The sequence below is a fragment of the Tenrec ecaudatus genome, chromosome 15 (genome assembly GCF_050624435.1).
Source record: "Tenrec ecaudatus isolate mTenEca1 chromosome 15, mTenEca1.hap1, whole genome shotgun sequence".
Lineage (NCBI taxonomy): Eukaryota > Metazoa > Chordata > Mammalia > Afrosoricida > Tenrecidae > Tenrec > Tenrec ecaudatus.
Window position 1 is genome coordinate 91,569,672 of NC_134544.1, and position 72,089 is coordinate 91,641,760.

The 72,089-nt window shown below is 41.6% G+C and overlaps 1 long non-coding RNA gene across 1 annotated transcript; it reads right to left on the bottom strand.

The window, feature by feature from the left end:
* Positions 1-9,369: 9,369 nt before the first annotated feature.
* LOC142427916 (uncharacterized) lies at positions 9,370-33,039 on the bottom strand. The gene is made up of 3 exons (XR_012780114.1): positions 32,858-33,039; positions 29,757-29,883; positions 9,370-9,630 (listed from the first exon to the last, which is right to left on the bottom strand). It is a non-coding gene; the product is annotated as an uncharacterized LOC142427916 (long non-coding RNA).
* Between the last annotated feature and the right edge of the window lie 39,050 nt (positions 33,040-72,089).

The following is a 72,089-nucleotide window of genomic DNA, read 5'->3' on the forward strand; positions in this document are numbered from 1 at the left end:
AAGGCAGATGTTGGACAGTGTAAGATATGACAAAACAATAATTTATAAATTATCAAGGGTTCATGAGGGAGGGAAGTAGAAAGGGTGGTGAAAATGAGCTGATATCAAGGGCTAAAGTAGAAAGCAAATGTTTTGAGAATGATTATGGCAACAAGTGTACAAATGGCCTTGACACGATGGATGTATGGAGTGCGATAAGAGTTGTATGAGATTCCAATAAAGTGATTAAAACACACACACACACCAAAAAACAGATCCAGTAAAATAAGATATGTCTACAAAGAATATTATGAAACAATGCGCCAGAATGTTATTACAGTGAAGGATGACAAGACTATGTCAGCAGAGAACAGTTGCTGGAGTAGAACATTATGCTTGGTAAATAAGAGGGTCAGCGAAAAAGTGGAATACTCTCAATGCAATGGATTGACACAGTAGCTGCAACAATGGGCTCAAACCATAGAAAAATTATGAGGGTAGTGCAGGACTACACAGTGTTTCTTTGTTGTTGTTGTTTTTAAATCATTTTATTAGGGACTCATACAACTCAACACAATCCATACATACATCAATTGTGCAAAGCACATTCGTGCATTCATTGTCCTCATCATTCTCAAAACATTTGCTCTCCAGTTAAGCCCCTGGCATCAGGTCCTCATTTTTACCCCTTCCTCCCTGCTCCCCCTCCCTCATGAACCCTTGATAAATTATAAATTATTATTATTTTTCATATCTTTCCCTGTCCAACGTCTCCCTTCACCCACTTTTCTGTTGTCGGTCCCTGAGGGAAGAGGTCACATGTAGATCCTTGTAATCGGTTTCCCTTTTCCAACCCACCCTCCCGGTATCGCAACTCACATCACTGGTCCTGAAGGGATCATCCACCCTGGATTCCCTGTTATTCTGGTTCCTATCTGTACCAGTGTACATCCTCTGGTCTAGCTAGACTTGCAAGGCAGAATTGGGATCATGATAGTGCTTGGGGGTGGGGGTGGGGGGGGGAAGTAAGCATTTAGGAACTAGAGGAAAGTTGTATTTTTCATCGTTGTTGTGCTGCACCCTGTCTCTAGTGGCCTACAAATGGACTTTGGGTCTCCACTGCACACTCCCCACCTCATTCACTCTGGTAAGAGTTTTTGTTCTGATGATGCCTGATACCCAATCCCCTCAACACCTCATGATGGCACATGCTAAAGTGCTTCTTCTATGTGGGTTTTGTTGCTCCTGAGCTAGATGGCCGCTTCTTTATCTTCAAGTCTTTGACTCCAGACGCTATATCTTTTGACAGTCGGGCACCATCGACTTTCTTCGCCACAGTTGCTTATGCACCCATTTGTCTTCAGTGATCGTATCATGCAGTTGAACACACAATGATAAATTTTTTTGTTTTTTGATGCCTGATAACTGATCCCTTCGGCACCTCGTGATCACACAAGCTGGTGTACTTCTTCTATGTGGGCTTTGTTGCTTTTGAGCTAGGTGGCCGCTTGTTTACCTTCAAGCTTTTAAAACGCCAGATGCTATCTCTTTTGATAGTCAGGCACCATCAGCTTTCTTCACCACATTTGCTTATTCACCCGCTTAGGCTTCATCGCTTGTGTTGGGAAGGTGAGCATCATAGAATGCAAATTTAATAGAAGAAAGTATTCTTGCATTGAGGGAGTGCTTAAGTAGAGGCCCAATGTCCTTCTGCTACCTAATACTAAACCTATAAATATATGCACATAGATCTATTTCCCCATCCTCATATATAAATATATTTGCATATATACATGTCTTTATCTAGACCTCTATAAATGCCCTTTGCTTCCAAGCTCTTTCCTCTATTTCCCTTGACTTTCCTCCTGTGTCACCACCATGCTCAGTCCCCACAAGGGTTTCAGCAATTCCTCTTTGTTACATTACCCTTGATCATGCCCTACCAGGACTCCCACACCCTCTTCACCACCAATTTGTATCACTTTTTTCCTTGTGCCTGGGTTTGTTAACACCACTTCCTTAACCCCCCGCCACTTTCCCCTCTCCCATGTCCCCCCTGGAACTGTCAGTCCCATTGTTTTCTCCTCCAAATTGTTCATACAGCCTATCTTATTTAGACAGACCTGTGGAGATAATAACATGCACAAAAACAAGACAGAACAAAACCAAGCAACAATGTACAACAAAACAACAACAACAAACCAATGACAAAAACAAAACATGACAAGAAAGAAAAGCTTGTAGTTAGTTCAAGAATCATTTGTTGACCTTTCAGAGTGTTTTCCAGTCCAGTCTGTTGGGACACCATGCTCTGACCCCAAAGTCCACCTTCAGCTTTACCTGGGGACCTCGCTGCTCCATTCCCTTGCTGTTCTGTTGCACCACCTTAGTGTTTTGCCTCGGTGTGGCAGGAATAGATCAGGTACAATTCCCACACTGTGCCTCTGGGGTTGTCCCCTGTAGGGCTATGGGTCAGTGAGGGTCGTCATGTCTAATGGTGGGGTTGGCTATTTGAGCCTCTCTGGACTCGCTGCTCTAATTGGGATCATCATCCTCAAGGCCTTGTGGGCCAGGATATGCTCCACTCTCTCCTCCTCCCCCTTCTTCAGCACTTGTGTGCTCTGATCAGATATTTCCCTCTCCCAAAGCTGCAGATTCAATGCCATCTTTTGAAATAAATTCTTCTGGGGTGAGGGGCAGGTGTCCACTTACTATATGAGATTGGAGCCGGCACCCCCAGACCTCTCCACTGGTTCCCTACTCCTCGCCAGCATGTTGCATTCATATCTTGGAGCATTGGGTTGAAGTCTGATCCTTCTTTCCCGACAGTGTTTCCTTGTGTTGTGCATGGGGTTGCTTTAAGTCAGAAACTTATTCAATGGTACCTAAGAACAACAAGAAACCCAAAGAGACCTACACAAGTGGAATAATAGCCCTCATGGATAAGAAAAGTCAATATCATATAAATATAAATGTCACTGAAAACAATTTTAATCACACCAAAAAAATTGTGAAGTAGCAACTTTATGCTATATAGAAATGTTAAAAGTAAATATCAACTTCATACGAACAGGGAAGATATACACGATAAGCAATGAACTGCAAAAACAAGAAGAATGAAGTAAGAGACTTTCCGCTACCAACCTCAAAAAACATTAAACAGCCACAGTAGTTAAAACTGCCTGGCACTTTGGAAAAGTTTAGAAAACCCTTCAACACAGGACTTAAAAGATATTGAATGGGAAAGAATCTTATGCTTCAACCAATGGTGATTGCAAATTGGATCTCCATCTGTAGAAGAGTAAAACAAGATCCATGCCTCATCCCATGACAAAAGCTAGCGGAAGATTGATGGGAAAAAACCACAAAACTAAACATAGTGGGTGGAAGGAAGAATTAAAGAACTAAAGGAATGGTGTATGTTTCATAGGTGCTGCACTGCACGCTGCCTGGTCCGTCCCTCCCTTGTGGCCTTTCTGTGAGATGTCTAACTGTCTACAGATAGGCTTTGGGTCTACACTCTGACACCCCTCACTTGCATCGATATGCTTGTTTGTTTTAGGTTTTAAAATGCCTGATACCTGATCCTGTCAACACTTCATGATCACACAGGCTGGTGTATTTCTTTCATGTAGACTTTTTTGCTTCCTAGCTAGATAGCTGCTAGTTTATCTGCAAGCCTCTAAGATCCCAGATGTTTTATCTTTAATAGCTGGGCACCCACTGCTTCATTCATTTGCTTATGCACTCATTTTGTCTTCACCGATTGTGTCCAGAAGGTGAGCATCACTGAATGCCATATTATTAGAACAAAGTGTTCTTTCGTTGAGGGGGGTGATTGAGTAGAGGCCCAATGTTTGTCTGCTACCTCAATACTTAACATATAAGTATATGTATACATAAGTATATGTACATATGTCTATGTCCCTATCATTATATAAAAATATATTTACATCTATATAACTCTATAAATTTATAACTGTATTTATAAATCTATAAAAGTACTTTCCCTCCCAGTTCATTCCTCTAGCTTTTTTTATTGTAATTTTCTTGCAAGTTTCTATTCTTAGATGATAAGAAAAAATATTTTTAAATAGATGGATATAATGGCATGCTAATGTTTTTATGCTCTTAATAAATTAACAATGAATACTTGATGGAAAGGTGAATATAACTTTGTTACTCCCATGCATATCAATCACCTTGATAGAGACATCTGGAGAATACTAAAAACTGGTAACATATAAGCAAGTAGTTTTTAGTATTAATAAGGATGGCCAGTATTAACACATGGATATTAATAAACTGGCTTTCCCAAAATACAGGTCTGTACATGGCATTATGAATAAGTTTTGATCAATAAGACTGGGGAAGAGCTCAAGTAATCTGTACCTTTGAAAATCTTTGTAATTAATAAGGTTTCATGGCTAGTAAGGAATTATTGCTTTAGAGCAGTGGTTCTCAACTTCCTAATGCTGTGACCTTTTAATACAGCCCCTCATGCTGTGGTGACCCCCAACCATAAAATTATTATCATTTTAAGCATGTTATTGGGGACCTGTACAACCCTTATCAGAATACATACATACACCCACTGTGTCAAGCACATTTGTACATTTGTTGCGATGATCATTCTCAAATATTAGCTTTCTACTTGAGCCCTTGATATCAGCTTCTCATTTTTCCCTTTCCTTCCCCACTTCCCCTCGCTCATGAACCCTTATTTATAAATTATTATTCTTTTGTTATATCTTACACTGTCTGATGTCTCCCTTCACCCACTTTTCTGTTGTCCATCCCCCAGGGAGGAAGTAATATGTAACTCCTCATAATCGGTACCCCCTTTCTACCCCACCTGCCGTCCACCCTCCTGGTATCACCACTTTCAGCACTGGTCCTGAAGAGATCATCTGTCGTGGGTTCCCTGTGTTTCCAGTTCCTATCTGTATCAGTGTATATCCTCTGGTCTAACCATATTTGTAAGGTAGAACTGGGATCATGATAGTGGGGGTGGGAGGGGAGGGAGCACTTAAGAACTAGAGGAAAGTTGTATGTTTCATCGTTGCTGCACTGCACCCTGACTGGCTGCTCTCCTCCCTGAGACCCTTCTATAAGGAGGTGTCCAGTTGCCTAGATGGGCATTGGGTTTCCACTCTGCACTCACCCTCATTTAAAATGATATGATTTTTGTTCTTTTTGCCTGATACCTGATCACGTTCACACCTCGTGGTCACAAAGGCTGGTATGCTTTCTCCATGTGGGCTTTGTTTTTTTCTGAGTTAGATGGACACTTGTTTATCTTCAAGCCTTTAAGACCCCAGATGCTATATCTTTTGCCAGGCGGGCATCCTCAGCTTTCTTCATCACATTTGCCTATGGACACATTTGTCTTCAGTGATTGTGGTGGGTAGGTATGCATCATGGAATGCCAATTTAATAGAACAAAGTGTTCTTCCATTGAGTAAGTACTTGAGTGGAGGTCCAATGTCCATTTGCTGCTTTAATGCTAAACCTATAAATATTCCCCTCCCCCCACTATCATGACCCCAGTTCTGCATTACAAATCTGGCTGTATCAGAGCATGTACACTGGTACAGATGTCTGTACCAGTTTTCCCTAAGAGGTCTGGACACATGGAATCCAGGAAAGATAAGCTCCCCAGGAAGAATAATGGGAGTAGCGATACCATGAGGGTAGGGGGAAGGCAGGGGGAGAAAGGGGAAACTGATCACAATGATCGACAGATAACACCTCCCACCCAGGGTGAAAAGCAACAGAAACATGGGTTAAGGGAGGCAGCATAAAATAATAATAATCTATAATGTATCAATAGTTCTGAGGGTGGGAAGGTGGGGGGAGGGAGGGCAAAAATGAGGAGCTGATGCCAAGGGTCAGAGTAGAAAGAAAATGTTTTGAAAAGGATGATGGTGACACATATACAGATGTTCTTGACACAATGTTTGGATGGATTGTTATAAGAGCTGTAAGAGCCCCCGATAGCATGATTTTAAAAAAAACCAAACATCAATCCAGAGCTACAAAGATCATCAGTGGGAACATAGGTACAAACTTAAGGGCCCAGTTGCAAGGCATGCACATATTATCAAATATTTTAGAGGAAACACACACAATGGAAGACAAAATAAATGGTTAGTCTTACTTACAATAAGACCCATATGTGCATCAAAACATTCAATAAGAGAACAAAATGTTTTCCACAGACTAGAAAACAATCCTAAGCAAGGACACAATGGCCAACTTAAATCTAAAATCTAGAGAATGCTGTAATACCACAATAAAAAACAAATAACTCAATTATAAAGGCAGCAAAACCCATAGTTAATTAAAAGAGACATTCAAATAGCAAAAGACATGAAAACAATATTCACAAACATTAGTCATAAAGGAGATGCAGATTTTTTAAAAAAGTGATATCATGTCACACTGACAATGATAGCCCAATTAAAAAGAAAACCCAAAAAACCCTACTGGAGACGAAGCAGGGAGATTGGGACTTTCACCCACTGGACTGATGGTTCTGTCCAATGGCTCTGCAAACCTATCTGGTAATGCTACAAGCAAATATTACACACTACAAATAAATGGGATAAGAAATTGCATACCATCCATCAACAAGTTTTGTGGGTTTATATCCTAAAAAAGTAAAATCGCATATCGCAGACAGACCTATGCACTTCCATGCTCATCAGAGCACTGTTCACAGTATCAAGAAATTGGAATAATCCCAAAGACTGTCTTTAGAAGATTGGATAAAGAAACTTTGGTACATACACACAATGGAATACTACACATGTCTAAAACTGCTGGAGAAAACACAAAGCACATTATGACTTAGACCTGTAGAAAATTTTAATGAGTGAAACTGGACAATCACAAAAGAACAAATGTTGTATCAGACCACTGTCAGCATAAACAGCAACAGAACCTGACAACTCTGCTAAGATCATGTAAACATTTAATACGACATCCCAGGCAATGTTGTAACATGATTCTCTAACTATGTACTAGGTATCGCTCTCTCATTTGTTCATCTAAAATTTTAAATGACTAAGCAAAACAAAATAAGAAAACAACAACAAACATTTCTGTAGTGGAGGATCCACCTCAGTTGGGATATGTTGTCATCTAGCAGGAAATGGAAAGGGGCAAATAGCTTCTGACAGCATCCCAGGATTACTTCAATGTACTAGAATCTCCGAACTACTCTGTTGAACTTAAAGCTGAAACTTGCTGTTGTGGGAGGCACAGATGACTGATATCCCGAAGTCTTGGGCTTCAGGGTATGATCCAAGATTTTCAAATGGAAAAGCCAAGATCAGAGGAGGGAATGGTATTAGAGGTTCAATTCAGTGGCTATCAGTGTTGAAGTTCTCTTGGTTGTGGACAGCAGAGACTCCAAGCTTCTAGTGAAGTTCTGTTGTTTTTCTTCCTCTCTTGGCTTTGAGGTCACCAGGAAAAAACAGATGCTTACAGATGTTTGTTCCGCACTTGTTTTTTTCCGCATTCCCAGGTACATTCCAGGTTTATTATATTTGATGACTGTAAGTTTTGTGTGGAGCTTTGCTAAAGGGAGGGGTGATTAATCTGACCCTCTGACTTCATCATTCTTAAGGAAACATTGTGAACGAGGTCTGAGGTGTTGCCTTACAAACATCCATGTTTATACCCCAGTGGCAATATAGGCCCAGAAGAAATTCCTGACCCTCTGCCAGGATAGATCTTCTTTTTTACCTCATCCATTTCCCCCTCAGTTACTGTAGTTTACCACATGTGACCATAACTTATTGTTTGGAACCTTTAGCTTGTACATCTAGGCATTGATATCTTTTTTTTTTTTTTGCATTGATATCTTATGGACAAGAGGGTCTATTTTCCGGGGAAAAAGGTATATGGTATCCTCTGTTCCCCTTGGTGTCTATGTGGTTTAACCAATATAGTATACTGGCATGATAAGAAATTATATTTTCCCAACTATTATTTGACAGCTAGTTCCCCTGGGACATTCATATCTGCCGCTCAGGTATATTTACAATAAAAGACACGCACAATGGCATGTTACTCTGCTAATGTCATCCAGCCTAGCCCAGTCCTTCAGCTACAGGAGAGAATACAGCCTCAACAGCCGTAGGATGCCCAGCTCCCCCAATTCACCGGAAAGGCGTGATTCTGCATAAGTCCCACTGGAACTGCTGATCTGAGTGAGCTTCGCTTGTTGCAGTATTAAAAAGGAAAAGAAAATGTGGTGAACAAGAGAGAGAAACAATGTGTGATGCTTTCCTCATCAGGATGTCTTTGCGTTTGCATGTTTCCAGTGCAGCTGGTGGGCTCTGGGAGACTTGAGGCAGACTAGGGCACCCCTGGATTCTCCTGCCCAACTTGTGGATTGGCCACCAGCGGTTAGGACACGGATTTCACTGCCAGTTCCCTGTAGGGGCTTAAGTGAGTAACAGTTGCTGGTCCTTATGGTGATTCCCTAGCCTACATATACACTGGGAGTAGCTGATTGACAGTCAGAAGTAATGCCAAGAACATACTGCATCTTCAAATGGACAGCCTCAATGTTGGTAACACAACCTTCTATTCCAATAATGGAGACAGGGTAAAGTAAATCTGTAAGCGTCTGGACAGAAACCTCCCTACAGGAAGGTTTGGACTTCAGGGATTGCTGAGGGCTCTCAGCCAGGACTCAGTTCTGGCAGACAGGCTGGAGGGGGGTTAAGAGCTGGCTGCCTGTCAGTGTCTCCATCTTACAGTTTCCCTTGGAGCTTCTCTCGATGTGAGGGTTTGTATCAACCACTGAATTAGAAACTTTGCATTGTAAGGGGAGGAAACAGTCTCCTATTTCCAAAGAGCAGAAGGACACATATGGAGTCAGATACACACAGAGGGCACAAGGAAAACATGGGGGATCTTTCAACCATGATGCAAATCTGTCCCCAGTAAGGGTATTGGGAGGCAAGGGCAGCTGGAATTTCCTAGAAGTTAGCTCAGTCCAGGATGAACCAGCAAGCACATCTCAGTGTCCTCAAGCCATAGTTGGGCATCGGAGCTGTCTTGTGTATTTCAAAAACTCTTGTATCTTAATCCCCTTAACATGTACAGACACTGACAGGGAATCAGGACCAAAGAGGCGATGGGTTTCGGAGGACACATTTGAGGGCCTGGAGCATTGTGCTACCTTGTGTAGAGTGAGGAGAGGTGCTTTCACTGAGCAAACCTCATCTACTGTTTGCCTTGTGCCGTGGATTGCATTGGCCCCACCCCCTCACAAATGTTTACAAATGACACGTGTCAGATTTCATAGGAGCATATTAATTTAAGTAGGTGTATTTAATTATAATTTAAACATAAATGTAATTCAATAATTAATATAATTTAAATGTCACTTTATTTCCATTTCAACATTCACCTACGCACAATGCTGTGAGCTGAGTCCAAAGGAGAGATCCAGGTGTTGGAACAAATGCTTCCCTCTCGGCCCGGATGCATTCCAGGCCTCCAGCCAGGGCAGCTTGCCAGACCGATGGAAGTGCCTTCCTGAAACAGGGGTCACCATCCATGCATTAAGATTTTCAAACAGGCACGCCATGGGTTCTGGGATGAAACCTTCTCCTCCATGTTATTTCCTAGCTATAAAATCAGACAACAAAACAAAAATAAAAAGTTGTAATTTTAATCTGCAAAGTTTTATACCTGTTTACTGTACAATCATGGCATCCACATTCGGAGATGGAGGTGACCTGGACTAGTGTGCAGCTCCATTACAGTGTGAACCTTAAATTGTCCCGCCAACCACCAGCAACAGATGTCATGAGCTGCGTGTGCTAGAATGACCAGGTTCAAGTAAAGCCATGCCAGTCTGTGTGTGCAAGCTGAATGAATCTAATGCACTCCCAATGAAAAATATTATCATGTCATTTGCTTGAAATCTTAGATTTTGGTGAACCTCATGAGTATTTTTTGCAAAACTTTTGTTTATTCTCCTTAGCAAAATCTGGTTCAAAAAATCCAAGTGACCACCACCTTGTACTTGGATTTCTGCGTTGTTAAAATACATATTAGTTCAGATATACAAACAATCATTCTGTAACTTAGTGGTGTCAACTGTGAGAATGGAGAAAAATGCTTCTGATGGTGTATATAAATGAGAAAATAATCTAGATGGGAGTTAAAATTAAAAAAATATATATTTAGGGATAGTGCTACTGAGTTCCTGGTCAATAACATTATATATATGATGTTATACATATATATTCCAAATGAGATGATCTATGAATTTTGGTGATAAATTCAAGGTTGAGATCCCTGAGCAGTTATCAAGGGGTCACACGTAAAGGACAAATAGAGAGGCACACTTTGGTTGGAAATGCTCCCATTTCAGGTGAGCCAGAGTCCCCTGGGCAAGGGACATTTAGAACAGTCTGCACTCATTCCTACATTTTGAGAATCTGAATGGACCTCATTTAACCCAGAGTGCTTTTTGGGTCTGAGGCTGGTGTATTTTGGTTCAAGATCTGAAATATCGTTTATGGATCTTATTCTTACTTTGCCCTATCTACTAAACAAGTGTTTCCCACTTCCTGCTCTGAATAATCTCTTTACTCAGATTCATGACCCTTGAAATAGTGCCCACCTTTTCTAGGTGGCAACTTCTTCCCCGAGACACAATGACACATGAATCACTGTACTGACACCGAGACACTATGACACATGAATCACTGTACTGACACTGAGACACTCTGCCACATGAATCACTGTACTGACACCGAGACACTATGACACATGAATCACTGTACTGACACCGAGACACTATGACACATGAATCACTGTACTGACACCGAGACACTATGACACATCAATCACTGTACTGACACCGAGACACTATGACACATCAATCACTGTACTGACACTGAGACACTCGGACACATGAATCACTGTACTGACACTGAGACACTCTGACACATGAATCACTGTACTGACACCGAGACACTATGAGACATGAATCACTGTACTGACACTGAGCTTTTCCTTAGGCATCTTGCACTGGGATATAGTGTGTGCGTTGCTTGTAAGATCCGTGGGTTTCTGATGATCGTGGCCCAAGGTGGGGAAATCCCTGGTTGATTAACAGTAGTAGGTGGCCAAAATCTACTAGAGACATCCTGCCAGACTCGGCAGGTCATAAAATACAGAGACAGAAGTGGAGGGCAACCTCTGGTGCCAGCATCTGGCATGCCGCTTCCTGACCTTAAGAATTTGGACTGAAGGGCACCCACCAGCACGTAAACCATTTCAACCACGGTCATGGGTTTCTGTTGGACGTTGCGATAATTTTCAGAGCCCAGAAACATGAGAGGATATAATCAAGGGAGAAGAGGGTGGAAAATAGCCCTGAATGGCTTCCTGGAAGAGTTGAATATTTGAGGCATCATTAATCCCCAACTCCTTGGAATATGTCTGGCATTAATTCTTCTAAAACATATATTCCCACATAGAAAAACTACCAAGGACTTTGAGGAGGTTGATTAAGAGGCATTTTTAGATCCCTTGAGTTAGAAATACCTCAGTCCTTGGGTTTGCACCAGAAAGAATTCACACCGAAGCCTAGTTTGTGATCAAAGTGAATTTTATTTTTATAAAGGATAGAAACCGTTTTCAGGTGTTAGAGTAAATTGAACTAAAGAGAGAGCGAGAGCAGGAGCAAGATAACACGGCACAGCTGCTGCACCGGACCACAACCAGGCTGCTCTGAACCGTGTAGTAGCCGCTGGGAGAGAGCCATGATCTCAACGTTTTTGGCTTTTTCAAGGGAGGCGTGGTCGATGATACTGGTTAACCCCATTGGCTGAATTAAGCCCACCTGGCCTAGATGGCGTCCCACCCAGGTGTACCGGCTTCCTCTCCCAAAGTCCTGAATGTGAGCATGCCCTCTAGCCTTAAGCAGCTTCCAACTTCCTGTAAGGGCAGCGGGAGGCTTTGGCATGTAGAGGGCCAGCCCTCAGTTCTGCCTCTAGCTACCTCACAGCATCAGGGTCTAAATAAGGAATGGGTTTTGGAGAGTGTGGGCCAATGATGATACTCTGGGGTGGACTTGATGGTTTCAAGGAACTCTGTACTGTCCAGTCCTCGACACACAGGACATACGGGAGCCTCAGTCAGGGCAGGAGCAATGAAGGCTGGAGGGAGAGAATACTGGGCTCAGAAATGCTGGGTTTCCCTTTGACCATTCACACACACCTCTTAGGAAAAATGATCTCTTATTACAGACTAACACACAAATGAGTTCAAAAGAATTACCCTACAATGGACTTAGAAGAAACAAAAAAGCCTCTATTGATAAACACAGGGTTCCCTCCTATGCAAATCCTTCTTCAGGCACTAGGTTGAAATCCCAGCCTTGGGCACTGAAGGCTATCAGTTCTCTTTGGACAGGGCTGTGGGTCCCTTGGGAAAGCACAGCTGTGGTCTAAAGATGCCATTGCTGTGTGTTCTCCTGTGCCTGATGACAGTTCCCCAAGGTGAGGGTCTCAGAGATCAGTGTGGAGTCTATGGGGATGGTTGTGACTGCAAGTGATGGACGGATTCCAATTATCTTTATTTATAGGCATCCTGCCCCTGGTGCAGCTTCAGGAGTCGGGTCCAGGATTGGTGGAACCCTCCGAGAAACTGTCCCTCACCTGCACTGTCTCTGGTTTCTCCATCACCAGCATTGGTTATGATTGGAACTGGATCTGCCAGACCTCAGTGGATGGGATACAGAGATTATGATGGTGATACAGATTATAACCCGTCCTTCCAAAGCCAACTCTCTATCACCAGAGACACATCGAAGAATCAATTTTCTCTGCAGCTGAGCTCAGTGACTGCTGAGGACACAGCTGTGTATTACTGTGCAAGGATCACAGTGAGGGGAAGTCAGTGTGAGCCCAGACACAAACCTCCCCTGCAGGGGAGACATTGGGCAGCGGGGGGCTCACAGGTCCCACAGGACACACACACCCAGCCCTAGACAGGCACATGTGAATGACAGGGAAGATTTCCTGTTGAAATTAGGGCTTCCTCTCTTACATCTTAGCATCTCCAGGGACAGTTTTCCTCCTCCCACCCCACCCCCAGAGTTTCTCCTCACTGCAGGCTTGAATGGAGGAAAAAATATTAAAGTGACTCTGAAACTTCATACTCTTCCTGGATGACCCATTTTTCTTCTCGGCAAACAGATTACCATGGTCGTTCTCATCCTCTCTGTTACTCAAAATCTGTAGACAATGAAATACAGGCATGTACACATTCATGAGTGCAGAGCACGATTTCAATTGCTCTGAGCTCACTGATCTATTACAGCCCCTGGTTAGGACTCTGGAGGTCTCTTTGACATGCTCCCTGTGCACTGTGGGTAGTAACTGACTAAAAATCTCTAAGTCTGAGAAAATAATTGAGGTGACTTTGGGGGTTAAACATGTGACATATCCTTCGTGATGCTTTCTCCCCACTGTGTCCTTTGATGCAGAAACAAGTGTTCCAGGCCCAGAGGGGAACAGTTGAACAGGAATGAGCTGTCTGGTTCGAGGACTCCTTTCTAAGATTACTCATTGAAGTCCCAAGGAAGGGAACACATGTTGGAAAGAAAACTTTAATTTCCAAAAGATAGAAAATGTATCACAAGAAGAGGACATTGCAGGCTCATATAGCAGAATGTTTTTAGAACTGAGAATAGCGTGACTTCTCACGTATTTTGAACCTGTGATACGGGGAACTGGTTTCTAGAGAAAGTACATCCTGTTTGGTAGAGTGTCCGCAAAACAGAGGAAAACGCTCAGTTAGAAGCACAGACACAGTGGCTGCAAACATGGTCTCAAACTTAAGAGCAAGTGAGGATGGTTCAGGACTTGGAAGTTTACGTATTTCCTGTGAGACATTATGAGTAAACGTGACTCAGAAACACCCAACAACATCTTTGATGGCGTGAGGTACAGAATACTGAGATTAATTTTGGTCAGCTAATTGTAATTACCTAATATAATCACATATTATACCATTTTTAAATTTTAAAAATGTTAAAATTATTTAACATTTAAAATTCAATACATATAACATTCCTAATTAAGTTACAGCTACACGCTTTTCAATTAGAAAAACAATGTGTAATAAATAAGTAGTAAATACATATGCAAATAAAGGTTATTTACAACACCACTATCCCTGATGGCATAGTGGATTTCACATTGGGATGCTAAATGCTAGGTCAGCAGTTCAGAATCACCAGCCACTCCAAGGGAGACAGATGAGGCTCGAAAAAAGATTCACAAGGATTGTAAATTATAGTCCAAATAATAATTGTAATCCAAATCCAGAGGAGGAAATAATATCAGAGCTTAATTGTGAGATTCTGGCATGCAGAAGGCCACGGAGGACAGTGGAAGTTCAAAATCCATGTGCAGGATCTCCACAGGGAATACACCTCCTGTGATTCCCTCTCACCGTAACTGAGGGATGGAAGAAGGTGGTGATCAGAGAGTATTGGAGAGATGACTGTAGGAGATCAAAATGACACATCTGACATGGATGATTAGCAACTTGTCATTCATTTGATCTCCCCTTTGATATACTTTGTGCTGATCTGGGTTTTAACATTTTATGGATTTATTTTTAAACATTTAGGGGTTTATTTCTGCTATGTTTGTCATTGTTGGTAGCGTTTTTGATTCTCATATATTTTTATATGTTTCTTAGTTTATGAAGCACAGGGTGGGTGACTCTACAGAGTCAATAACTAGAATAAGGGTAATGGGAGCTTCAGGAAGAGAGGTGGGGGAGGTAACAGAAAGGAGTTCAAGAAGGAAGAACATGTTTTCTGATTGTACAACACTGCTTCATATGATTTAACTATAGATGGGAAGATGTCTGGATTAGGTCCTAATAAAAGGGTTTTTGTTTGAAAGAAATAACATTTTAAAACATAGTAGCTGTGGAACAAATGTTTTAAAGCATTTTCATTTTGAATAATCTCAAAATTCATTTTAATAAAATAATATTGCAAATTAAATAAGAAATCTAACATTGATATAATGTTATCTACTTATTAATAAAATTTGCCAATTTCTCAATTAAAAAAAGTTTTACGGTGCGTAAAACTCTAAGGAGCAGATCTACTCTGCTCTAGACAGTCACTATGAGTCAGAATTCACTTGGTGCCAGTGAGTTATGTTGTGTTTCCAATTTGAATCTTATTTTGGTTGCTTATGTCCATTAGTTTGTTTTCTGTATTTGGTTGAATCATATTTAATACGATTGTCAGGAATTGATCTTTTTTTCCCATTACCTTGGTCTCCATAGAATCGCCTACATTGTGTTTTAGGTTAATGATGCCATCTTTTTCTGTCGCATCACTGATGGTATTATTTATAATATCTTTATTAACGTGTTAATGGTTTTCCTTTTAAATATATTTTTTGTCTGTGCTTCAATTTACAAGGTAGCTTAGTGAAAATAACCTTATTCTTCCTTCCATCTGTATTTTTCCCTTCTTTTGTAGTGTAAGGACGACTTAACAGTGTATTTCTGTTAAACCAATGCCTGAGGTCACCAGCAAAAGCACAGCTTACACACAGGCATTGGATGCAACAGTTGTTTGCTCACACAGAGAAGAGACCGAAGCAGCTCATCATCAGGAGTGGGCTCCAGTCCTCACAGCCAGTGGTTTCACTCAGCGGCCAGTGCTGCAGTTGAACAACAGTGTTCCCTCCTCACCAGCAAAGATAGAGAAGTAGGGTTGTGCTAGGAGGTGGAATCTCCTGGAAGGCAGTGAGATGGTTTTGTTGTTGCTGTTTTGTATATTCCGTGTAATGTGAATAACAGTCAGGTTGGGGAATGCTAGCATGTGTTCAGAAGAAAGTAGAAGAGGTATGCTGTAGGACGCCAGCTCATAAAGAGTGTATTTGGATCCAGAAGCCTTGGGAAAGGCAGTCAGAGAGCAAGGTCATCACATTCGAGGAGCCAGACTGACACATTTGGTCCTAAGACCTAAGCACACCTGGGTCTGTTATGGACTCTGGGGAAGGACAGCAGACTGCACTTGAACTGCCTGCTTCCTCAATTTCCGATTCTTACTGGGGTTTATCTCAGATGTATATTGGCATTGGGGGTAACATTCTTGAATTTTTGCTCTTTGTTTTTCTGTTTTACATTAGATGAAACGTGGAATTTATGAACATATAGACATAGCTAAGACAATAAGGGATTCTGGGGCCTGTAGTAGGGGGTGGCAGGGATAAAAGGGAACTGATGCCAAGGAGTTCAAGAAGGAAGAGAGTGTTTTGAAACTGATTTTGGTAACAATTATACAGTACTGTTTGATGCACTTGAACTACGATTTGATAAGATTATTAGCACCAAATAAAATGGTTTTAGAGGAAAACTAAGAAAATAACTAAAATATTAAATACTATTCCATTACTAACAAGTTTTAATTTCATATTTCTGGCTTATATAACAATCTTCTATAGTTCAATATTTTCACTAGTTTTTTGAAGTGTTGTTCCCGTAAGACTTTCCATCAGTTTCTGATTATGAAGGAAAAAGTTATCTTTCATTTTTAACTTATTTTTTCTCATGGTACATGTACAGGCAATCAAATAATATTTTCAACATTCTTCGCATGCATAATTAAGTGGCATTAGATTGTCATTATGCTCAACAATTGCCAAAAACTGTAAAATTTCCTATCGCACACATCACAGAAACCCATAAAAAAGAATTCTGACTTGACAATTTCCTCCTTCACACGGAATAACTTTATTACTTTCCTGCTTCGATTATTTAAACAGAAGCCTGCTTTAAGGGCCTTTCTCTTCCTGCGGAAAGACTGAAGCCTAAACTCTGCTCCGTACCTCCCTTGTCTTTCAGGCAAATCTCTCTCTTAATCAGTATTTATTGTGGAATGCATCTCAATATCGTATCTGTATAAATATCTGTGTCTATAGATCATACTTCCTTCCACTGTACCGAATTCAGATTGTCTGCAAGTTGTAGCACTCTCTACCTCCAAAGCTGTTCACAGTGAGGGAGGGTCAGTGTGAGTCCAGACATAAAACTAACCTCAGGGAGAAAGCGGACCTGCAGGGATGTTAAGAGCCACCAGCTTTGGACCAAGAGAAGAAAGAAGTGAGGGCAGGAGCATGGATGAGGGACTGCAGTGCCGGGTCGGCTAGAACTGCTGTGCTGACCACTATGGTAACTCTACGGCCCAGGGCAGGAAACCTGCGGAGACAGTGCCAGGTAACACTCCTGACCAATAGCGTGAAAGCTTAGGGCCAGAAAAAATGTTGCTGTGCGACCCACAGAAGTTGGAGGACAGTGTGAGGCCAGGGAACACCTCTCCTGTAAGTGATGGGATGCTGTCAGCAGGGCGCTCTCTGAATACACTGAGCCCAACACCCACCCGGTACTAATTCATGGAAGAAAATGGAATTTCTTTTTATTTTTGTGGTTTCTTTTAGCCTCACAAATGACCCTGATGTTAGGAAACCTTTTCATTCCAACTCTAAATAGAGAACATAACATTGAAGTACCTTTTACTTCTTTCCAAATACTGTGAAATAAAACAGGGGAAAGAAGAATTTGGGATGACACACACTTGTTTCCCTGTGTGTTCAGATGGATGAAAGATTCAGGTGGCCCCAGTCTTGATTCCAAACATGAGGATAGAGATGGTCTTTAATTTCAATAGATCATTTGGGTACTTTCGACGGGAATGCACATAAAGTTACACTGAACTTGAAATCTGCACAGATGTGCATATGGTTGGTAGAGTGAAGACCTCATAGGACTGTGTTCTCCCAAGGACTCCACCAGCATCGCGCTTCTCATCTGAGTGCCAGAGCTCTGGGCTCCATTCGGCCCTGTCCACCTTTACATACAAGTGCACCTCCCACATGCAAATACCAGCCCCGTGAAACCGCAGCGCGCATGTACTGAAAGTCCTATTCCTTTTCACCCGGAGAGCATTTTCTGGGTGTGACGAGTCTTATCCACAAGAACACGAATTGTGTGTGGGTTTCCTTTTCTGGTGGTGACTCCGGGAGGTAAGTGCTTCAGGCACTCCTACATGAAGTCTAGGGTGGCAGCATCGCAGCCCAGGACTCTGTTTCTCTTCATCCCCAGGTGTCCTGGCCCAGGTGCAGCTACAAGAGTCAGACTCTGGACTGGTGAAGCCCTCACAGACCCTGTCTCTCACCTGTGCTGTCTCTGGATTCTCTTTAACCAGCTATGCTGTGCACTGGATCTGCCGGGCTCCAGGAATGGGACTGGAGAGGTTTGGTGTAATAGATACTGATGGGGGCACAAAGTATAATCCAGCTCTCCAATCCCGAGTCAGCATCACCAGGGACACCTCCTAGGGCGAAGCTTATTTAAAACTGAGCTCCGTGCATCCTGAGGACACAGCCCTGTATTACTGTGCCAGACACACAGAGATGGGAATTCGGTGTGAACCCAAACACAAAACTTAGTACATCAAGTCATGGTTTTAGGAGACGTGAAAGAGATAAGTCAGCGATGTTTTCCTCTCAAAAGCTGTAGTTTCCCCACCTTGTCAGCACCTCTCTAGGGACCACCAAGCACAGACTCTAGGGAACCTTCATGTATCTGAACTTGCCTTCTTCTCATTGGAATGGGCTTTGTCGATTTGGCCATTTATTGAAAGGCAGACTTCAACGTAATAGTTATCGGTTCAATCTGTTGACAATCCAGGGAAACAACTAGTCCTGTTTTTTTGTCAGTTAGAAATATTATTTAAAAAAAAACCAAACTGACTGCCATCAAGTTGTTAATTTATAGTGACGCCCATGTGGGTTTCTGAGATTCTAACTGCTTATCGGAGAAGAAAGCCCTATCTTGTTTGGAGTGGGCACTGGTATGCAGATCTCAGCCCAACACATAACCTCTATGTCACTAATGTGAGTATAAAAATATTAATGCAGGAAAAATTTCTCAAGTGAGCTCCAAATTTTCTCCAAGCCATCAGATGGATGTTCAGTGTTTTCATTCCAGTGAACACTCACAAGTGTAGGTTTATGTAATAAATTTAACTTAGAATGATCTAAATAATACTGAATATGTTGAATTGTTATTGAGTTGGTTTCAACTCGCAGAGATCCCAGGTACAACAGGAATAAATACTGCCCGGAAGTGCACTGTGCTCACAGTGATTCCTCCGTTTGGACTCACCGTAGCAGACTTTGTGACAATCCAGCTCCTGGAAAGACTCTCTTTTTCACCGACTCTAATTTACCAAGCACAAGACCATTCTCCGGGTTGTGGTGCTCCTACCGACATGTTCAAATGAGGGAGATAACGTCTGACTTGAATGCTTCCAAGAAGCCAGATGTGCTTATTCCAAGACAGACCTGTTTGTCCTTCAGGCAGCCCACAATACAGTTAATATTATTCTCTAACACCATAACACAAGTGCATCAATTCTTTTGATATTTCTGGTAGGGTATTTGACCTTTCTTAGAGTCACTCTTAGTTATCCCAATTGTGGCAGCTGTTTCTGACACTACAGATACTGTCCAGGGTTGCTACAGAAAACACACAATATATAGGACAGCATACTCTACGTATGCGACAATGAATACTCAAGGAGCAAAAAATAGCAGTAGCACTGACGTTGAAGAAATCTATATGGTGTCTTAACACTGGACAATATGAACAGGAATGTTCATCTTTAGAATATTAACTTGATGCATGTAAGTTATGCTCAGGAGAACCTGGATCAAAAAAGAATGTGGCACAATGATTAAATGCTCAACTTTGAGCCAAAAGGTTGGCAGTTCAAAACCATCCAGTGACTCCCTTGGTTAAAGACCTGCTAACTTTCTGCCATCAGTATTTCAGAAAAGAAAATCCTATTCAGACAGTTCTTCTCTTTCACGTTAAACTTCTTTACGAGTCTCTAACAACCATCCTGCGCCCATGTAACTTTGGATGCTTAAAGCTCTATAAATATGTAGACATATGCTACCAATAATTACCCAAGACACAGCGAACTTCAACGTAAGAGCAATGATAAAGACAGTGTATTCTGTTACATATTTCCCTTTGTTAGGTGTGTTTTCCTGCATAAAACACATACGATTTCCCAAGCACTGTTATTTAGCCTGGGAAGAATGTTGTGTATTTTGATTTCTTTTTTGTTAAGTGCCACAGAGTCAGTTCCTATTCTCAATGCCTCTCTCAGCATCATAATTGCAATGGATATTTTGAGCTCATTGAAACAGCCACTGTGTCAATCTATCTCATCACGGGCCTTGGTCTTCATTGATCTCCTACTTTATCATGGTTGATATCTTTTTGAAGTGACAGGAATGAAAATTTTCCATGAAACAAGGTCTCACCATCCTTGATTCTAAAGCACTCACTGGCTGTACTCCCTTCAAAACAGACCTGTTTATCTTATTACCAGTCTGCCCCACAGTACTTTCATCATTCTTTTACAACACCATAAGTCAAAGGCCATCATTTTTCCTACGGCCTTCCTTATTCATAGTCGAGTTCATATCTATATAATAATATTGAAAATATCATGACTTGGCTTCTAAAAGTGACAGTTAAGAAACCTTGTACTATGGGCCTGTTGGTGCAGAGACAGGGCTATGGTGGTGCTGTGGGATCAGATGTGGTTGCTCACCACAAGGTCAGGGATTCAAACCAGACAAGGGGTCCTCCTGAGTAAGATGAACTTGTCTATTCCTGTAAATAATTATAGGCAGAGAAAGCCTAGCGAGCAGTCCTAACCAGTCTGATAGGATTACTATGAGTCAGAAAAGATGCACTCACAGTGGGTGTGGTTTTGGTGGAAGAGATTGTTCATTTCCGTGCATAAGCAAATGTGGCGAAGAAAGCTGATGGTTCCCGGCTATCAAAAGAGATAGTGTCTGGGGTCCTAAAGGATTGAAGGTGAACAAGCAGCCATCTAGCTCAGAAGCAAAAAAGCCCACATGGAAGAAGCACACCAGCCAGTGCGATCACGAGGTGCCCAAGGGAAAAGGTATAAGGCATCATGCAAAAAAAAAAAAGAATATATGTATGTGTGTGTGTATATATATATATATATATATATGCATATATATATATATATACCATATTGAATGAAGGGGGAAGTGCAGAGTGGAGACCCAAGGCCCAAGTGTCGGCCACTGGAGATCCCCTCATAGAGGAGTTTAGGAGAGGAGATGGGTCAGTCAGGGTGCGAGGTAGTACCGATGAAGAACACAGCTTTCCCCCAGATACTGGATGCTTCCTCCCCACAACTACCATGATTTGAATTCTACCTTACAGGGCTGGATAGGGCAGAGGTTGTACACTGGTACATATGATGGCTAGAGGCACAGGGAATCCAGGGTGGATGTTACCTTCAGGACCAAGGGTGTGAGGGGTGATGCTGGGAGAGTGTAGGATGAGTGGGTTGGAAAGGGGGAACTGATTACAGGGATGCATATGTGACCTCCTCCCTGGGAGAGGGACGGCAGAGAAGGGGGGAAGGGAGACTCCGGATAGAGCAAGATATGACAAAACAACGATGTATAAATTACCAAGGGCACATGAGGGGGGGGGAGCGGGGAGGGAGGGGAAAAAAAAGAGGACCTAATGCAAAGGGCTTAAGTGGAGAGTAAATGCTTTGAGAATGATTGGGGCAGGGAATGTATGGATGTGCTTTATACAATTGATGTATGTATATGTATGGACTGTGATAAGAGTTGTATGAGCCCCTAATAAAACGTTAAAAAAAAAAAAAAAGAACTGTGTATTTCTGGTTTCAAGGAAGCCATGTGAAGTCCAAAGTGATGGAAGAGTTAACTTTTCATGTTGTCGATACCCAGTTTCACAAATATCCCATGAGATCTTGAAGCCAAGGTGATGTGACACTTGGATACACCACAGGGGATCAATGTAGTCTCCAGAATGCTTCTTGTAGTCTTATCCTCTTGTAACTTTGGTTCTGCTTCCTTATTTCTGCCTGTCTGGATCAGCCTATTAATATGTTGGTCTCAAGTTCCCAATTGTCAGACTTGAGATGAAAGTATATTTAATGATCTAAGTGACCAACAAAACTCCCTTCACTGATCCCTCTGAGTACAACTGTGCTGGTAGGACACATTCAACGTGTACTTAACCAGCCTTTGTGAAGGCAGGCTGTCTAGGACGTTGCTTCATAGTCTCAGCCTAGAATTGTGTACTATCACTTTGTAGACAACAACCGGAAATATAGTAGGGACAGAAAATGGATTGAGAATAGTGGCAAGTGAATCCATCATTGAACTAATGAAAATTAGGAAATAAAATTTTCCACATTTAGTTCATGCAAAGGGATTCTCTCCTTTGTGAAATCTCTGATGTGCTTAAGACACCACTTCTGGCTGAAAGCTTTACTGCATTCATCACATGAAAGGTTTTCCTCCGGTATGAATTCATAGATGAGTTTTGAGATGTGCTTTCTGAATGAAGCCTTTGTTCCATTCACTACATATATGGGATTTCTCTCTCTCCAGGATGAGTTCGTGATGAACAATGAGCGCATTCTTCCTGAGAAAGGCTTTTCCACGTTCACCACATACATGGGGTTTCTCTGGAGTATGAGTTTGCTGATGCTCAGTTAGCTCACTGTACCAGATAAAGGCGTTTTTCCACATTCACCACATACATAGGGATTAGCTCCTGTGTAAACTCATAGATGAATTTTGTGACCTCCTTTCCGAATGAAGCTTTTGCCAGATTCACTAACGTACATGAGGTTTCTCTCCAGGAAGAATTCCCTGAAGAACACTGAGGTCCTTCTTCCTGATAAAAACTTTGCCACATTCACCACATACATGGGGTTTCTCTCTGGTGAGTTTCCTGATGAACAGGGAGCATGTACTTCCTGAGAAAACCTTTTCCACATTCATCACATACATGGGTTTCTCTCCAGTATGAGTTCGCTGATAAACAGTGAAAGCAGTCTTTCCAATAAAGGCTTTCCCACTTTCACCACATACATGGGGATTCTCTCTGGTGAGTTTCCTGATGAACAGGGAGCATGTACTTCCTGAGAAAACCTTTTCCACATTCATCACATACATGGGTTTCTCTCCAGTATGAGTTCACTGATAAACAGTGAAAGCAGTCTTTCCAATAAAGGCTTTTCCACTTTCACCACATACATGGGGTTTCTCTCTGGTGAGTTTCCTGATGAACAGGGAGCATGTACTTCCTGAGAAAACCTTTTCCACATTCATCACATACATGGGTTTCTCTCCAATATGAGTTCGTAGATGATAAGCGAGAGCAGTCTTTCCAATAAAGGCTTTTCCACATTCACCACATACATGGGGTTTCTCTCCAGTATGAGTTCGCTGATGATAAGTGAGAGCGATTTTCTGAATAAAGGCTTTTCCACATTCACCACATACATGGGGTTTCTCTCCAGTATGAGTTTGCTGATGAATAGTGAATGAAGTCTTCCTGGTAAAGCCTTTGCCACATTTATCACATATATGGGGTTTCTCTCCAGTATGAGTTTGCTGAAGATAAGTGAGAGTGATTTTCTGAATAAAGACTTTTCCACATTCACCACATACATGGGGTTTCTCCCCACTATGACTTTGCTGATGAACAGTGAGAGCAGTTTTCCAAAAAAAGGCTTTGCCACATTCATCACATGCACGGGGTTTCTCTCCAGTATGAGTTCGTAGATGAGTTTTCAGATTTACTTTATGAGTGAAGCCTTTGCCACATTCACCACATATATGGGGTTTCTCTCTAGTATGAGCTCTCTGATGAACGGTGAGAAAAGACTTCCTGGTAGAGGCTTTTCCATATTCACGACATACATGGGGTTTCTCTCCAGTATGAGTTTGCTGATGAACAGTGAGAGCATTCTTCCTGATAAAGGTTTTGCCACATTCATTACATATATTGGGTTTATCCCCAGTATGAGTTCGTAGATGAGTTTTGAGTTGTATTTTCTGAATGAAGCCTTTGCCACATTCACCACATACATGGGGTTTTCCTTCAGTATGAGTTTGCTGATGAACAGTGAGATCACTTTTCATGGTGAAGTCCTTCCCACATTCACTGCATACATAGGGCATCCCTGCCACATGAGTTTCACAACATCCCTTGAGGTATGATTTATTGTGATAAGTTTTGCCACAATCCAAGCATTTATAAAGCTTTTGTCCTTCGTGAGATTTTTGATAATGTTCATTGAGTTGGAACACGTTATTGTATTTTTGCCCACACTGACAGGTCTTATCTAGTATATGAATGAGCTGGCATTCATAGAGCAAAGACTCCTCAATGAAGGTCGTCCCACATTTATCACCAGTGTGTGGTTTCTCAATTTGATCAGATTCCTGATGCTGTGACTTCGAGATCCTGGATTGTTCACTCTCAGAGAATTTCATTTCAGTACAAAATTGCTCTTGCTCAGTGTGGAGGAAATTGTCCTCATCTTCCTTGAGCACAACTGACTTCTGTGTTTTGTTGCTTCTGTTCTGATTTAATTTCAGAATGATTAAATCTGATTTTACTATTTTTCCATGTAATCCAAACAACTCATACATTTCCTTTGGAAGAAAATAATTTCTGTGCTGATAAACAGTACTTTCCAATGTATTAAATGTATACTATTGTTCCATTCTGTCCATGTATCTTTCACATTGCATGTGTTCAAGCAAATGGTCGGCATCTTTCTGGATTTCTATAAAAGAACAGAACATTGATTCTTTTCAAAATCTTGACTTACAATGGACTCCTTAAAATATGCATCGATACGAAGTAGATCTTTAGTGACAACCCTCTTATATGAATATAAATAAAACACTATGCTTAATGTTTATTGCTCATTGGAAGAAATACAAGCGTGTAAATAATCCAAATGGTAAAAATAGTTATTGTAGAACTCTGGTTGGATATGAAAGGATGAGTGAACACAGATTTGGCACTTGCTTAAAGAGGTATATGAAAATGTACAACAAATGTAATAGAAGGAAGACATTGAGAACAATAGACCACAGGTCGGATAAGGCTTGCTAATTCCAGCTGGTAGGGGTTACATGTATTCTATTCATCAAGCTTTACTGAAAGACAACTGAGTACTACATAAAGTTGGAAATGTGAAAATTGCAGAAGTTCTACTTGGGGGAAAAGCATTTTTAGAAGTATATATGAAAGGTATTGTGGTACAGAAACATATGCTTTATGTTTATAGAGCCTATATTCTAGCTTACACCACTCATCTTTCAGTGTTGTCCTGCGGTGGCTTGCATGTTACTGTGATGCCAAAAGCAATGCCACCAGTATTTCAAATAATAGAAGCAGGATCAGCCATGGTAGACAGGTCTTAGTGGAATCTGCAGAAACAAGGACTGGGAAGAAGACCTGGGGATCTACTTCTGGAACATGAACCCCTTAGGTTTAATGACAAGGAAATAACACTGATGAAGTACCAAATCCTCAAAGTAAAGTCAACAGTAATGACGTGAATGGAGGAAAACTTGACTGAAAATGAGAAAAAATAGCTGCACACATATTCTAAGAATGTGGAGATGGAATATATGAAATATTATCAACAAAAATCTGCAAGTTTTCAAAACACAATGGAATGTTTAAAAATCGATTGTGTATGATTATTAAACTTAAATAGACTGGTATTGTCTACTTATAATTACATAATCACGTGGTTTAAAAGGCTAAGAATGACAAATGAAAGAAGCCTGGCATCGTATCCATCATCAAACAGTACATGGTAATATCTTCGCTAAAGAATAATTCTGTCAGTGGAAGGTTAATATTCATATGCCTGCAAGTAAGACCAGTTATAAGTGCTATTTAGATTGGTACACCAACTGTTTAAGCAAACGTAAACCGTGGGGAATCCAGCCCCACACTCAAATGGGCCCTTAGGAATAGTGTGTGCAATTAAGGAAGATAAAGCAGACAGCAAAACGGGGAAGAGTGGCCTCATCTCCAATCCCAGAATAAGACAGCGAGGTCATTTAACAGTGAGTTTATATAGTAGCGAGCCATGCAAGCCTTCAGAAGGCACGGACACAACAGAACAGAATAGTGTGAACGTGGGAATATCCTGCATTCTTTTAGAACACTTCATGGTAAGTATTAGGCTGTGGGAAACTGAGGACCTAGAAGAGAGGACACAGCCTAATTGCTTATTCTCAGAATTAAAGAAGATTGCAAGGCCAGGCATTTGGGTGGAGGGAGGAATTCACATTTGTATATTGGAGAAGAATCCAAGTCACATTCTCCTAATTAAAAATTATCCTCACAATATCCTCTCATTATAGTGTTACCTTAATGATACCTCATACAAGCACATGGCTTATTACTATCTGCCAGCAATTTTAACTACAAGAGCAGACATGTTGTTCTTGTTCTCCCCACTGAGGAGAGAGTTACTTCAATTCACCTGCCCTCACAACTGGTTTTCAGTTGCTCACCCAATTATTTCAGGGACCCCCAGGATAAAAGTCCTACCTACCTTGTTAGGTAGGTAGGTGTCTGTGTGTGTGTGTGTGTGTGTGTGTGTGTGTGTGTGTGTGTGCTGGGGGAGGAGCGGAGGGGTGGGGGAGGGAGATTGCAAGCCCTGAGACTGTATAAATTGGTGAAAGAATATAAAGCCTTTTTATTTCTGCCCTTCAATTATACAACCCTCCCATAGGACCCATCCAGAGGGCATTTAAGAGACAAAGGGATACTTGACTCCTTGAGTGATAGCAACAAAGGGAACCTGATTGCTTTTTAAGCTAGGCATCTTTTAGTTGAGTAGCAAGAAGTGAGGTGCCTGTAGAAGCTGTATACTAACATCTTACTGGAGGGCAGTTGTGGAGAAAATTCTATCTGGAAATTGTGCATTTCAGCTCTAGCTTTATCCTTGGGACTTGTGGAGGTTTTCTTCTAACACTAGTACTGGTCTTCCAAGCCCTGAAGTCAGGAGTAAAGAGATAAGGCTGCTTTCATCCAGGTTCTCTTTTCCACAATAAAGAAATTGAGGGTGGGGAAGGGAGGGGATAAAGGAGAGCAGATAGAAAGGAAGTCAAGAGGAAAATGTTTTGAAACTGTGGTAGCAATTGTACAGTGATTGAACTATGAAATGTTATATCTTTAAGAGCTCCCCCCAAAAAGATTAAACATATATATTGAAAATTTCACATGACTTTTATAGTCTGATATTGATCAATCATACAATCATGTACACTGATGAACGTAACATTTGGGGAAGTTGTCAGTAGGTGGAAAATGTGACCTCCATGACAGAAAGGATATGCAAGTTTAGCAATAAAAATGTGAGATGAATGATGAATTCATACCAAATTTCTTATTAAACAACAGAAATGGAAACTATACATATGGATATTTCTGAATGGAACACATGAAAATCAAATCAACCACATCCCTAGAAAGAAATGGTGGAGAAGCTCATTAGTCAAAACATGTCCAGGGGTTAACTGTGGAACAGACCATCAATTGCTCAAATCCAAGTAGAAGCTAACCAAAATACCTAGATCACAGAGCTGAGAGACTATGTAAAGAATAAACTGGAGTAATAAAAGACTGATGACTGAAGACTAATGACTGAGACCAGATGAGTTCCGGGATGACACAAAAGAAATCATACATTTAGAAATCAAAAGGATACTTCAAAGACAAAAAAGAAAAGAGAACGATATTGATTATTCTATGCATTGTTTGAATTACAGTAAAAAATTCTGTTGGAATGTCCTGCAAAAATGTTCTTTAGAAGCAGCAAAGGTCATCTTTTGGGTTGAGGACCTGTTAAGAAGGGGTGGGCCTAAAGAAGGCACACTGCATAGTAAAGAATATAAAGCAGACATACGCTTAAGGAAAAATCCAAGAATACAGGATGTTAAAAATGCCCTTTCCACTTACAAAGTTATTGGAGGAACAGGCAACTTAAAAGAAAAATCTTACATGACGCAGGCGGCCATGGTGCAATTCAAGCACAGGTGAGCCAATCTGGCCCAGCCCCTGGACCCCTAACCCTCAGTCCTGTGCTCATCTCCCTCCTGCCACAGGAACAATTAGAACGTGCCAGAAGTTCCTGATTCAGGTACAACGAAGACAGCTGTTGGGATTGCTGCGGAACTGCACTGACAGAGGAGCATGGAAGCCATCCTGAAATCCTCTCCAGGAAGCTGTTGGAAGAGCCAGACAGGAGCTTTCTGACAGTGGCAGTGAGGAGCCTGCGGTGGCCCCCAGTGAGCCTGTGCTTCCCAGTCCCAGGCAGACTCCGGGTCTGCCTCAGCAGCGTGCTCAGCTTTCCAGAGGCAGCATCTTCGGCCACAGCTCCAAACTGACTGAAGGGAAACAAATCCAAGTCATCTTCGTCAGGTTGTATGCAGCCCGTCTGGGAAAAGCAGCCCTGCTGTTTTAGGCAGTTTTGTACTTAGCTGTCTGACAGGTCTGGTTTCTGAAGCGTTTTGCATCCTGTGATCAAAGTCCATTGTGCCTGCACTCCCAACCCGTCCCCTCCTTCCTCCCATGTGTATGCGCGTGTGCACACATTGGAAAGCGGCCTGTGTGATACTAGATGAAGTGTGAACAATTGGATTTCACTTTGAACGTCTCTTGGGTGGGTCCTAAGCAGAGCAGGTCACTTAGAATTAAAGTATTTGTACTTTTCTAAGAAAAACAAAACAAAATCTTACAGGTAGAAAAAAATTGAAGGTGCGGTGCAAAATTATATGCTAAGCTGATAACAATTTTCTTGCTAGGAAGGTGACTTTAGATACCTGAAAATAACCGAAGTCATAAATGTGTTTCACCAAAAGGAGCAAACTATGGAGAAACATGTCTGTTAAAGAATTCCAACAGACAAGGCAATTTGACCGTCTCTAAAAGAAAATAGAAAGAACTTATTTCACCAGAATGAAGAAAACTTTAAAGAACCAGGAGAACAAATGAGAGAATGGGCACCAAAATCTTTAGAGAAACTCCAAGGTGGGGAGCTAAGAAAGCACAAAGGAGGCCCATTTATGGTTCGAGTTGAACATCCAAGATGGTGCTCCATCTGTTTGGAGAGAGGCTTGCAAGATGGATATTCAAAATAAGAGAGACGCATATAAGAGAGGGAAAGTTTTGAGAATCTTAAAGAAAGAAAATTATGGAAGCAAACATACAATAGTATAAATCAAATAAATGGAAATTTAATCTCATTTAGAGCTACAGGGGTACTTTTCTCAACTGCTAGGAAAAGTGAGTGCTCACATTCAAAGAAGCACAGACTTTTATGCATTTTCCAACATCTATCATGGATGTGAGGCCCTCTGCCCATTGAATCAATACCCCCAGCCTATTACCCTTAAGGTATTTTGACTATACACCTGATAAAATTCCACTATAGCTTGTTTCTAATACCGACCACAGTTCTCCTTGTTACAATTGAGAGACAGATTCTGGGGTGACAACTAGATAACCTGTTCATGAGAAATTGCACAATCTTAGACACACCAAAATTAACCTAAAGTTTGTAAAGCCTGCAGAATGTTGTATTTCTAGGAAAATAATGTTCAAAGGAACAAAGTGTTCTCTCAAGGGCAGAAGACCCAACCCACCAACTTAAGACCAGAGGATGCAATGAGAATCTACCTCTTTTAGAACACCACAGACACTGCAAAAATTTTAACACATAAGACAGGAAACGCCAATGACGAGGTCAATGACTTGAGAATTCTCCTCACCAATGGAAACCAGGTTGTGATAGTTCTCCAACATCACATCCTGATATAGGGTCTTCTGAGCAGGGTTCAGGAGCTGCCATTCCTCCCAGGTGAACTTTACAGCCACATCGTTGAATGTCAGTGATTCCTGTAGAAAGAGGAGTCGATTTAATGGCGTATTTTATACTTGAAGATTTTAAAAATATATCTTACAGTAAAGAAAGCAAAACAGTAAGAAAAACTATTGTGACAGTGCATTCCATAATGTGTGGAAAACTGAGGACTTGGTAAAAAGTATTTGACCTTATTTCTACATTCGCAATTATGAGGACAGAACACGAGCCCTATTTCCAGAAAGGTCCCCACTGTTCTAAGAAATGTTTTCAAATACACATTCATATAGCTCTCCATTAAGGAGCAGTGTTAAAGGAATTACCATAGTAGATGAACAGTTTCCGTGCCTGGCTACTTCACTGTGCCTGAAGGTTATTTGTAGATCAGAGAAATCAGGTTCCATAGCTAAGCCACCATAAATGTCACAAATACCTGGGGAGGGCTCAGGGTGGGATTGAAATCAACTAGCACTAGGTCAACAGGGTGACTCACCATCCTGCTTATTATGTTACCCGCTGATGATAGTACCCACTGACTATGTACACGCTAAGTGCATGACGTGCACGCCTATGGAAAGATCTGTAAACTCCAGTACATATACCCATTGGAAAATACATTCACTTTCTCAGTCCTGACATAGGTTGAGGAGCCCCGTGCCACACTGGTCTGTCTTTAATATTTGCCACAATTGCAATGTCGTTCCTGAGAATCACTGTTCGAGTATAGCGGACTCCCGTGCTCTATAATAATGCACCCACTCATAACATTAGAACTTTGAGGTCCAGTGAAACTATCTGAATGAGCTAGAAATAGCCAAGATTTATACTTGCACAAAGTAGATAAACACCTGTTTATTATCAAATGGAATTAGGACTTCTAGCAGTATCAGTGTCAACAATTATCAGGAAGAGTTCAGATGGGGGAGGTCAAACATACCTCAACTCTCCACATTTTTGTTAACTCTTAATCAAGTCATTCCTCCCACAGCACTCTATGTCTCATTGATAATCTGTTGCTACGGTCACACAAAACTCAAAAGATTAAAGTGGTCTATTAATGAACAAGGTAAAACTCAGGTTCAGGAACAAAAAGATATAACTGAGAACCAAGATCAAAATGTTCATAGGCAATATCTCCCTTCCTGGATGCAGTACAACTTTCTAAGCTCTTAAATGTCACCTTAGGACAAGCTCCTCATGACAACCTTAGGACAAATTCTTCGCAGCCACTTTCAGACCAGATTGCCTTAACTTTAATTGCAAGGTCCTCTTGCAACTGCCATCTTCCACCACATGCTCTCCAAGGGGTCTTCGTAGTTTTGTTGGGTGGACCTCTGGAGCCCTCCTAACCTTGCCTAGGCAGGGAAGGTGCTAGGTTGACCCAAGAAGCCATCATATCAAGAGGGAGAGAGAGAGAACTGCCTGCACGCATGGTATGAGAAGAGACAGTGAGACATTGGTTTGTTGATTTGGCTTTGTTAGACCCTGAAGCCACATAGTTCACATTGATCCCATGGATTAGGGATTTGCCAATTTCAAGAAATGCATGAGCCATTTCCTTGAACACCTGTGAACCCACTGTGTGACCTGACTTGAGAACTTCCCCTACTCCATGAGTCAAGAGCTTGCGGTATGACTTTCCCATTTGGGTTCCTCATCCCCTGCAACTTATTATCTGACCAGATTCAACAACTTCACTTTGTGAGGCAGTGGACTGTTGTCTGCCCTGATGATCTGGTTCATCAGCCTTTGCAAACACATGAATGAGGAGAACCGTACAGATTGATCCCTGACCTCTATACAGATTAGGGACTCACCAGAATCCACATCTTGACGAGGTATTTGTTTACTTGATGAATATTTAGCTTTGTGAGATGCTACAAAGTAAATCATGGAACACCGTGAACCTCTATCTCATAGGCACTCACTCATCTACTGCTGGTTCTGCAAAATGAACGTTAATATTCATGGTTCAAGAGCTAGACTGATGGAGCTAATGACCAGGGCAGAAGGGACACAGTGACAGAGTCAATGGTTACAGGTCCAGAAAGGACTTTTCAGCCAAGATAGTGGGGCAGGCAGGCAAGATCAAGAGGAGGATATCCCCCAAGGAGATGAGAGAAGGCTAGACAGATGGAACTATGAAATGAGCCTGCCTCCGTGGGTAAAATGTCTGAGGGACCGAAAGAACAAGCCTGCCCTGAAGAAGAGCAAAATTTTCTATATGGCTCTTTAATATGAATCCCAATGTGCAGCCTATTCATTCTGATACCAAATTATATGCTGTTACTTAATAAAACTTGTACCTGTGGCTCTGGACTGTACATTTGCACAGGGCCACTGCAAAAAGTTAATGAGCACAGTAGGAGAGGACTGTGGGAACAATAACTGGTGCCATCACTGGAAAAGTATGGAGAGTACAGGTATGCTTAAGCTCTGCCTCATATGAATCCGACCTGACGTTGATGGTTGATTCTCTCTCCTGCATCTATAGTTAGAGGAGGGGAGAAGATGTCAATCATTTTTGAACCACTATTGGCTGAAGTTAAAAATTTGGGTTTTCAATTTTAGATTCATTAATGAAAATGCGGCTCTTTGGGAGATTATGTAACACATCACCTTCAGAAAGAAGCATTAAAGAAACTTAGTCAAACAAAAATCCCATGGAATACAGACACTTCTAAAGAAATGATCTTATTTCCCCTTAAAAACTAGGCATAGCCTATAATTTGAATGACTGCCATAGTTTGGCCATAGAATAATGATTTAGATGATAACGTGATCCCAAGAATCTTCAGAGACGCATTATGTTCAATGTCAATAGTTTAGTTTTAATCCTATGATCTATCTATTCCTAATCTCAAGCCCAATGCTGAAATCAGAGTTCAAGTTTATCTCTAACGTCTACAATTTCAAATTTCCACTTTTCCAATGAACTGGATCTGTATTATGCAGGTTTCCACAATCCCAGTATGAAATATAGAAAAGGATAAAACACATCAGAATCACCTGGGCCTTGGTCATTTTCTTCGGTCCTTAGAACACTGCCAGCAACTGGGATACTCTATGTTTGTCTTATCTGGATCAGCAATAAAGATGTTCACAAATTTCAATCTCATATGAGGACATCCCAGAAATAATAATACCAAAATCAGGAACTTCTTCCTCCTTCCTGTACGCCGCTGCTGGTGATACACAATCTGCAAGCTGATGGGAGAATACAATGTGAATAACACATAATCTGTAGGTCCAAAAGCTATAACAATTCCCTTCCTCTTATTGCACAAAGTCCTCAATACTGTTAACTGTGCCCTTATTGAGTGATGGAAAAATGATTTTATCATGAGCAATAAAATCTAAAACTCATAATCTTCAGACATGTGAGTAAAGATGGCTTTATAATAAATAGAGATTGGACAATCAAACATACATTGGACAAAGTCAAATAAGCTGTCAAAAAGAAACAAAAAGCAGGATCCCTACCTCACACCACACGTAACTATCAATTCCTTACTGTGTGATTCTCAAGGAGAATGATAAATCAATGAACCTTGAAGATGGTTATGTTAATTAAAGCAGCTGGAAACATTTTGAAAGGGCTATATAAAAAAGCTAGTATAAAGTGAACACTATTTTCTAGAGGAACTATACATTGTAAAATCACTTTAGAAACACTGTAAAACTCCCCATCAAGTAGAGTTAGATGTATAAGCTGTTGATGGGACACAGGAGAACTGCTCGACAGAGTTTCAAAGACTATAAAGACATGACAAGCAGTTAATAGGTATGTACCTCTAACCTGGAGATTAGCAGTCCAACCCTTAACACATGTCAAAACAAGGGTTCCATATAAACACTTATATATCATCTATTACATTGAATTTTTTTTATATACAGCTTTCCTCAAGTTCCTAAATGCTTCTTTTCCCCCTCAACCCCAACCCCAAGTATCATGATCTGAATTCTACTTTGCAAGTAGGGATACAGCAGAGGATGTACACTGGTGCAGACAGGAGTTGGAAGCACAGGGAATCCAGGGCGGATGAAACCTTCAGGGTCAGGGGAGTGAGTGGTGATACTGGGAGGGTAGAGGGAGAGGGGTTGGAAATAGGGAACCGATTACAAGGATCAATATGTGACCTCCTTCCTGGGGGACGGACAACAGAAAAAGGGGTGAAGGGAGATGTCGGGCAGGGCAAGATATGACAAAACAATAATTTATAAATTATCAAGGGCTCATGTGAGAGGGGGGAGCGGGAGGGAGGGGAAAAATAGGGGACCTGATGCAAAGGGCTTAAGTGGAGAGAAAATGTTGTGAAAACGATGAGGGCAAAGATTGTACAGATGTGCTTTACACCACTGATGTATGCATGGACTGTGATAAGAGTTGTATGAGCCCCTAATAAAACGTTTTAAAAAAATAGATTGAAATTTATGTGCAGATTTTGGAATGAAGTAAGAAGTATATATCCCCATAGTGAGTGCACTTTTGAATCCAAAGATAAATGATGTTTTAATGTAGCATTATTTGTGGTAACCTAATGCAGTTTGACAGTTGACCTAGGCAGGCCCGTAGAGAGGAGCTGGCTGGAAAGGAGTGCAGGCAATCTACTTCAAAGGCATTCTCCCCTGGGGGAAGATGATCTACATCTTTGGATAATTATCAGAAAGGATTCAATGGAGACCTAATCAAAGCGGGGACACAGCAAACAGACACTCTGTTGTCACTGTCATCAGCAACCCAAACCTAAAACCCAACTCACTGCCATCAAGCGGGTTCCTGCTAGAGCAACCCTTTAGGAGGTGGACCTGCCCCTGGTGAGTTTCTGAAACTGTAGCCCTTTACAAGAGTAGAAACCCTGTCTTTCCCCCAGGTGTTACTTGTAATTCTGAACTGCTGACCCTGCAGGTAGAAGCCCAATCTGTAACCACTAGGCCTTTTGCAAATTGATTACTTACCCAGTGAATTCTATCATTCAGGGAGATGAGATGAGACATTGGACCATGATGGACAGGACAGCATGGGCCCCTGTACACTGGCGCTCTCCTGGGGTCAGACCCCAGGAAGCATGGATCCCTACTTCCCCTCAAGCTCCTCCACCCTGGCCCCACCCCCAGGAGCCCCAGGGTTGCTCACCCTGCTTGGAGTCAGGTGAATGGATCTGGTTCACAACCCAGTCAGAAGTTGAAATCTTTCTTGTGAGGCTTCAATGTGCAAGACAGTAGTAACAGACTTCTAACTCCATAGACTGGACTGCATTTCTCAGTGCCAAATCTTTGTTGATGAGCAGACAATTTTGAGAAACATGTCAAGTTCTTGGCCTATACTTCTTGAGCTAAATAGTGACCACCCCGAACCCTTGGAATCAAAACCATGCCCTTATCTGAGGGTGCTTGCATTAAAAACAGAGCCCACTCTACATTTACAGAGCAATTTTACCAATTTCTCAAATATAATTATCAACTTTGGATCCACATCCTATATGTAAATAATATTCATTTTCAGAATAAAGTGCAAGTATTTTTTTTAATAAATCATTTTATCGGGGCTCATAAGACTCTTATCACAATCCATACATACATCAATTGAGGAAAGCACCCTTATACATTCGTTGCCCTCATCATTCTAAAAATTTGCCTTCCACTTGGGTTCCAGGAATCAGCTCATTTTCATTTTAACCCCTCTCCCTCCCTCACCACTCCCCCCTCCCTCATGAACCCTTAATAATTTATAAATTATTATTTTATCTTATCTTACACTGCCCGGAGTCTCCCCTCACCCACCTTCCTGTTGCTCATCCCCCAGATAGGAGGTTACATGTAGATCCCCCAGATCGGTTCTCCCTTTCTACACTCCCTTCCCTCCAAGGTACAAGTATTTAAGGCCTCATAATTCTCAAGCTTCATTGAAGGTAAACATCTTCCTTCACCAGAAATCTAACTTTAAAAGGAATATTTTGTGAAGAATGTTCTCTACCAGCCAGTACTACCCCAAAGACTATAACCCTTGACATATTTGGCGAATGTGATCAAGTTGAATAATGCTCTTACATGCCACTCCAACTGATGCTTAGCTTTTCATCATGTTTAACCTTCTCCAATCTGCTTGCATCCTTTGTATTCTTTACAATATCTATTATGTGTGAAGAAATGCCTATGGTTGGGTAGCACATTTAAGTGCAACACTATGGTAATTACAGAAACTTCTTGTGGAGGTGGACAACAAGTGACAGAGAGACACCAATAGGACATCGAGATGCACGTTGGCCAAGACAGAGATATCCTAAACAAGAAAACAAGCCAGGCGAATCCTTACGTGCTACTCTTTTAAGCTCTTCTGCTTACTGGTGTCCAATTTAAAAGCCTTTGGGAAAGACTGCAGCCTACAGTCAAGGAATGGCAAGGGGTAGGGAGATGGGTGATCCCAAGAGCCAAGGTGAGGCCAGAAGCTTAAAAGTACAATGTGGATCCAGGGAAGAAATGACTGATCAACGATTTTGTCATCTTGGCCTACATTCTGGATTCCAAGCTTTCTAGGTAACGCTGACAGATGGCAAACAGCAAAAACTGTAGGAGTGGGCTTATTGGCTTGGGTTCTAGGATGTCCCATCCATAGTCTTGGTCTGCTAGGGAGAAGAGGAAAAGCTAGTGCCTAGACTTGAGCTGGTGAAACATGTTCCACCAGGACCCAGTTCGGCAGGACAACAAAATGAATGTGGTGGGAAGAGGCAATGGTGTGATAAAGTAGTGAGGCATTAGCCTGAGTGGTTAGTTGGATATCATTGTCACTTCCCTTTTGTAACCCCCAGGGTATCTCTGAACGCAGGGCTGTGAGGTTGCAGTTATAGGATAAGGGGTGTAGACTAGTGCTCCTCTAAAACAAATCAGCAAGTCAGACAACTAGAGAAAAGCGCAATTTGTTTTAGACTCTGTCATGTATACCAGTCATGAAGCTTACTTTGAATATAATGCTCACCATTGCACCGGGTGTTAACCACAGGTTTCAACTCTAGCGCCTTACATTGGTTGGTAGCAGAGTAAAGTTGGCTTCCAGGCCCCTCCTGAGCAACATTCTTAATTTAAGCTTGATTAAGTTTTAATGCCTTCCAGAAATACTGATAACTTATGCGAAAAATACAAAAAAACAGAATGGTGATAGTAACCGTTGAGATCAATAGCTACATTGTATACATGCCTTATTATGCTTATTTAGAGTATTTCAGAGGAAGGATCTTACTTTGAGGACTAGGTGCACATCACCCAAATCATGGTATTGTCAATTGCCTCTTATGTATTGGCAGCTGAACACTGCATAAGGAAAACTGGAGAATTCATTTATTTGAGTTATACTGCTGGCTAAGAACACTGAAATAACATTGGTGTCCAAAAGCACAAACCAATCTGTCTTTGAAGAAGTAAGCTCAGAGTGCTAGTTAGAGTCAAAGATAGTAAGCGTTCCTATTACATACTTTGGACAATGTTGTCAGAAAGGAGCAGTCCCTGGAGAAGGATATTGTATGTGGTAAAGTAGAAGGTCAGGGACAAATAGGAATCCCCAACTAAATGAACAGACACAGTGACGACAACAACGGTTCATCCTAAACAGTGAGTCTGGCATAGAAGACTGTGTTTCCTTCTGTTGTGTACTGGGTCCCTATGATATGGAGTCAACTCAGTGACACCTAACAACAACCACCTCAGAAACCACTAATCAGTACCCAAGACAAGCACAAAATACCAGTGTGTAAGTTATATTTACAAAAGTTATTTCCATGGTAACTGATGCCAAACCTTTCATGTGACATTTGCTGGAACATAAGCTCTCTTATTAAAAAGAAGGAATGGGTTTGGTGTGTGTGTGTATGTGTGTGTGTGTGTGTAACAAAGTAATGACAAAATCACTGAGGTCTATCATCACTGAATCAAAATTAAATTCCATGAGAAACATCAAGGTTAACTATAAGATAGGTTAAAGTTGAAGATTCTGGTAGCTAGAGACCAGAGTATTCACACAGTATGAATAATCACTTTGTGTTGTGTTATTTAAGCTCAAGTTATTGGGTACAAACATAACCATGATTGTGAGAGTACATTACTAACATTTTCTATGAGACCAGTAATAAGCTGATACCAAGGTCAGATGATACTTCAAGAAAACTGTAGACTGATATTGGTAATGGATCTACATGAAAAAGTTCTTAAAATTATTGGAAATTGAGTCAGACAACACATCCAAATAATTATATACCACAATTAATTGAAATCTGTCCTAGAGTTGATTTAACATCAAATAAGCACTGTTATATACCAAAAAATATAAACAAATTATCTTTTTTATACTACAAAAGAATTGATAATTATCAATTATCTAAATAGACACATAAAACATACCAAACAAAATCAAAGGCTTTTAATGTTAAGGGAAAAAACCCTCCACAAATCTAACATAAAATGGGTATACTTCAATAGGTTAATATGCTAATAAACATTGCTTTTTTAAAAAAAAGGTCAAAATGTCAGACTTAGAAAAACTACAAAAATATCCACTTTCACCAGATATTAAAAACTGACTGTATATTAAAACTACAGTAATCAAAATAAGATTTCTTTAAGGACAAGGCTGCCAAAGAGAAATAAAAATTCCTCTAAACATAAATTAATGATTGTATCCATGAAATCTTTAAGATATGCCATAAATAGGTAATAAATATAAAAACGTAGGCTACATTTCAATACGTAAAAATAACTTTGGGAACTTAATTCACAAACCATCAATTGCTAAACAACAGCTCCCAGACTATTAACCCTTACACCTTAACATGCTGAGCATCCTGACAACACACTGATAATCTTCCCAAACACTGAAACCCTAACTACCTGAAAAGCCCCTCACCATCCAGAATGGCTATTAATACCCTGAGCACTCCCTGATAGCAAAAACCAATTTAAAAAATTTAGCCTAATTCATTTATTCCAATTTAAAAAATCAGGAACACAACTTGGAATATATTCTATAACCTAAATCCTAACTATATAACTCAAAGTCTCAAATTGAGGAACCAACTCCCAAACTGTACTGTTTAAATCATAGCTCTACATCTTTATACCATAATACATAAGCCGTAAGCAACTGCAAACATAAGCTGTCAGGCAGGACACATTCTAAACAGAAAGCCCTTTACCAGACGTCTTGATTTTTAACAATTTTTCTCACCTCCCGCGGTGTTTTTAAAAAGTCGCGATTTTTGGAAAGAATGCATGACAAGCTAGAGTATCCGGTTTTTGGCTGCCATGTGGCTATTTCACCAGGATCTGAGTTTGATCAATGGTGTCCTGCTGGTACCTTGCTTTACCAATGTTAAAATCTGGTCACCTTACTTTAATCTCTCCATTAACATCTGACTCCTGACACTTATGTTCTATTTCTATCCATTGACTCTTGTTCTTGAACCAGGAACATTAATCCCAGGACCTAATTCCAATCTTACCTACAGATTCTGACTCTAGCACCCTACAACCCTAAATTGAACCCAAATCTAACCCATCAAGAAAGTCACATTGCTAGGTATGTATGTGGAGCTATCTTCTCTCTCAGACTTTACCTAAATGTAGGGAACTAATAAGGTAGGTAGACAGACAAAACCAGGAATCACAGGCACATTTTCAGTAAACTATTAAATCATTTTCTTTTCTTTTTTTTAACTATTAAATCATTTTCATCTAATTCATGGTAGTTGGCAAAATAAACTGGTTGATAAATGTTTATATATGATAACAACAACATGTCCATATGACAGGTGTCTTGTGGATCTCCCCTCTACTCTGTCCTGGCCTCAAGGAGTCTTTTCTGCTATCGGACATATGCAAGGATGTTACCCAATAAGCAAGGTGCCTGAGGGTTCAGTTGTACTGATTTATTAATTTATACATCCCAATTTCATCTGGTTTCTTCCTCAAAGATGTAGCGAAACCCATGATCAATAAGGCATATTAATTACTTCTTAATTTTGTCACCGACCCCTTCCCTCCCCTCATTCCCACAGGACACTCAGGTCACAAAAGATGCAGGAGGCAGAAAATTAAAGGTACATACATAGGAAGCATTGTATCCACTTTTCAAAACTAACATTGGCCTTTTACTGAGACCTAGGGAAAGGGCTCAGTGAATGATTTTATATACCTCCTCTACCAGTGTGCACTGATAACCCGAAAATATCTGACTCCAGTCAATCTTTAGATCTGTGTGAACCAACAGCTTAACCTCACAGGACATACTTCAAGTGGGGCTGTATCTTCACCCCAAACTGGAAACATGTCAATCCTAAGGATACTCTGTGTGTCCAGTGCCAGGGACTCCCTGTCAGAGCACACTGGGGTTCTCCTCTCACTGAGAAAAGTAAGTCCTCAAATACTTCCTCATGATAACAACAGCGGGGCAACCCCTCTCGGACCTAACCTGTGAAATGCTGACCGGACACCCTGGGCACATGGATATCTCAATGAACTCTGAAATGAAAGTGAGAACATGGTATGGGCCAATTAGCAACTAAGAAGTCATTAGTGGAGAATGATTAAAGCAGCAAATGTACAAATGTCCTTGACACAATGGATGGATGTATGGATGTGATAATAATTCTACGAGCCCCAATAAAATGATTTTTTTTAAAAAAGAAGGATTTATGAACTAAAGTCCAGTTTAGTCCAATGAGAGAATGCTATGGATAAAGACAAAAAAGCAAAACTTTCTTCAGAACAAGAATAACTAGACGGCTTGATGCAAGATTTAAACAAACTCGAGAGTCCCTCTGGCCAGCTATATTGGGCACAAGAATCCTAGGGAGCATCATCAAAGCTCGGGGGGAAAACTATTTTTCAATATAGATTTTTAAAACCAGCCATACTATCAACAGGAGAGCACCCCAAACCTCCCAAAATAAAGGGATTTTCAGCCATGGAAAAAAATAAATAAAAGAAGTCACTAGTGGACACATCACGGCCAGGATGATGGCACAGGTCTGAATACCTTTGACTGTAACCACAGGGGCTTCCAGAGGCAAAAGACATTGTTTCTCCCTGAGCCTGTTATTACATACCTACTGGAGGAGGGTACCTGGCCTAGGATAGGCCCGCGTGCACAGGTTCCAGGGTCTTTTACCATCCAAGAAGCACAAAACTGCCAAACAAGAATGATCTACTATCTTTCCACACAGCATAGCCTGATCTGAGATCCACATCTGTCCCAATTTCAGCACGTCGAATAATCTGTCTCCAGGATCACCTTGGTCTGAGCTCCAACTGGGAAATAAAGGGGATGCTAGAGACAGATTAAATGGTAACCACCCAGAATTACTTCAGCAAGATCAATAAATCAATGTAATTTTTCTTCCAGGTGCCTTCCTTTTCGGAACAGCCATCATGGGGCTTGGAGTGGATTACCTAATATAAACTGATGCTTGTGCTAAGAATATGCAGACTTCATGAAGACCTGATTAGTCATCTACAGAGAAGGTGCCAAGGATGAGCTATATCTGTGAATCCATAGCGGAATGGGGGACATGGCCAGCTAGTACTGTGGGAGACACGGTGAGGGAAGTCAGTGTGAACCCAGGAACAAACCTCACCTTCAGGAACGGGCTACAGAGGGTGCTGATGAACAAGTGAGCACAAGAACCAGCCTCTGAGGCAGGTAGAGAGGGGTTGACAGGGTGGGTTTCCTGTTCTGAATTTCATCGTTTTCTCCAAGAAAACATCTCTATTTGTATTCTTATGTTCCAAAGCCCTGAGATCTATAAATTCAATCATCGGGCTTCCTTAGAAGTTAAAAAAACTGCATGTGAACTATTTGCCTTCAGAGATCATCACATCAGTCAGAACCAGTTTTCATTTAGGAGAAAGTATAGAAACCGATGACCAGAAAAGATGGTGCTAACTGCAGGTCTGAAGGGAGTGACCTCACTTGGGTTGTACACAGACCCTAGAAAAGCAGCTGCCTTAGAGAAGTGCTGAACCTGTCTTATAATTCTGTTCCTCCCTCATAGCTGTGAATATACCATTTGTAATAGGGGAAATGTTACTGTCCGACAGCAATGTCACAAGAATCTTCATTTTTATGGAGGTTCCTTAACAGCCCTTAACACCTTTCAAACAGTGAAGATGTGTGTTTACGGGATGGAAGACAATGAACGTCTAATAATCAGGCCACACTCTAAACCTATACTGGAGAGAAGGGTACACAATGGAAACAGAGTTGCCTTGCTGAATAACACAAGTCTTTTAAAACACAGCATGAGCAAAAGTGCAATATTGTTCATATTAGGACCCAGAAATGTGGAATTAGATTCCACCCATGTTCTTAGGAAAGTCGTGGATTTAGAGTCCTGTAATTTTCTGTGTAGTGTTGAAGCTTCTCATATACTGATGAATGAACTAAAACAAAACATTTCTGTGCAAATAAACACAAAAATAATTCTCATTAAGAGTCACGATGTCAGAATAACGGGGTCAAAAAATGTGCTTGACACAATGGATGTATATATGGATTACGACAAGAGTTGTATGAGACCCCAATAAAATGATTTAAATAATAATAATAAATAAGAATCACCATGTCTATTATGCAAAACATGTCATCTTGGCAAGTCTACATTAGTCAGTGAAGAAGCCCTACTGCTCCAGTGCTTAAATGAGTGTCAGCTTGATGAAATGAAAGCAGTTGAGTCCCACGAGGTGGCAATCTGTTGAAATACAGATTACAGCCACGAAACCTGGAAAAGTTCAACGGCCCATGGCATCACTACCAGAATGCACTGGAGTGCCCATGAGAACAATAAACCAGTGAATAAAACAAGCCTTCTATCAAGGACACTTGGATAAAAGGTTAGAACATTTAAGTTCTACCATGCAGTGTGGCAGAGAAAATGGTCACCTATTTTAAATAAGATGAGATCTTACTTTATATAAGAATTATATATCTGGATGTTGCCTTTTACTAGGAACAATTATAGCACATTTTTGAAAATTAGGAGCTAACATTGGGACATAGTTCTACCCAGTAAAATAAAAAAAAATTGAAAAAGAAAGTAACCAGAGCAAATAAATCAAAAGGATAAAAAGAATTTACATACTTAGAATTTGGTTGCAAGAAACATTTTCTGTATCCACTAGGATAGTGGTTGTTAACCTTCCTAATGCTGCGACCCTTTAATACAGTTCTCTTCACTTTGTGGTGCGCCCAACCATAAAATTATTTCCGTTGCTATTTCATAATTATAATTTTGATACTGTTATGAATCATAATGTAATTATCTGCAGGATGTATTTTCCTCGCTACAAATTGATCATAATTAAAACAGTGATTAATCAGAAAACAATATGCATTATATATTGTGAAATGTTTATTTCTAATTACAAATAAAGGAAATTTTGTCTTGAATCATGGTGTAGCATGAGTTAGAGTCTTCACCTCCGGGTATTCATATGTGGGCGTATATGCATGTGGGTGGACCTGGCTGGAGACAGAGGCGCAGTGTCTCAGGTCCTAAAACCATCTAAAATATGTGATTTGCCATGGTCTCAGGTAACACGTTACCACCCCCGCCCTAAAGGGTTAACAACACACAGGTTGAGAACCGCTGCACTAGGATAACTGATAAAGGACCGATTTAAATTCTATGTCACTGTGAAAATAAAATAGCAAAAAAAGTGCTGACCTTGAGGACATGTGTCACTAAAATATATTAATGCACAAAACCCAAACTCCCTGCGTTGAGTCAATTGACTCATAGTGACGCTATAGGAGAGAAGAACTACTCTGAATTTTCAAAACCAAACTCTTTACAGAGGAAGAAAACCTATTCTTTTTCCAGATTTATACATAAAAGGACCTGAAACATCAATCAATAATTGCTGGATTCTGCAAAACAAGAGAATATAAAAGAAAATAAAAAGTCCTACAAAAAATTGAGTGGACTTTACATCTGGGCCAGCAATGCACTAAGAGCCAAGAGGGATGGTATGGGAGTGATAGCAGTGGATTGAAGAGTGCAGTGATAAAGAGAATTGAGCCAAATAGGACAAATCTCTCATGTGAGGTTTATTTGGGGAGATATCCCCAAGTTGGATTCTTCACACTCCAAGTGGAAAGTTACAGCATCAGCAGAAATTAGGAGACAAGTCCCAGTGGGCTGTCTTAGAGATTAAAGTCTTAGCACCCCAGTTAGTAAAGGTGTATGGATGACAGTGACTGCCTAAAGTCAAATTGAAGGGTCTACCCGTAGATTAGGCCTCCATGGAATTATTTCTGATTATTAAGCAAGGATATAGATTAGATTTGCCTAGAGGCAGAGGAAATGAGAAAGTCGACGGCCTCCACCATTCTCCAGCCAATCCAGGGTGTCCTATATTCCTTAAGTTGAGCCCAGGAAACCTACATCAGATGGCCCTGGACCACTCTTGTAAAATGTTCTATCTGACAATATAGATGTCCCAATTATGGTCCTGTCCCTTCTTCTGTAGTCCCACTTATAAAAATGATTGTCCATCAATCATGAACTTGTGACAGTTTCCTTTGTTCTAATATAATTTACCGTAATTAGATTCTCGACTTGAGTGTTTCCTTGAACTGCACCAATGATCTGCTTCATCTGGGTGACGTCTGTTTGCGTCTTGTATTCTCTTTGTCACTATTAAGACTTAATAAATGGTCTCCTTAAATTATATTTGAGATTGGAGTCCATTTTGCAGTCTAAAACAGAGCACAAGCTGGTTTCTGAGGGGCAGAATTGATTGACAAGGCACAAGCAGGAATGATGCTTTAGAGTAAAACAGAGACACCATTTTAAATATAGTTTAAAGTGAACATTTGTTAAATCTTAACTGACAAACGCAGCACAGACACAAATACATCTGGATGAGTGAAGCCACCAACAGGAGGTTGAAATGGCTTCCCAGGTTCACAATTGAGATATGGGATAAAGAGGTTGTGGGGGAGGGGCAGGGCAAAAGAAACGCCTACAAAAGCATGATTGGTGGCCAATGACAGGCAATTCCGAATGGTCCAGGGCCTTCTGACCCATGCAGTCAGGGCAGGTCTGATAGGGGATAGCTAGGAGACCCCTGTACTGTCTGCAGTTTGCTGACCTCCATCAAGGACACACAGGCTTGCAAGCTTCTCAGAAAGACCACCCCTCCCCCGGCTGCCTGGAGAGAGGTGAAGGTAATCCACACTCCAAAGCCCTCTGCCTGAGGGTCCAGTTACCTACAACCTTGCTTCCTGGTCAGAAGGCTTTCAATGAGGTTTACGTGGGACTCTGCAATCCCAGTGAGAACTCAGTCTGTGCGGGGATCTGGGGCCGTCACTGCTACGGTACCCTTTTTCAAAGGAAGGTGCTGAGAAGTTAAGCTCTAATACAGACCTCGGTCAGCAGTGGAGCGGCCTGATGACTGCAAGGCTGGCCTCTCCTTTCGGTAAAGGCCACTCCGGAGTCCCCTGCTCTCGTGCCCGATTAACTGACAAGGAGGGAACAGGCCATAGGCAAGAACCCGCCCTCAATTGGGCATTTCTGGCGTGAGGGGTGAGGGTGAATGAGGAAAGTGAAGCTCAGGTCCTGGAGTGGCAACTGATCCATTCTTAGTAGTTTCTTCTTAGTCTGGAAGTTCTGCTAAACACTCTTCACTCTGGATGACCCTGCTCGCATTTGAATCACAACAGGGAAAGACAAACTAAGGAAAAGTAGTGGGTGGAGGGCATGCTTCCCAACTTCTTTGACTTGTTAATTAGCAATTCAGGAAAAAGTATATAATATTAAAAACAAAAAAAAATTAATTGCCTAAGTCTTTCCTTTAAGAACAGTTCTAAGGAGAGAGAGGTAATAAAGTGAGGATTAACCTGATAAAAATGGACCTTAGTGACAACTGAACACATCATTGAGGGATTGAAAATTAGCAATTCAGAAAGAACACCTCAGTAAATTAGGTAAGGAGGTTTCTGATCATTTCATTGTTTCACCTAAAATCACATGGGTGTCGTTTTGTTTTTTTGTTTTTTTAATGAATCTGAATCCTGCAATGTCCCATTCAATGCCTTATATACTTGGGTCTGTCCTCCATGGTCAATGGCCCACAAGATTTTTACCTTCCCTAACTGCTCAGTTCAGGTGCTCCCCTTTGAGGGTTGTGGCCAGGCTTGTTTTTCATTGCTATTGAAATGACCAGTGAAAAAGCAGAAGTTGGGCTCACAGTGAGAAGTGCTCAGGGATTATCAGGCCATCATGGAAAAAATGGCTTAAAAGACTTTTGACAGAGGACAATTTCTATTGGACCCTGAGATATAATAAATTTCTCTGCCAGGGAAATGTGTTCATTATCAACTCTGGAAAAAAGCACATTGTAATTTAAAAAACAGCAACAACAGTTTCTTCCCTCTTTTCTCTTGTCCCGAGCCTTCCTCTGCATCTTTGCTTATGTCTGTTTGACTAAGCGTATACTATGTTGCTCTCATTTTCCAGCATAATAGATTAATAAAGTCAATGATTCTTAGTAAATTGGGTACCCATAAAAAAAAAGCCTTTACTGATTTCCTTTGTCTTTTTTGTTTGAACTTTTTTGTTCTATAGTTAACGAGCCTAATATAGTTCGGTTTTACTTTCCTGCTTTTTGGAATTTTTTGGTTTTTGTTAGTTACTCAGACCAATATTTAGATTGGAGGAATAAGAAATCTTGAGGGATTTTTTAAGAAATATGTACACTGTATATATTTACACAGCCCACCTCAAGAAATGGATATCAAAAGTAATATTTTAAACAGTCCAAATAATAGTCTCTTTTTTTTCTCTGCCCCATCTTCCTCAACAACCTATTGTAAGGTCTCTCTCTCCAGGCTAGATTTCAGCCTTGGTCCTTGGCTCTGCGCGAGAAAGATTTCACGCCGAAGCTGGACTCGTGATCCAAGTGAATTGAATGAGAGTTAAAAGAAGCTTCAGGTTTTATGCGGCACCCATAGGATTCCTTCGACCATGTGGCCTGACAGAGACTGCTCAGGATCATGCAAGGATCTCTCTCCTCCCAGGAAGAGGACCAGACCAGCCCCTCTCCCTTCCTGTCCCTGCCTTTTCAAGGGTTCCCGGGGGAGGAGTGGTGAATGACCCCAGGTCGCTCTCATAGGCTGAATTGCAATCACCTGGACCAGGTGGGCTGCTCCAGGTGTAACGCCAATCTGAGCCCACCAGCGGGAAAAACCAGCTTTGTTCTAGGTGGGCTCTCCTGGGCATGCGTAAATGGACTTCCCAATTCCCTAGGCTTAGCTGCCTAACACTATCACTCTCCTATCCCTGTTCCCCTCTCCCACCCCCCCTCACCCCCGTCCTTTGCCTCTTCACAGTTATCAAAGTCTTATCTTTTCAAGTATAATCCAAGTTTCTTTATGTATGGTTTTCATTATAATGCTAGTGTTATTAAATATTTATGTTTGTAAGATTGACTGAGTTTGCAAAGCATAATACGTTTTGTCATGCCTCGTGGTGTTTTAGACAGTCCTTCCCCCCCTTCCCCCCCCCAGTAAGTATATAACTCTATATGCTTACAGATAATATAACTATTGATTCAACACTTTTTCAAATTTACAAGATAAAACAAGGCTTAGAACTGGATCACTTGGTCCTTTTTCTCTTATCACCTCCCAGTTCAGAATGCTTGCATTTTTAAATGGCCAGCATCTTCTTGGACCTACAGTTAAGCTCAACACATTCAATCTCAGCATGATCTTCTTTGTGGTTTTAGCCTTCTTCCAGAAAATTGGCTTTGTGTGCCCACCACAGCCACTCTGCTTCCCATCATAGGGTCTCCTTCTTTGCGCATACAGTGAATCCTTGACCTTCTTATACTGGATCACTTTGTGAGGTTGATGGTTGCCGCATTTCTTACAGAAAGTTCTCTGGGCTTGGAATACATTGACTATCTTTGCAGAGATATGGCCTATGCAGTGTAAATGGGAACTGAGAGTCTGCCATCCTTGTCTCACTCCACTTGTGCCTAACCCTAGAGTCATTTTGTTTTAATTGATGTATGATATTCTATTGCATGGAAGTACCGGGGTTTGTCTATTGCTTTATAATAGGTGTCCATGGTTGTTTCCTTGTTTTTTATATTTTGGAAAATACAGCAACAAACATAGGTGTGCATATGTCTGTTCGTGTTGTACTCTTTATCTCTTTAGGGTATATATAAAAATGTACATATGTAAATATATATAATGAGAGGGGAATAGATCTATGTACTCATATCTATACGATAAGAATTAAAGTTGCAGAAGGATATTGGGCCTCAAATCAAGTACTCCCTTAACACAGGAACACTTTATTCTAACAATCTGACATTCTGTGATGCTCACCTTCTTGACAACATTGCTGAAGACAAAATGTGTACATAATCAATGCAGTGAAAAAAGCTGATGGTGTACGATTATCAAAAGATTTAGCATCTGGCATCTTAAAGGCTTGGAGACAAAAAAGCAGCCATCTATCTCAGAAGTAAAAAAGCTCACATGGAAGAAGCGCACCAGCCTGTATGATCATGAAGTGTCAATGGGATCAGGTATCAGGCATCTAAGACACAGAATAAAACCATACCCAATGTGAATGATGAGGCACATGGAGTGGAGACCCAATGTCCATCTTTAGAGATTGGACATCCCCTTACAGAGGGGTCACAGGGAAGATATGAGCCAGTCAGGACGCCATATAGCACCAATGAATCACACAACGTTTCTCTAGTTCTCTTGGTGCTTCCTTCACCGCACTATCATGACCTCAATTTTACCTTACAAATTGGACTAGATCAGAGCATGAACACTGCTACAGATAAGAGCCCACAACACAGGGAATCCAGGATAGACAAACCCCTCAAGGCCAACAAGAAGAGTAGAAATACCAGGAGGATTAGACGAGAGTGGAGTGAGATAGGGGGAATTGAGCACAAGGCTCAAACTAGAACCCCCTCCCAGGGGGAAGAATAGCAGGAACGTGGGTGAACAGTGAAGGAGGACAATGTAAGATATGGAAAAAATAATAACTTTTCAAGGATTTGTGAGGGAGGACAGGTGGGAAGGGAGGGGGAAGAAACGAGGAGATGATATCAGGGGTTCAAGTGTGAAGAGAATGCTTTGAAAATGATTATGGCAGCATGTTTGCAATTGTGCTGGACACATTGGAGGAATATATGGATTGTGATGAGATGTAAGTGCCCCCAATAAAAGTACTTTTTTAAAAATGATGAGATTACTAGGTTATATTTGTGCTTGCATTTGTTTAAGGAAGTGTCATACTGTTTTCCACAGAGATTTTAAAATTGTACAGTCCCACCAGCAATGTATGAGCATTCCAATTCCTACTCTTCTCCAGTAGCATTGATTATTTTGTCTTATTGAATTTTGATTAAAATGTGGGTATCAGGTGGTATTTCATTATTGTTTTAATCTATTTTTCTCTTCTTCCTAGTGAACATTAACATTTCTTTACATCATTGTTGGACACCTGGATGACGTCTTTAATGAATTGTCTAATTTTGTCTTGTGCCTATTTTTTGATTGGGTTGTTTGTATTTTTCTTGTTAAATATTGTAGTTCCCTACAGATTTTGAGATTTGTCCTTAATCTGATGTATTATTACTAAATGGTTTTCTCGTTCTATGCATTCGTTATAAATTCTTTGATGATGTCTTTTGATGTGCATAAATGTTGTATTTTCAGGTGATCTCAGTTCTTTACATTTCTTCTATACTGCAGATATTTCATTACATTCACAGTATGCTTGTGTCCTGTGTTAGTGCCCTTTAGTTTGTCCCTAAATTTTCGTTGTTACTCTTTATGTTTCTGGGGTTTCTATTTAGATCTCTGATTTATGGTGAGTTCATTTTTGTACATGGTGTGCAGTATGGGTCCTCTTCATTTTTTTTGGTTTTTTTTTGGCAGGTGAAGATCTAACATAATTTGGATCTCTGAGAGAAAAGGCTATGTCTGCCCCATTTACTCTGTCTCAAACCTTTATTAAAGATTAGGTGTGTATAAATATTTGATTTTATTTCTGGGTTTTCAATTCTAATCCATTGGTCTTCATATGAATTGCTATATCAGTACCAGGCTGTTTGTTTACCATGGCAATATAATATGTCTTAATGTCTGGGGGTTAAAGACTTCCTACTTTTTTTTAAACATATTAATAGTGTTTTATTTATACCGAGTTTCTTTTCTTTCCACATAAGCCTTTACTGATTTAAGAGACTTACACCTATTCCCTTAGTAGAGTGAGGCAAAAAAAAAACAAAAAAAACCCCAAAAAACAGTGCACATTTGGTGGGACTGCTAAGTAGGATGGTGTCAGAAATGCAGGTGGAGATCACAATGAACAATTCTTTGGCTTACTGGTTAATCTAAGAATCCAACAGGGATTGCTTTAAATGTTAGGTGTTAGTTCAGATAGATTAGAGAAACACACGCACAGACACTCATATCTGTGTAAGAAAGAGCCTTATATACAACAGCAATTGAACATTGAGAAAACATCCCCGCCCAGTCCAAAAGAAGTCTATAAGCCAGAGGTTAGTCTTGTCTGCAGGAATGTCTGGCAGGGAGTGAGTGTGTGTCCCACCTACAGTGAGATATTTATCTCTTTAGCACATTTAAATGAGGTCATCAAGCTGCAACCTGATTGACAGGCAAAACTTCAGTCCTTCATTCTCAAGTCTCAAATTGAGAAGAGATTTTGTAACTACCACAGGATAATTCTGAGCGACAACCCTAGTAGAACTGTGAGATTGAAGGGCATCTATGTCTGAGACCTATGTTAGCTAGGACTTCAGGAATAAAGAATTATCACTTTAAAAATAAAGAAACTGGATTTTGAGAAGAAGAAGTCTTACCTCTAAACACAATCCTACGTAAATAATTCTTATACAGGATCAGAATCTGGGCCTGGGTTTTTGTTTGGTAGTTGTTGGTCTTACATTTTTAATTGCTGTTGTTCTTGTACTTAAGATCCATACACCATGTCATTTTCAATGCACATGAATTCGTTCTATGTTTCTGTAGTTCCAAGTAAATATGTCTAAACAATAAATATATATAACTGTGCCTAATATATACCTGTGCCTTAAACAGTCTGTTCATATGTTAAAATGAATTTTATATCAATAAAGAATCTATGTCCTCTTCAGTTTTTCTTTTCCCTTTTTTATTGAGACTCAGAGCAATGTTGATGTCTGATTCGTAAAGAATCTGAATGGCTTTTAACCCTGCCACATTTCTCAACCTATATTTTTAAAAAAGAAAATTTTACTTTATTTATTGTGTTAGTCTGGGTATATTAGAGAAACAAATCCTCAGAAACTCATACGTATCAGACAGTTTTAGATAACGGGTTAGTGCCCATCAAGAAAACGTCCCAACCCAATGCTGCCCAAGCCCACACGTCCAACATTAGCCCGTATGTCCAACACCAATCCATAAAGTCCTCCTCCATCTCACAAAATACACACAATGATGCCGAGTGCAGGAGGAAAGCCCAATCAGTGAACATGTAACCATCTCAGCGCTGGCAGGGGTCTCCACATGGCTACCACAGCACTCAGGGCTGCATCGGGGTAGGTCCATGTAGCTTCTCTTCAGGATGTGTTGCAAAAAGTGAACCTTGCCAGCTGAAACAGAGAACTGGCTAAGGCAGGTACACCCTGATCTTATCATCAGAAAGGAATAGACCTGAGAACTTGAAAGGTGAGGCTTACTGAGACATTTATCTCTCCACCCTTCAACCGACCTCACATGTTTATCAACCAGGTTGTCACAAGAAAGTAACTCTCTCATTTATTTATCTTGGTATTTATCAATTTTTATATATTTTAAATACCTCTCTTTGATTTTTGTGTGTAGAACATTATTTGAAATAAAAACATATCCTGTGTAGTTGCACTGCCCATCTCATCAAGTCAAATCAGTAAAAGTGACCCAGTTCTCCCCCCACTTTATGCAGTTATTTTCTTGGCTGTCTCTTCCTCCAAAATTTTATGACCCTTTCTCCTTATGGCCAACACCACATTCCATCACCCTTGCAGTCATTAAAACCTTATCTTTTACTATGAAAACAACATTTTCTTAATTTCTTATAATAATGATTTCATAAAATAGTTATCTTTGTGAGACGAATTAACATTCCTAATCTTAATGTTCTCTTGCTAAGTCCATGTCTTAAAGTGACTAAAAGAGTCATGTTTTTAAGTGATATTCCATAACATTCCATTATATAAATACAGACGTTTGATAGTTGCCCTCCATTTAGAGTCAGTTTTTGATTGTCGCCATTGTTTTGGTATAATAAAAATGCCATAATAAGCAACATTTTGCAAATGTATGTCCATGTTTTGTTTTTTGTTGTTTTTTAAATCAAAATATTCTCCATAACTTTCTTGACTTTAAAAGAACTGTGAATTTCTGGTTTCAAGGAAGCCATGTGAAGTCCAAAGTGATGGAAGAGTCAACTTTTCATGTTGTCGATACCCAGTTTCACAAATCCCATGAGATCTTGAAGCCAAGGTGATGTGACACTTGGATACACCACAGGTGAGCAATGTAGTCTCTAGAATGCTTATTGTAGTCTTATCCTCTTGGAACTCTGGTTCTGCTTCTTTATTTCTGCCTGTCTGGATCAACCTATTAATATGTTGTTCTCATGGTCCCAATTGTCAGACTTGAGATGAAAGTATATTTAATGAACTAAGTGACCAACAAAACTCCAGTCACTGATTCCTCTGAGTACAGCTGTGCTGGTAGGACACATTCAACGTGTACTTAACCAGCCTTTGTGAAGGCAGGCTGTCTAGGATATTACTTCATAGTCTAAGCCTAGAATTGTGAACCATCACTTTGTAGACAACAACCGGTAATGTAGCAGGGACATAAAGTGGATTGAGAACAGTGGCAAGTGAACCCATCATTGAACTAATGAAAATTAGGAAATAAAGGAAAAGGAGCACACCATTAAAAATTAGGTGTTCGGTGATGTGCAGTTACGTCATCTCCTGTCAACTTCCGAAGGGGTGGACTTTCCCCATTCAATCAGGTCGCAGCTTCATGACCTCTTTTGGAGGTTCAAAGGGGCTATAGCTCACTCCCTTTAAGACACTTCAAATGACACGCCACATGCAGCTACACTGATGTAGCCAGAGCCCTGGAAAACAATGTGCCACTTGCGAGGTCAATTAGGAGTGCCTTTTGATCAACTGGTTGGAAATGCTCAGATGTGTGCAGTTGCATCATCATCTGTAGGTCAATTTTACTTTAATGACAATGGCATTTGAGGTTCATCTGGCATGTGCAGGTGTGTGTGCCTGCTGGAGTGTGTGTGCATGCTTGTACTCCAAATTCTGTGGCAAAAAGCAGGTTTTTGCAACATCCACAGATAAGAAGTATCTATGCATATATTTCTCAAGGGGTTAGCAGGCCATGAGCCCCTGAAGCATTCGACTCCATTGCTTATCTAAAAAAGGATGCTGCTGTTTGCCTGCCTATCTTTTTTTTTTTGCCTGCCTATCTTAATGGCCTTGTTTACCATCTTCCTGAATTAAAAGACTTGCTCCACTAATTAAGCGTAGAAGCAATTTGTACAGCAAGTAGGGGACTGCTGCATTTTAAAATTCCAACAACTAAATCTGATACAGTTATATTTCTCACATTTTAACTAACAGCAGGCTAACCCTTTCACTCTCCCCCCTACCTCATCAGTTTTGACTTAACCATTTCAATCCCCTTAAGGTACTGTCTTCTGGAAGTCCTTGGTACTTTCAGCATTGTTTGCCAATAATATAATTCAAATTAATTGATTCTTCTTTGGTCCTTTCTCAATATCCAACTTGCATATGCATATGATGGGACTGAAAAAAGGTGCACCTCTGTCCTCAAAGTGACCTCTTTCCCCTGCAGTACTTTAAAGTGGTCTTGTACACCAGATATGCCCAATGCACACATGTCCAAATAAGGTAAAATCCTGACAATTTCAATATCTCCCTGATTTAGCATATTATCTATTGGTCCCGTAATGAGTTTCGTTTTCTTTACATTGCGTTGGAATCCATACGGAAGGTTCCCATCCTTTCCAGCATGCAAGGCGTGTCACGTGTAGACTGACAGATGTTAGAAACCTTCCTCCTAGACAATGCAAAGTATAAGGCCAAGTTCTTCTTCAGAAACTCCAGCTTCTTGGATGATTTGCTCAGCATATAGATTGAATAAGCATGATGAAAAGATACAATTCTGACATACAACTTTCCTGATTCTAAACCACAAAATATTCTCTTCTTTATAGATAAGGGCCTCTTGGTCCATGTACAAGTTCTACATGAGGACAACTAAATGTTCTCAAATTTGAATTCATCTCAATGTTATGATCTTGTGGTAGACCAGGTTGTCTAGAGAAACAAATCCAGTGACACTCATGTATGCATAAGGAAGAGTTTTATATCAAGAAGTAACATTATACCAACAAGGCATCTAACCCGTGTCTAACTCAAGGTCACAAGTCTGATGCAGGTCAGGGTCCTCTGCACACTTACAGAGCTGCAGCCTGATGATGTATAAAGGTGAAGCTGGATGTGGAAGATAACAGGCCAGTGGCGGCAGGATCAGATGGATCCAAGGTCAGTCGTAGTATGGAAGGGCACCAATAGCTCTCAGTCTCAGGCAGCTCACATGGGGCTACCCCTAAAGGAAGAGAGTTATATCAAGCAGGAAGATGGAGTGGCAGACAATGGGAAATTTAAATATTCTCCAATTATTAGAAGGCCACACCCCCAAGGAGGCATCATGAAGCTGTGACCTGACTGGCAGGTTGGATTCCACCACTACACGTTCCTACATCTTCAAGTTGACATAAATCTACCTGCCATAGATCCATAGTTAAATGCTTTTGCATAGTCAATGAAACACAAGTAAACATTTTTCTGGTACCTTTCAGGAAAGACCCATCTGATGTCAGCAATCACATCATATTTGACATTCGCTTCTGAATGCAGATTGCATTTCTGGAGTCTCCCTGATGAAGTACTGCAGCAATCATTATTGAATTGTCTTTTGCAAAATGTTACATGCATGAGGTATTAATTCTATTGGTTCATAATTTCTACAGGTTTTTTTTTTTTGCTCAGGTAGCTGAGTTTTAAAATTCTTACACAGAGAAATGAGTGATTCCTGTGCTTCATCAGCTGGTTGAAACATTTCAGCTGGTTTTCTGTCAACTTCTGGAGCCTCGTTTTTTTCTAATATCTTCAGTACTATTTGGACTTCTTCTTTCAGTACCATAGGTCCTTGATCATACACTACCTTTTGCTTTGTGTATTCCTTCCATCCTCTTTTGATACTTCCTGCATCATTTGAATTATCATTTGACGAAGAATATTGAAAGAACCATGGGCTTCAAGAAGAACTAACCAATCTGTCTCAGAAGAAGTGCATCGAGAATGCTCCTGAGAAGTGCGCCTTGGGAGATGTTGTCTCATGTGCTTTGGATGTGTTATCAAGAGAAACCAGTCCCTGGAAAAGCATATCATGCTTGGGAAAGTAGAAGGGCAGTGAAAAAGAGGAAGATCCTTGTGAGAGATTGAATGATTGACTGCAACAATGAGCACAAACAGAAAACTACTGTGAGATGGAGCAGGACTTGGCAGTGTTTCATTCTGTTGTACATGGGTTCTCTGGGAGCTGGAACCTAATTGAGGGCAACTATCAAGAGCAACAACACACTATCATTCATCCCACTCTCTACAAGGCTTTCCTGTTTCTATTCCTCCTCATTTCCTAAATTCTGTCCTTGGGTGTGTACTGTCCTTTTGATCTGACTTACATGGTTGGTTAGTCTATCAACAGGGTGAGTTTAGTTCCGGACTGTGGGAAAATAAGAGAGAGGGAAATATGACTAGGACTATATTCCCTAACTTATTATGGAGGGAATCTGGAAAGCTAGTATTCCATGGTAGGAAAGCCACCACTTTGGTATGGTAGAGATAAAGTCAAAGTACATTATTCTGCTTTAAATACCATTTCCACAGATTCTCCCCTAAAAGCTATGCTGCCTTAAAGTGAGCACATGGTTGATTCTATCTCTCTACAGAAGCCAACATTCTTGTTGTCCCCTCCTGGCATAGTACCCATCCCCCCTCATGCTTTCCCCCAGTGCAGGTATTAGGTTTCCTCAGGAGTAAACTCAGAGACTTTACTGTGGTTACCACCCACCTTGTGATGTATGTAACTACTGAATGTGCATAACTTATAGCTACCTACAAATATCCCGACAGTAAAGATTGACTCTCTCCTCCTCCCTCTCTTTGCGTAAATCTGGCTACTGAGATCATGGCCGTCCCAGAAGTAAGTGTTTGGGTCGGGTCTGAACTAGGCAGCCCCCTTTTTGGACTAAGCTGAAGCAGGTCCAGATCCTGCACGTGCTTCCCTGCACATCCCAAAGGTCAGCAGCTGCTGGGCGCCAGATAACCAGTGAAAACAGATGTTACTGGTTCAAAGAAAGCAGCAAGCAATTCTCCCTCCCAGTTTCCAGACCCCATATGCTAATTGCCCTACATTCTTCACCACCCCTTCAAAATCCCTCATGTGCAGTTGCTGAGCATGACTTCCCTTACCTGTTGGCCTAGGTCCTGGAACCTCATCCAGGAGCTCCCCCACCTAATAAAGCTATTTCTGTTTCTGCTCTCCCACGTCCTGTCCTGTCTGTCTGCCTTCCTGTTCCTCAGTTTCACCCTTACAGTAAGCATGCTACTATAAAATGTGTCTGAGTCCTTTATTTTACTTTCTCTCTCCTATCTTCTAAGACTTTACTATGCTCTTTGTATATTATAGCCATGCAATTTCAACTACAAACCCCACGATTGTCACAGGCTTGTTTACACAAAGACTGGACTTGAGAGGTGACTAAAGACCATTGTGTTGAGGGTCTCTTTGGTGATTTGAATTTTGGTCCTCATTTTCCTCCTACTCTATCTATGATCTTCTAGTGGGATTCCTTTTCGAGCCCTTGGTAGTGGTAGCTGGGCACATCTGGGTCTGATCAATCACTAACATTAGGTTAGCAATTTAATGGAAGTAGCTTGTATAACTGAGGGATCCTTTTGGACTACACTTGTGTGCTATGGTGGGTAGAGCTACAAAGATACATAGGGATCCCTGTTCGTGTAGTGGTTACGAGTTGGACTGCTAACTGTAAGACTAGCACTTTGAATCCACCATTCACGCCACAGCGAAAGATGGAGCTTTTTACTTCAGCAAAGATTTAGTGTTGGAAACTCATATGGGCAGTTCTACCCTGTCATATAGCGTCACTCTGAGTTCACATTGACTCCATGGCACTGAGTTGTTTGTTTGTTTGTTTCTTTTGACAATTCATGATTTATCCACGGGGACAGAAAAACTCACATGAAAGCAGGTGTAGTAGTTACATAATTTCATATTCATTTGATAAATAAGACTAGGGTTGGAGTTTAGCCTGTCAATCAGATCACAGTTCCATGATGCTTCCTGGTGGGCTATACTGTCTCATGAGAATTCTGGGAACTTCTACTCTTTCTCACTGGAGGTAGGCTACCCTCTTTCTCTGCTTCACCTTCCCTCTGTTCGGAGAGGTAGAAGAACCACGAGAGACTTGCGCCAGCCCTAAGAAATTCTGCCGCAACTGGATACACAAGACTTTTAAGCCACCGACCTGTCATCTTTCTGCATTCAGCATCATTGCATGTGCTGTGTGAGTCTGAAGAGGAATCTATGGACTAGTATTGGACTTATGGGTTCATAGCAGTCTTATGGACTTGATCTGGACTGGGTTGGGATGTTTTCTTGATATCCAATTACTCTTTGACATAAAGCTCCTTCTTACACATTATGAGTGACCCTGGATTTGTTTCTCTAGCCTACCCAGTCTAACAGGGCAGGTATTTTAAAAGAAGTCCCTTTTAGTTGCAAAATCTACCCTCTGTTTCCCAAGATCTAATGATAAGGTGGCTCCATCAAATCTGGGAACATAAATCAGTTTAATTCAGTAAATATTTGTTGATAAGTGACACAGTGTTTTCTGTATCATCTGCACAACTATCTGACCATATTGGGAAATGTAACAAAGTATTGCAATCCTCGTATCTCAATTTTCATCCAGCAACTTTGAAATCTGACTAGAACTTTCATAAGGAAATTCTCTAGTGTATCAGGCATAAGAGAAGCATAATCCTTTTGGATGCAAATTAATAGAGAAATGTTTCACTTTGATCTGTCCCATAAGCACTTGTTCTGAGAGACCCAGCAGGCAAGAGTTACTTAGAGGAAGGAAATTTAAATTCCAGACCTCTCAACTTGGAAGAGTCTCTAGAAACTTTTTGCCCATGCGCTTGAAACCACTGGACTGATAGAACCTCTGGTAAGTGATATAATTAATTTAGCAGAGTGAGTAAATCATGATAAGTATCACTGAACTTAACTGTCAAGTTTAACTGCTCCAATAGAATTCAAGCAAAATGAAACAAGATAAAAGTACAAACTCCAATTCTAAGGACAGTCAAGTTTAACACCACCACCACCCCTTTCTCCCATCACTTTTTAGTGCTCCTGCTTAAGTTTTATTTTTACATTTTGTTACACTGACATAATTTACCGAGACCATATGATGCTAGGTACTTCTCTTTTCCTAAAGGCAGTCATACACCACAAAGCTTTGCGGTGCACTATGGTCCTTCACCTCAAAGGTCATTAGTCACAGTTCTTGCTTCAGCCCAGTAACACTGTGGCAGGGTGGATGGCTGGGCGTTTCGCGTTAGTTAGGAGGATGCCCCATCTGGGGAATCTGATCACAGGCTTACATACGTACATTGAACATCGTTTTATGTCCCCCATGCACCCTCTCGATGTCTGGTCTTGGCACAACAGACTCCATTTTGAGTCCTGTACCTCCATCTTAGCTCTCAAGACTGACCCCTAACTGACCTCCCCTCCCCTCCCCTGCTCAACCCCAAATTCCTGGAACCAGCTCTTCCCAAAGCCAGAATGTTTTCTGAAGATGTGGTCACTCGACCCTTCCCTGACATATAGATAAGATTATCGACCTTCTCCCTTCTGAAGCACCTGTGTGAGCAGATCCTCCCCAGCTATGATCCTCCCCAGCTGTGCCTGCCAGCAGTGGACATAAAACGCCACCAGGATTTTTCCCTGCGCAGCTTCAATAGCTCAATACCCTGAGTTGCTGAACCTGCCGGCCAGCTTCACAATAAAGCCTGCTTCTAAAACTTCGTTAATTGGGTCTTTGATTCTGTTTTCGCGTCCAAATAAGCCTAATACTGCACGCTGGGGAAAGTACCGTTTCTGCCCCCAGTTGCCATCATGACCTGAGCCTTCTCAGCTGCAGGCTGAGCCAGGGCTGAGGGCCCATTATTGCCGAGCGCCTCTCCCGGGCTCCGCCGCTGCGGCCCCGCCCCCGGTCCAAACAGCACCGCCCCTCCCGCTTCTGGGCACCTGGGTTTGCGCAGCCGCGCAATGGGCGGGTCCAGAGCCGCCTCAAAGGTGAAGTGAAGGCGGGGCCCCGACCCTGCCGGCTCCTCCCACCCTGGTCGCTCGGAGATGGGGCGGAAGTGCGGTGTCCTAGCCGGAAGTGTCGCTTTTCAACGGCTCCTACTTTGCGCTCACTTTAGGGCCAGAGGAGCGCCGGCCATCTGAGCACCGTGTAGCCAGCGCTCCCAGGTGAGGGGCGCTCGTCTCCACGGACACGCGTGTGGGCGGCGGCCAGTTTGGGGTACCGTAGTGCTCCCAGCAGCCCTGCTGGGGTGCAAGCCCCCTTTCTCTCCTCCTGCCCTTCTCCGGGCGGCGCCCCTTGTGGTGAGAGGGGACGCCGATCCCATCCCCCAGCTTTTGGATTGGTTGGGGCTCATGGTGGGAATCCCCGCTGGAGAAAGGTGTAATCCCAGGCTGGGGTTCTTGTCTTCGGGGTTCCCAGGTTCGTTGCCTTGTGGGTTTCTGCTAAGCCCCCTCCATTGTTTCCTTTCCATACAGCGGTGCCTTCTCCCGGAGACTCTTGTCCCTCGTCAGCTCAAAGGGAAGAGAGCGCGTCTCAGGAAGCGAGTGGCTGCAGCTGGTGCACAAAACGTTAGTGCTTTCGCCCGGGGTTTGCTAAGTCTTGTCACCTGTGCGGTACCTTCTCCTGGGAGCGCGGGGAGAGAACCCAAGGTCCAGGTCTAGAACCTCCCTGGCTCTTCTTGTCAGCTGGTGTGTGGCCACAGGGAGCACACTCAGCCTTGTGAGTGTTGAAGTAGGCTAGAGAAACAAATCCATAGAAAGCCATGTGTTATAAGCATTTTATATAAAGAGTAATTGTACATTAAGAAAGCACCCCAACACAGTCCAGTTCAAGCCCCGAGTCTGATGTTAGCCCATATGTCTGATAGCTATCTATAAATTCCCCCTCAGACTAAAGAAACACGTGCAATGACGCTTAATGCAGGATGATCCCAGGCCAGTGGGTAGAACGTCTTTGGATCCAGTGGTGGTGTAAGCATCTCAGCAGTGGCAGGGGTCTTCTCGTGGCTTCTCTAGTTCCCAGGGCATAAGGTCTATCAGCATATTGCCATGTGTCTGGTCAGTAGAGGGTCTCTAAGGGAGTAAGCCGAAAGGGAGAGAGAGAGGGAAAGAATCTGCCTCCTGTCTCCAAGGAGCATATTCTAGAATTCCCATAATTGTCAGGAGAAGGCCATACCTACACACGAGCCATTGCTTAAATTTTGATTGACAGGCTGGACTCCACCCCTTCAGTCTTAATCATCAAATTGACAAATGATGATATAACTACCACACTAAACAATGGCATAAAATACCTCTAGTTTGTTTACTGGCAAACTTCAATTCGCTGGATCTTAAATCAGTTATTAAAGGGGAAAACTGATTTTCTTATGTAATGTGTGACTGCAGTACAACTTGGACAACTCAAGATGGTCACCAGCTGGTGTATTGATTTAAAAATTATTGAAGATCTCAATAATTTCTTTTCAATCTACAAAACATATTCTGATAGTCCATATATTCAAGTTTTCTCTCTCCTTCATGTTCAACCTCATTTATGTCAAAATTGTTCCACTATGCAAGTCCTATTGGCTCAGTAAAATGTTCCTCTCTCAGCCTAAGACTCAGTCTTTGATCCTTCTGATCACACTGTGCCCCCAATTTCAATGCCTTTTGTGTCTGACCAAACTGCTGCTGGGCCTTCTTTTCCCCTCCCCCATACAGCTCCCTTCAGGTCTCTCCAACCTCCTTGGATACTGCTGTGTTCTCCCACTTGCCAGACTGTAACCCTATATCTCCTGCTATCCAGTCTCATTCTTCTTTAGCCTTCCTCCTCACCACCTCCTCCCACCCCTGCCTTGTCTCAACCTCCTCCCACCACCTCCGAGTCCACAAGTTTTAATCCAATATCCCCTACCCTGTTACCTCATACAATTTCTACCCGAACTCCTCCCTTGCCCATACCAGGATGGTCCACTCCTGCCACCTCTCCTGTCAGCAGTTCCCCTCCCACACTTACCATGTTTTAAGACATCTGACACCTCTCCCCTAATGCCAGCAACATCTCCACCTCTCAACCTTCTGTGTTCAGCTCTCTCCAGTACAAAGACAGCTTGTTCAAACCCATAGGATCTATCCTCATATCCTGCCCCCCTCATTCCCCTCTGAAGTCACAGGACTAGAGAGAGGTCAGTAAAAGTTCACATTCCTTTCTTGATAAATTATTTATCAGTCTTAAGAAAACATCTTGGATGTTATACATTGGACCCAGACACTTAAAGAATTTAAGGTCTAGAAACTCCCTGGCTGGTGTGTGGCCTCATGGCATGCACTAAGCCTTGTGGTTGTTGAAGTGATATTCCAGCACAACCACCATGCACTGAAATGTGATTGACATTCCACAGTTGCTGGGCTAAGCCCTTTCAGGACTGGGGCCCTCAAGGAGATGGTCCAGTTGGGTGGCTGTTTGTCAACACCCTGGCAGCTGGCAAGTGAAGAAGAGACAGGTTCAGCTCTAGAAAGATGGGTTCAATGACCTTGAACTCAGCCAAAGTGAGACTCAGTCTTTTTTTGGAAAGCTTACAGGTCTCTAGAAGGGCCAGACCGCTTCCATTGGAAATCTTTACTAAGGACAGCATAGGTTTCTTCTGTTTACAAAGCTTACTGCACCCCTCTTGCCACTCAGTTAAGTATTGTCAGTCCATGGAAGCTGGCAGCAGCCCACTGGAGCTAGCTACACCCACCAGAAAGATGTGGGGGAACCCTCCTTAGCAAAAAGAGTTACAGACATCCCAAAGACTTGCACACCAAAATTGATCCTTTGTTCTCACATGGACTGGGCTCCTTCTACCCTCCTGCTGCTCTGACCTCCTTTGCTGTCACCTCTCCTCTCTACCTCTAAGGCTGGCTCTCCCTCCCGCTTAGAGTCTTTCTGCGGGTTCTGCAGCAGACATTAGAGTTGTCTAACCCCTTCCTCACCAATTCTGTAGTTCGTTTATGGGTCTGTATTAAGCCTAATGTTCTCTTCCTGTATGTTATAGCGGGTCTCAAGGACTTTACATCTTTTAATGTAGCTAATCCTCTGGCTTTAGACTAAGGGCCAGCTCTAACCTTATCTTACTATCCTAAGTTCCTTTGATTTCCTGTTCCCTACAAACCGCACCTCCCTCAATAAGTCTATAAATTACAGGTCTCACTCTGTCTCTTGTCTCTGTAAAACCTAATATATGGTGGGTTGCACGGGAGGCTGGCTAAGCTAGGACTGGAGCAGCACTTTGCTTTCCCTAGCCAGTAAAGTCCCCAGCAGCCTTTCCAGACTACCTTCTAGCCGCCTTTCGGGACCCCCTTCAAGCGAGCCTGACAAAGGGATCTCCACATCTTCTGCCAAAGACCCTCTGACAGCACATTGGTGAATGTTAAATCCAAAGCTTCCTACTGCAGGGTCGTCTGCACATTTTCTCTTGGTCTTTCTGAAAATGTCCACATAACAGAAATCTTTGCACCATCAGATGGCCTTCAGCCCCAGGGGCTTAGGTGGTAATTATTCAGTGGAAGGATGCTCTCCTGTTGCTACCTCATTTAAGAGAGCTAAAAATTTCTCTCAGCCTTTTAAATGTGTTGTAAGAATTCTAGGTATATTACTAAAGGTAGGCTAGAGAAACAAATGCATAGAAACTGGTGTATAAGAGTTTTATATAAAGAGTAATTGTACGTTAAGAAAGCATCCCAACCCAGCCCATAAGTCTGATGTGAGCCCATGTGTTCGATACCAATCTATAAAGTTCCCCTTAGACTTAAGAAACACATGCAATGACACCGATTGCAGGGTGATCACAGGCCAGTGGGTAGAACGTCTTTGGATCCAGTGGTGGTGTAAGCATCTCAGCAGTGGCAGGGGTCTTCACGTGGCTTCGCTAGTTCCCAGGGCATAAGGTCTACCAGCATATTGCCATGTGTCTGGTCAGTAGAGGTTCTCTAAGGGAGTGATGCAAAAGAGAGAGAGAGACTCCCGCCTCCAAGGAGCAAATTCCGGAATTCCCAGAATTTCCAGGAGAAGGCCATACCCACACAGGGGCCATTGTTTATATTTTGATCGACAGGCTAGACTCCACTCCTTCAGTCTTAATCATCAAATTGACAAATTATACAACTACCACACTAAGCAATGGGATAAAATACCTCTAGTTTGTTTACTGGCAAACTTCAATTCGCTGGGTCTTAAATCAGTTATTAAAGGGGAAAACTGATTTTCTTATGTAATGCGTGACTGCACTACAAATTGGACAACAACTCAAGATGGTCACCAGCTGGTAAACTTGATGTAAACATTATTCAAGATCTCAATTTCTTTTCAATCTACAAAATATATTCTGATATTCCATATATGCAAGGTTTCTCTCCTTTATGTTCAACCTCATTTACGTCAGAATTATTCAAGTACTATTGGTTCAGTAAAATGTTCCTCTCTCAGCCCAAGACTCAGACTTTGATCCTTCTGATCACATTGTGCCGCCAATTTCAGTGGCTGTTGTCTCTGCCCAAACTGCTACTGAGCCTTCTTTCTCCCTTTCCCCTTACAACTCCCTTCAGGTCTCTCCAACACCACCACCCCCTAGATACTGTTGCATTCTCCCAGTTGCCAGACTCTAACCCTGTATCTCCTGCTATCCGGTCTCATTCTTCAGCCTTCCTCCTCACCACCTCCTCCCACCCCAACCTTGTCTCAACCTCCATCCACCACCTCTGAGCTCACAAGGTACAATCCATTGTCCCCTACCCTGTTACCCAAATTCCTCCCTTGTCCATATCGTGATTGTCTGCTCCTCCCACCAGTTCCCCTCCCACCCTTACCTGTCCCCTACTGCCAGCACCATCTCCGCCTCTCACTCTTATATTCAGCACTCTCTGGTACAAATACAGCTTGTTCAAACCCAAAGGATCCATCCTCAAGTCCTTTTCCCCCTCTTTCCCGTGTGATGTTGCAGAAGCAGAGAGGCTAGTAAAAGTTCATGTCCCTTTCTTTGTTAATTATTTATCTGTCTTAGGAAAACATCTTGGATGTTATACATTGAACTCAGACGCTTGCATTAAAGAATTTTTATATCGGCTTTGCAAATGCTGCTGCCTGAGTTAGTAGTCTCGACTGGGCCTGTTGTGTTCAGCCATGATCAACCTACTGTGTTTTTCAACATAGCCATCGACGGCGTCGTCTCTTTCTAGTTGTTTTCAGACAAAGTTGCAAAGACAGCAGAAAGCTTCTGCACTCTTCACACTAAGGAGAAAGATTTTGGCTATAAAGGTTCCAGCTTTCACAGAATCATCCCAGGGTTTATGGGCCATGGTGGTGATGTCACATGCCATAATGGCACTGGTGGCAAGTCCATCTACGGAGAGAAATTTGAAGATGAGCACTTCATCCTGAAGCACACAGGTCCTGGCATCCTGTCTATGCAAATGCTGGGCCCATTATGAACGGTTCCTAGTTTTTGATCAGCACCGCTAGGGCTGAATGGTTGGATGGCAAACACGTGGTCTTAGGTCTGGTGAAAGAAGGCATGAACATTGTAGAAGCCATGAGCGTGTTGGTTCCAGGAATGGCAAGACCAGCAAGAAGATCACCATTGCTGACTGTGGACAACTCTAATTAAATTTGATCTGGATTTTCAAGTTTTAAGTACCAGACCATCTCTTGTGTAGCTTGAGAAATCACCCTTCCATTCCCCATGTGCTTGCAATATCATTTAATCTTGTGCTCTCACTTCCAGTTTTTCAGGTTTCCTACTTTCCTTATTCCTCCTGAGTCCAGCTGGAAAGCAGAGTTAAGTTTATGATTATGAATAAAGTATAAACAATAAAAAAATAATTTAAATATCTCAGTCATATGATCTTACCTGGCATGCCGTCCATATGATTTTAACAATGACCTTGACCCCTGAAGATAGGGAGAGTTGATAGCTGCACAAAGAGAGGTGATGAAGGGCATGCCCAGAAATGGGATAAGTCCATGGACTTCAAGGCATTCCCCAGCACAGTCCTAATTGGAATTACAAGATGGTCCTGAGCACCCAATTCTTCAAAATGATATGATTTGTATCTCCTTGAGGGCTTACCAAAAGTCTCAACCAAGGCAGTCAGTTATGACAAAACTCGGGAAATCATTCAGGAATCAAATGAAAATTCTGTCAAATGTCTGTGACAATTTCCAGAAGGTTTAAGTGTACCAAAGTAGACCCTACTACACCAGAAGGGATCATTTTTCATCTCACAGTCAGCTCAAATTTCATCTCACACTCAGCTCCAGGCATTAAAAGAAACATTAAAAGGTTAGAATGTGGATCCCAGACTTCACAGCAAGATCTTCTCTGTGCAGCATTCAAAGTTTTCAACAGTAGGGAGGATCAGGAAAAGTTATATAAGCTACAAAGAGATAAGGTTAAATGTCAAATGTTGCAAGTGTCCTCCAGGGGAGAGTGGGTGTGTCTAAACTAGTTACTGGGCAGCACAACTTCAGATGCTCCCAATTAGGGCATTGAGCAAATGTTTGCCCTAATCTATGACCTCCAAAAAGACCATGTCCATACTACAAACAGAAAGGTCACTGGGGAAATGACTGCCCAACTCTACAGAGAGTGGGAAAGTTTATCCCGTTAGACCTCCGGAGCAACCTGCTCAAGTTTCCTCAATGTTAGAGCTACTTGGCTTGACCTTGGAGGATTGATGGGTGTGGGGGTGTAAGGCCCCACTGAAGATCACCCATCTGAAGCCCAGGTAACTATCATTGGCTCAAGAAAGCCCATTTCGTTCCTTTTAGAACCTACATCTGAGATACGGCGTTATCATAGTTTCTTTCTCCCTGCAAAGGTTCTGCTAGTTGAGAACCTATGCCTGCCCTTGCTGAAAAAGATTTTCAGCTACACATTTTTATGTTCTTCCTCTTCAGATTGAAGACTTCATACATAAACAAACTGAAGAGAGTTGCTTCTGGACATAATTTCAGACTTGTTCTGGCCTGTGCCAGTTAGATAGTGATTTTTATGAATGTATACCTAGCCTTTCAGTGATTTTCTTCTGCTAAGGGTCAGGAGAGGTCAGTTTGGTTGCATTTTGTCAGTGATTACTCTCCTGCTACTCTAGCCACCATCAAGGGATTAGAAGGAAATTGATATTTGTTTATTATCTACATCTTAAGGAATGTTCTGCAATAAAACAAGTATGGTCATAAGTCTGTGCTTCTGGGACATCCTATTCACTTTAACACAAGAAGCTTTAAACTATTAAATATTTTAGAAAAACCTTTATGTATTTTAAATGTCATCCAAGACATCTACTCTAGCAAAGTTAAGACTTTGGTGTTTTTCTGTCCTAATGGGAACTGACTAAAAATACGATATTTTTTGTTGTTGTTTTTAATATTACAATTGTGTTGAAGAAAATTTTATAGTATGGCCATGTTTGTTGCTGTGATTTCTGGTAATAAGAATGTGAATGCTTTTTTTTCTCCTCTCTTTTATTTTCAACCCAAATAGTAACTTTCATTATAAAACCAGAAATGAGAAACAACCTAAATGTCTAAAAAGACATAAATTGTGGTATACATCAAATCCTTTTGGGATATTCATTTATGTGTACGGTAGGACAGTGAGTATTCTGAAAGTATCCAGGTATAATTGCCACCGTATAATAGGAAGATATGAAAAAAAAAACCCACCCCCACTTATAATAAAATCCAAACCATTCATCTCTGGGAGAAGATCCTCAGTACCATACACCCCAGGTAACCCCATTCAGTAATTTGTATGAACAGAGTCATCTCACTCAGGTATTTTAGTTAACAAGTCACTTTATTGCGGGCTAGTGTGTGTGAGTGGGTATGAGTAGGAGACTGGAAATGGGTGATGGTTTCATGACCAGCTTATACTGTGTTTGCAGTTGTCAACACTAATGTGCAACTGGTTGGGTCTGAAGGATAGTTCAGGGACCATAAGAGGTCTTTGAGATTCTTTTGTGCCATCTCTGGATTCACTTTTAGTAGCACTGCCGTGACCTGTATCAGCCATGCTCCAGGCTGTGCGGGGAGGTCAGATGCTTACAGACATCCTCCCTGAGGGCAGATAGTCACCAGACTACAGGGTAGCCCCCTCCCCACTTCCCTGCTGCTGGGGACAATGAACTATTTCTCTCTGAGGCTTGTGACCAAGCATTCACATCCTACCGACAATGGTCTTTATCAGTTGAGCCAGGAAACAAGTCAAACGGGCTCTGTGACATCCAAAATTAAGTTGCCAAACTAAATCTAGGATCTGCCCATCTTGCCACATGTGTACGCCAAGTCCCTCCTCTTCCATTGCGTGGATACCCCTAGGTCACCCCCTCCCATTACTATATCCCCAATAGCACGGCCCCTTCCTGTGATGTGGGTCCTCACTTGTAATTAGGGGGTTTGCATGTTCCCAGAGAATATAAAAGCTTTGGTTAGCATTAAAGATACTCTCTCCCTCCATGTGGACCACCAAGTGGGGCTGAGGTGAGCATGCTACCATGAATTGTGTCTGACTCCATTTATTTCTATATTTCTCTTCTAGCTCTCATGCTCTCTATGACTTTACTATGATCTTTACTTATTGTCGCTGTGCAATTGTGCCTATTGGATTCGTAATGATGTGTTAGGGGCTCGCTTCCCCGGACACAGGCCTACAGTGGGTCTCACATATTAGTACTGTTGCTATAACATACAGATTACGTAAAGGCTGGTGTACCATATCCAGAAACATTGCCAAGAGTACACTGTATCAGCGAATGGACACTCTAAAAGTCTATCTTACATCCATGTATTATGGTGGGGAAGACACACTGAGTGTGAGAACAGATACAAACCGCACATGCAGGGAGGCAGCTGTGTGGCAGGGCGCTGTAAGGGCCTGAAAAGAAAGGATTCTGACTCCGGAGCCTTTGGAGAGGGAGTTTCAAGTCTGATTTCTTATTTTGATCCAGGGTTTTCATCTACAGTTTTCCACTTGGAATCTATTTTTATGATTCAGTGCCTACCCTTCGTATCTGTGAATTTAGAGTTGTAAGAAGAGAAAACATTCTCTTGGAGAGAAAATAAAACAAACGAGCTTGTTCCATAGGGAGTGACGGGTGATCAGCCTATGTTTTGAGAAGGTCAGTGTGTTAGTCCGAGTGGACTGGAGAAACAAATTCGTAGACACTACTATGTGTGTAGAAAGGGTTTTATATAAAAAGTACTAAATTGAGAAAACATTTCAGTCCAGATCAAATCTGTAAGTCCAATATTAGCCCATATGTCTGATACCAGTCTGTAAATTCCACTTCAGATTCACACAGCACATGCAACAACGCTGAGGGCAAGCAAATCACGGGCTAGTGGGTGGAAGGTCTTGTGGATCCAGTGGCATTGAAAGCATCTTAGTGCTGTCATGGTTCTCCATGTGGCTCCTCCAGCTCTAAGGCTCTGGTTGCCATTTGCATAGCTCCATGTGGCTTGTCAACAGGAATACCTGGCAGGGAGAGAGTGTGTCTGGCCTCCAGTGAGCTATTTATCTCCTTTGCCACCTCCAAATGAGGTCATCAAGCTGTGACCTGATTGACAGGCTAGACTTCAATCTTTTGCAAGTTGACAGGAGATTGTGTAACTGTCACAGTCAGAATATCTTTCAAGCAGACTCTGGAGTCTGTGGGGGATGATGTTAAGGACTCAACTAATGGCTGTAAAGTTGGTGGTTTGAAACTTGGTGTCATTTATTCAAGTATAGTATATTGAAAAAGGTTGCTTTTCACCCAAACTAAAATTCTGGTAACACTGATCATTTCCAACTCAAAATAACCCTATAGGACAGACTAGAACTTCTTTAAGATTTCCTAGCCTGTACTTCCTTATGAGATTATGCTACCACAAATTTCGCCCACAGAGCAGTTGGTGGGTTTGAAAGATTGTTCATTTAACAGCTGGGCAAGTCACCACTACAACCAGGGTTGGTAGTTCAACCAATCCGTCCAGGTGACATTTAAAAAATATATTCTGTCAAATAATCATAGTTTAAAATTATGTATTTCAGAAAGCCTTGCTGTTTTTCTTCCTGACTCTTACCCTAGATCAGGGGTCAGTAAATTTCTGTTTGGAAAAAGCCTGAAAACCGTAATTTATTATTCCATTGGTCATATCAGCGGCCCTCAAAATATGGCCCGTGGGCCACATACGGCCCACTGAGGACATTTATCCAGCGCACCTTGTCTTTTTTTGCAGCCTGTCGGAGCCAGCTGATGAGTCTAACAGTCCTGAAAGGGGGAGTGAGGATTAAGGGAAAAAAGAGAGACAGAAAGGATTGGGAGGACAGCAATCTGATAGACTGAAACACTGGAGTTTATTCTACACACTCCTTAGATCCATGCAGAAACAACCCGGGGTTAATGATCTCATTGTTAAGCAAGCACATTTGATACACATAGCAACTCTATCTTCTGCCAAGCCAGACATCCTTGAGAAAATTAAACCACCTGTTTTTTCCCAGACCTTTCATATACTTTCTTGTCCTTGACAGTCTGTTCAAAACGTAAAGTCACAGAAGAAATCAGCAAACACTGACACATAGATCATGAGATTGCTCAGCCCTTTGAAGGCTGAGTCTTAATGGCCTTCAACAGCAGCCTCTGCTTGTTCTGCTTAACAGCTGACTAGTCCAGGGCCCTCTGCACATGTGTGGAATGTGAGTTGCACTCTCCGACTCCCCTCCTCTCTGTCTCTACTCCTCCTCTCAGTCTCCAGTGTGATCTGATTGGATGAGTCATGAGCTTGCCTGTGCAGAGCCTGCTGCTGCTTGAGGACCAAGGTAAGAACAAGTTAGGATTTTTTTTTTAACTTAGGAGATCTTTTTGAAAATTTTATTTTGCAGTTAGTAGGGCCTTCCCCGCCCCCCTGAAGTTAGGAGGTCTTTTTTTTTAAGTTGGTTAGTTCGTTGGGGGTGGTTTCTAGGGGGGCTGCCTCACAGTCATAATGCAAATAGTCAGTGCTCAGTGCTAATGCAGATTGTCAGTGCTCAGAGGTAATGCAAATGATCAGCAGTCAGTGTTATTGGTTGGAGGCCCCAAACTGGTAATCTGCGTAGTACCCCATGGGAACTTAATCTGGCTCTGCAGACAGCAGAGGAGTAGGAAACCTAATTAATTGGGAGTGAGTGCATTTATATTCTGATTGCTAGTCGCTTGTGTATGATGGTATATGTTGTGTGCTGTGTAAGCCCCGAGCCCCGGTTCACACTGTTGCAGTATCTGAGCAGTGCAGGTTCAGCCATATGCTTGTATGGCTGAGCTCACATTAGATTCACAAGATAAAAGGCAGCCGTGCCTTCTTTTTTCCTGCAGTGGAATCTGACTATGGGTCTTCTCACCCATGCGATCAGATTCCTGTGCAAGTTCACAGATCACAGTGCGGATCACACAGGGTAGTGTGAACTCGAAAGGTGGTAGAGGAACAGGCCCTGTACACCTGCCGCTTCCCGAACCGCATCAGTGTGAAACTGAGGTAGAAGCAGAGTTCCACCAATATGGGCACTGGTGAGGCTGAACTGATGTGGACTGGCAAGGCTGCATTGATGGACACTGATCAGACTGCATTGATGGACACTGATCAGACTGTATTAATAGTGCAGTCTACATGTCTCTGGGCAAAGTTATTACTGGTATATTGTTTTTGTAGTGCTGCATATATATTTGATGGGCATTGATCAGACCGTATTAATGGTCAGTACATTCTATGTCTCTGGGTAAAGTTATTACTGGTATATTGTTTTTGTAGTGCTGCACATATATGTTGGTATTTTATTCATCGCAATTTGGAATCCCTAGAAAACAATTATATCAAGAAAGAAAATTTGACTCAGTGCCGGATATTCAAAGAACAGTGGGCTTATGATTACTTTTTCATGCAGTACAAGAAAAGAGCTGTGTGTTTGATATGCCAGAATATAGTGTCTGTGTTCATAGAATATAATTTGCATTTTCACTATCAAACTCAACATAAAGATAAATATGTTTGCTTGGTCAGACAAGTGAGAAAAGATAAAATTTTAAAACTGAAAAATTACATTGACAACTCAGCAAAATACTTTTGTGAAGCAGAAGCAGCTAAATATTTCATCACTGCGAGCAAGTTTTCAAGTTGCCAAGCTAATCGCATGCACTGGTAGACCATTCGTGGAGGGAGAATTTGTTAAAGAATGCCTTCTTTCTGTTTCCCAAGAGATGTGTCCAGAGAAGGCCGATTTATTTAGTACAGTGAGTCTTTCAGGACCTGCAATTACACGAAGGATTGAAGAAATGGGAGACAATTTTCATCAGCATTTGCAAAACTCTGGAAAAAATGTTCCTATTTTTCCTTGGCACTCGATGAAAGTAATGATGTTCGTGATTCTACACAACTTCTGATTTTTATTCGCGAGACGAATGACTATTTTGAAGTCATGAAGAGCTTGCTGCACTGCAAAGCATCAAAGGAACAACTGCAGGAGAATATATCTATGAAAAGGTTTGCCAAACTGAATGGGTTGGAGCTGGACTGGGCTAAACTAGCCAGTGTGACAACTGATGGTGCTCCTAGCATGGTGACATCTAAGAAAGGAGTAATTGCTACAATTAACCCAGAGATGGACAAAC